This window comes from Silene latifolia, chromosome 9, assembly GCF_048544455.1.
Source record: "Silene latifolia isolate original U9 population chromosome 9, ASM4854445v1, whole genome shotgun sequence".
NCBI lineage: Eukaryota > Viridiplantae > Streptophyta > Magnoliopsida > Caryophyllales > Caryophyllaceae > Silene > Silene latifolia.
The window spans coordinates 38609573-38681661 of record NC_133534.1 but is presented as its reverse complement, the minus strand read 5'-3'; the positions used below and the strand labels follow the sequence as shown (position 1 = coordinate 38681661).

Here is a 72089-nt window from a genome sequence, read left to right as displayed (position 1 = left end):
AGAGCTAGATGAGGCTAAGATGTTTCACCTAAAATGGGAAGGAAGTCATAATGTTTTAAAATTTCCTCTAAAACAGTCCCAAGAGTATGAAAAGCTTGCAAAGAATGCTGAACTTGGTTTCAAATGCAACAGTAGCATGCACTGTTGCATCCGAAACCAAGACCCAAGCAAAACTGATTTTAGAAGACAAAAGTACGCTGGACTTCCTGATTTTGTTATTTGCAACTACTGTGGTAATACTGGTCATGAGCTTAACAATTGTGAAAAGAGAAAACGTGACCTAGAAAAGAACACTAAATTAGCTAAAAAGGTATGGATCAAGAAAGACTTGGTGAAACAAGCTAGTGTCAAGAAGGGACCCAAACTTGTTTGGGTTCCCAAACTAACTGTTTGATCTTGTATAGGCATTAGTGGGAGGCAGCAGCAATTGGTACTTAGATATTCGATGCTCTCGTCATATGACGGGAGAAGAAAACCAATTCCTCTCGCTAGAAGCCTACAAAGGTGGCATGGTGACTTTTGGTGACAAAAAAACGAGGTGAAATCATTGGTATTGGAAAAGTTGGTAAGTCAAAGTCACTATGTGTCGACAAAGTGTTGCTTGTCAAAGGTTTGAAACACAATCTTCTAAGCATTTCACAATTGTGTGATTGAGGTAACATTGTTTAATTTCATGCTAGTATATGTAGAATACTTTATGGTAAAATTAGAGAGTTAATTCTTGAAGGTAAGCGTGTCAAAGATGTGTACATGACTAACCTATGCTCATTGTCGGGTCAAACTTTATCATGTATGAATGTTCACAAAAATAACCCTTTGCTTTGGCATAAAAGGTTGGGTCATGTTAATGCTAAAACCCTTAATACTTTCAAGAAACTTGACCTAGTAGATGGCATGCCTAACATGAAATTTGAGTTTAAATCACTTTGTGATGATTGTGTTAGAGGTAAACAAGTTAAATGCTCCTTTAAATCCAAAAAAATTGTGTTAGCACTTCTCATGTCCTTGAACTTGTTTACATTGATTTATGTGGACCCATGCGTATTGTTAGCAAGGGTGAAAGTCGCTATATTTGTGTGATTGTAGATGACCTTTCAAGATATGTTTGGCTACTTTTCTTAAGTTTCAAAGACCAAGCAATTGATGAATTCTTAATTTGGGTTAAAATGGTTCAAAACAAATTTGGTCTAAAACTTGCATCCTTAAGATCCGACCATGGAACCGAATTTGAGAATTCATCATTTGAGGACTATTGTAATGATCATGGTATTAGCCATAATTTTTCGGCCGCAAGAACCCCTCAACAAAATGGGGTTGTGGAACGAATGAATCGAACTCTTGAAAACATGGCTAGGACTATGATCATTAGCTCTAAAGTACCAAAGAACTTTTGGGCCGAGGCCGTAAACATCTTGTTACATCTACAACCGAGTCATGATTAGGAAAATAAATAACGAAACACCTTATGAATTACTACGAGGAAGAAAGTCTAACATCTCACATTTAAAATGCTTTGGTATTAAATGCTTTGTTCACAACAATGGCAAAAACAACCTAGGTAAATTTGATGCTCGTAGTAATGAAGGAGTATTTGTTGGTTATTCTAGTCATAGTAAAGCTTACAAAGTTTACAACAAAAGGACTATGAAAATGGAATAAAGCGTTCATGTAATATTTGACGAATCTAGTCTTTTTATGTCTAATGAACAGGCTGATGATGAAGAGAAGGATGATGATTTCGACATTGGAATGATTTGTCATGACATGGACATGGTGGAAGAGGTTGAGGAAGTTGTGCAACAGTCAGAGCATCTGTTGCATGAAGAAGTTGGCCAAAACTCAGGGGGAACTAACCCTTCCTCATCTCTAAATAGAGCTAACTCATCCAGGGGGAATGAGGATGGTAGTGAACCATTCACTACTCAAACAGAAACTGATCCACAATCACCCTCATAAAATCACCCTCAAGCAACAGTCACTGCAACTGTTGCATCAGAACCAAATGAATCCTCCAACACCATTGTTCCAACAAAATGGAAACGCCAAAGCTCCTATCCTCCCACAAATCAGACTAGTGACCTTGAATCAGGAGTAAAAATCAGGTCATTCCTCCAAAACTTTTGTGCCTACAATCCATATCTCTCACAAATCGAACCTAGCCACTTCACCATTGCTCTTAATGACTCATGTTGGGTGACGACCATGCAAGAGGAGCTAGATCAATTCAAGAGGAATGAGGTATGGCATCTTGTCTCTAGACCATCTAATCGTACTGTAATTAGTATTAGATGGGTCTTTTGCAATAAGCTTGATGATAGTGGAAAAATCGTAAGGAATAAAGCTAGACTAGTGGTACAAGGGTTTAATCAACAAAAGGGGATTGACTACGATGAAACCTTTGCACCAATAGCTAGGCTTGAAGCCATACGAATGCTCATAGCTTTTGCATCTCATGTTGGCATAAAACTTTTTCAAATGGATGTTAAAACCGCTTTCTTAAATGGCTATCTTGAAGAAGAAGTTTTTGTCGAACAACCTCCGGGCTTTATAAACAATGAGTTCCCTAATCACGTATTTAAACTTGACAAAGCACTTTATGGTTTAAAACAGGCTCCCCGAGCTTGGTATGATAGACTTTCAAAATTCCTGTTAGAAAATGGTTTTCTATGTGGTTCGGTCGATAAAACATTGTTTATCAAGTCACAGTCAGAGGAACTGTTGCTTGTGCAAGTATATGTCCATGACATTATTTTTGGTGCAACTAACAACACTCTTTATAAGTACTTTTCGGATCTCATGACTTCTGAGTTTGAAATGAGCATGATGGGAGAACTTGGATTCTTCCTTGGTCTCCAAATTAAGCAAAGTGAACAAGGCACCATGATCCATCGACAAAAGTATTTGAAGTAAATGCTAAGTAAGTTTGGGTTGACTAATGCCAAACCCGTTGCTACACCAATGGTATTAAACTTGATCAAGACCAAAATGATAAGAGTGTTAGTGAAACGGTGTATCGAGGTATGATTGGTTCATTGCTTTATCTAAACACTAGTCGACCCGACATTCAATTTAGCGTATGTTTATGTGCTTGTTTCCAATCAAATCCTAAGGAATAACACTTTAAAACCGTCAAACGGACTTTCAAGTATTTGATTGGAATACAAGACTTGCATCTTTGGTATCCATCTCATTACGAACTTGATCTTGTAGGATTCTCTGATGCGGATTACGCGGCAGCACGGTGGACATAAAAAGCACATCCGGAATTGCTGCATTCACGGGCCCTTGTTTAACCACTTGGGCATCCAAAAAGCAAAACACGGTATCATTGTCCACGGCTAAAAGTGAATACAACAGTGCAGCTCTCTGTTGCACACAAATCATTTGGGTTCATCAACAATTGCACGACTATGGTATGATCTTCGAAACAACTCCGATATTTTGCGATAATACTAGTGCAATTAACATTTCAAAGAACCCAATACAACATTCATGTACTAAACATATTGAGATTAAGCATCATTTCTTACGTGATCAAGTCGAAAAAGGAACAATTAGTCTTAACTTTTGTAAAAGGAAAATCAAATTGCGGACATTTTTACAAAACCGTTGGAAAGAGAACAATTCGTAAAACTTCGGTTGGAAATTGGTTTGTTGGGTGATATGTGACTCTAATGAAATTATTTTTCCTATATGATTGACTAGAAAAAGGGATGTACATGTCTAAAGTTTAAAATGTCAAAATCTCCAACATGCAAAATGGACCGAGAATTTTAATTAAAATCTTGCACTTGCATGTGAATTATTTCATTGAGCCTCTCAACTTCACCTTATTTCAAATCAAGATAATCCCTCCATCTAGCCTACTTTTTGAGCATCAATTCTTCATTCTTACACTCAACTAGCGCTCATTATCCACACCCTCACTAAACCAACCGACCCTCCTATTAACTCCTTCAACCCAGAATACATTGCCAAATTAAAAATGACCACCCAATCCGCTGCATATATCGAAAAATCCGACAAAACCCAACCGTCCCCTACCAAGCCTGCAACAGTCAAGACCATTGTTTCATGAAAGAAAACCATGACATACAAAGGGCGAGGTCGTGGTGGATTAAAGAGGAGTCCCCCAATTTCAATGATGTTGGACTCTAATGTCGATATTGATTCTGAGAAAGATAAGCTTACACTTAATGAATTGGCAAGTGAAATCAACAAAGAGAAAGTTCTCGTTGAAGATGTTTTTGAAGAAGTAGTTGTTGTCGAAAAAGGAAAAGAAAAGAAGAATGTTGATGATGTTGAGAAAGAAAAAGAAGCTGAAAGTATTGTTGAAAAGGAAGTTGATGTCGAAAAAGAAAAAGGAAAGGAGAAAGATAGAGTGAGTAAAAAAAACAAAAAAAAAAAAAAAAAAAAAAAAAAAAAAAAGGAACCGAAGGTGGGAAAAATGATGATGTTGCTGAAAATATGGATACTCCAGTCGAAAAATCAGAAAAGGAGGTTATGCATGAAGATGAGTTCATCCCAAATGATGAACAAATTGATGAACCAAACAATTATGACAAGGTACTTGATAACGGTCGTGATCCCCTCTTTACCGAAAACCCCCAATTCCAAATCCAAATCCAAATCCAAAATCACAGAACTTTTTGGTGATGCTGATGAACCACTTGTTGAATCTCATCTCAAACCAAACACAAAACCCAAACCCATTACCAAAAGAAAATGAGGATCAAATCCCAAAGCGGCCAAGAAGCTTAAGTCTGGTGCAACAGTTGATCCAACTGTTGCAATGGGTCCGATAAATGCGAAGTTAGATAAGCTTTTGACCATTGTGACTAGGCTTTCTGTCAATATAATGAGACCCTTAAGAAGTAAGTTGTTGCGCTCAAAACCATCAATGAATATCTCATAGAGCGTGTCCAAATCCTTGGAAGAAATGTTCCCAATGATGATGAACGAACCATCTTTTGCCCAAATTGCCTTCCTAACCCTTTTGGCTTCTTGTCTTAATATCTCATGCAATCTGTGAACTGTTTTTCAGATTTTCTCGAACAATTTGCTGGTGGTTTATCTTGTACTACTTGAACATGTTTTCATCCTTCTTTTGATGATGTCAAGAGGGGGAAGTATGTTAATTATGTGTTTATGTTCATTCAATGACTCTTAGGCTAACGTTCACCGTGAAAATGTCTTAGCTATAATGATTAGATGTTCTACTTAGGATAAGCATGTTGACCCTCATTCACCTTGATCATGTCATGTTTATTTGATGTCTTATTGAATATGGTTCAAAGACCGACTCACCATGGGCTTAGGGGGAACTTAACACATATTTAAAACTTGTCATCATCAAAGGGGGAATTTGTTAGAACACATTTGGTTGATGATGTCAAGTTTCATTTGTTATTTAATTGTTTGCCTCTTAGTTAAATTGTTTAGCAAAATTGAAGCTATTGATGATTAATCAAAGAGTCCACAAGCTAATCAAAGTAACAAGATGATCAAGATGAAGGCAAGACAAGAAAGCCCATTGCCTAGAATGAATGTTGTAAACGAGGTAGTTCAACATATTTCTTTTACGCATAAGTTATGGCAAAAACCGTGCAACAGTTCTGAGACTCATTGCACCATGGTTTCTAGTACTAACGAATGGAGAATTTTCGGGAAAATTCACAAGTGTTTGAAATTCTTTAAAAAGCTTTTCTATGTTTAAAACAAACATTATTTCAAATCAAGAACAAAAAGAACAAAAGGAATATGCTTGCACAATAATTTAAAAGATGTCAATCCCATTTGTGCAAGTTGTTTTTCATGCTAAAAATAGGTCTTATGCTTTTTCCATTTGTGGCAAAATTGTGAGTTCCCATACTTTATGGGAAACACTCCTTTGCTTTGGAAAAATGCAGCCACCTTGAGCCTCTCAAACCTGATTGTTCTTTTATATTTTTAAATGAAAATGCATGCTACAAACTTGTGGATATTAGATTAAAGTAGTGTTAAGATCCTTCTCTTACACACTACCTTTCTCTATAAATAGCCACTTCATTTTTCATTTATTGCAAGACTTTTCGAACACTCATTGTAAAACATTTGCAAAATCATTTCAAAGATTTTAAGCTTTGTTCTTCAAGTATTTGCAAAACCGTTTTCTGTTTTCAAAAGTCTTCACTTGTTTTTCAAAGTCAGAAAATCTCCAAGTATCGGTTAAACTTAATCATGTTGCATAAAGAATATGTTCAATGATTCTCGTGTTTAGGTCTTAATTGTAATCTCCATGTTCTTAAGTGAACGACGAGATTCGACTCAGAAACCGTTGAGATAGAACTTTAAGTCTTGAAGCGGAGTAGCTTTGAGCAAGGGAAAGTCTTGAAGCGGAGTAGCTTCAAGCAATTGCAACCGGAGTAGGTTGGCGAGTTATTTTCATTGTAAGGGGTTTAGTTAAGTTTGAGTAAATTTCTAAACAAGCAATAAAATAACGGTTGGACGTAGGCTCCGGAGTAGGAGCTGAACCAATTTTTAAAACATCGTCTTGTTTGTTTATTTACTTTTACATTCATTTATCCTTTGCATTTTTATCTACCTATCTCGTTGCCAGTGCTGTGCAACAGTTCATCATACTGTTGCATAGACCTGCTGTACCATTTGTGAACTTACAATCCATTAAGTTTTTCAAACTCGTACCTAATAGATCTTACTTGTGTTAGTCATTAACCAAGTAAACGAGAAAATTTTTAAAAGGTACACCTAATTCACCCCCTCCCCCTCTTAGGTGTTTATCGTTCTTAACTCTTCAATTGGTATCAGAGCCTCGTGCTCTTGATATTGGTTAAAACCAAAGAGTTGATCCTATAGTTATGGACGATTCAAAACATACTAAGTTTCCCATCTTTAAGGGGGAAAATTATGCTTGGTGGAAACACCGCATGGAGCACTATGTCAAAAGTGCGGACTACGAATGTTGGTTGATCATTCAAAAGGGTCCCCTCAAGATTGAGATGACTAATGCCGATGGCACTAAGTCCCTCAAAAGTGAGGACAAATATGTTGAAGCCGATTATAGGAAAGTCGAGAAAAACTCTAAAGCCATGTCCATCCTTCAATATGGCATCGGTGAACAAGAGATTAACCGGATATCCGGATGTGACTCGGCAAAGGAAATTTGGGACACCCTTAATCTTGCTTATGAGGGAACGTCACAAGTCAAAAAGTACCGTGTTGATCTTCTCATGCAACAATATGAGATGTTCAACATGGGAAGAGATGAGTCAATTAATAGTTTGTCTTCACGCTTCTCTAGTATTGTTAATGACCTCAAGAGTCTAGGTAGAAACTTTGAATCCGAGGATTTAGTCCGTAAAATCCTTCGTAGCCTATCTGAAAAATGGCAACCGAAGGTTACGGCTATTGAGGAAGCTAAAGACCTTTCCTTGTTATCCCTTGATGAACTTATGGGCTCACTCATGGCTCATGAGTTAACTCTCATGAAGCGCTCTAGTGAAAGCTCTAAAGGGAAAGGACTCGCTCTCAATGCTCTCTCAAGTGATGAGGAGGATAAATATGATGAGTTTGCAATGTTCACCAAAAACATTGTTGGCATGATTAATGGTCGAAATTCACAAAGGTCAAATAACTATACTAGCAAAAGACGTTTTCCTAAAAGAAGATCTAGTTCCACTATGGGTTGCTTCAAATGTGGTGACAACGGTCACCAAATAAAAGAATGTCCTAAGTGGAATGACATCAAATCTAAAGAAAAGCGTGATTTTGCTAAAAGAGAATACAAGAATGAAGTAATGACAGCCATTTGGGGCATGTCCGATTCCGATGAGGACGATGTCCTTGAGGAAGAATTAGACGCCAAAATGTGCATCTCTTCTCAATCAATCAATGATGTTCCAAAGTCAACAAAGAAACAAAATGTCAAATGTCTTATGGCTCACTCCGTGAACTCGTATTCAGATTCGACAATGAGGTAAATAAGCTCAAGAAAAAGGTTCGATCTTTCTCTAAAGACAAAGTTTGTCTCCTCTTAGACCAATTCATTGATAAGTGTCGTGTCCAAAACAATAAATTAGAGGCTATGCAAACTGAAATTGAAGACATAGCCAAAGAAAATGTTGGTTTGAAAGAATGTCTAAATGAGGTTGATCAACCTAGTACATCATTGAGTCTTGAAAAGGAGATTAAAAAGCTCCGAAAACAGAATTTGTTTCTTGCTAAAAGGGTTGATGAAACGCATGCAACAGAAAGCACTCGTTGCATCTGTGTCTAACAAAGGAGATGAGTCCCTCGTCAAAACTGTGTCCTCACTAACAAAAGAACGTGACCAACTCTTGATTGATCTTGCAACATGCAAAATTCAAAAAGATGATCTTGTCAAAATTGCTGAAATGTTAAACGACGAGTCAAGTCATGTTAAAAGTGCTTTAGATCGAGTGCAAAAATCAAACGATGACCTTCTTGTTCAAATTGAAACTCTGAAAAAGGCTGAACAAATCCATGCAACAGATGATGCAACTGTTGCATCTGAGTCTAAAAGGGAAATTGAGACTCTCACAAAACATGTGTCCTCGCTAATTGAGGAACGTGACTCTCTGCTAGCTGACCTCACTTTGTGTAAAAGAGATAACAAGCAACTTGAGCAAATTGGTTTATTGCTTAGTGATGAAGTAAGACATGCTAAACACGCTTTCGACAAAGTAGGTCAACTAAATCTTAATCATCTTGCTAAAATTGATACATTGACCAAAGAGCTAGATGAGGCTAAGATGTTTCACCTAAAATGGGAAGGAAGTCATAATGTTTTAAAATTTCCTCTAAAACAGTCCCAAGAGTATGAAAAGCTTGCAAAGAATGCTGAACTTGGTTTCAAATGCAACAGTAGCACGCACTGTTGCATCCGAAACCAAGACCCAAGCAAAACTGATTTTAGAAGACAAAAGTATGCTGGACTTCCTGATTTTGTTATTTGCAACTACTGTGGTAATACTGGTCATGAGCTTAAAAATTGTGAAAAGAGAAAACGTGACCTAGAAAAGAACACTAAATTAGCTAAAAAGGTATGGATCAAGAAAGACTTGGTGCAACAAGCTAGTGTCAAGAAGGGACCCAAACTTGTTTGGGTTCCCAAACTAACTGTTTGATCTTGTATAGGCATTAGTGGGAGGCAGCAGCAATTGGTACTTAGATATTCGATGCTCTCGTCATATGACGGGAGAAGAAAACCAATTCCTCTCGCTAGAAGCCTACAAAGGTGGCATGGTGACTTTTGGTGACAAAAAACGAGGTGAAATCATTGGTATTGGAAAAGTTGGTAAGTCAAAGTCACTATGTGTCGACAAAGTGTTGCTTGTCAAAGGTTTGAAACACAATCTTCTAAGCATTTCACAATTGTGTGATTGAGGTAACATTGTTGAATTTCATGCTAGTATATGTAGAATACTTTATGGTAAAATTAGAGAGTTAATTCTTGAAGGTAAGCGTGTCAAAGATGTGTACATGACTAACCTATGCTCATTGTCGGGTCAAACTTTATCATGTATGAATGTTCACAAAAATAACCCTTTGCTTTGGCATAAAAGGTTGGGTCATGTTAATGCTAAAACCCTTAATACTTTAAAGAAACTTGACCTAGTAGATGGCATGCCTAACATGAAATTTGAGTTTAAATCACTTTGTGATGATTGTGTTAGAGGTAAACAAGTTAAATGCTCCTTTAAATCCAAAAAAATTGTGTTAGCACTTCTCATGTCCTTGAACTTGTTTACATTGATTTATGTGGACCCATGCGTATTGTTAGCAAGGGTGAAAGTCGCTATATTTGTGTGATTGTAGATGACCTTTCAAGATATGTTTGGCTACTTTTCTTAAGTTCCAAAGACCAAGCAATTGATGAATTCTTAATTTGGGTTAAAATGGTTCAAAACAAATTTGGTCTAAAACTTGCATCCTTAAGATCCGACCATGGAACCGAATTTGAGAATTCATCATTTGAGGACTATTGTAATGATCATGGTATTAGCCATAATTTTTCGGCCGCAAGAACCCCTCAACAAAATGGGGTTGTGGAACGAATGAATCGAACTCTTGAAAACATGGCTAGGACTATGATCATTAGCTCTAAAGTACCAAAGAACTTTTGGGCCGAGGCCGTAAACATCTTGTTACATCTACAACCGAGTCATGATTAGGAAAATAATTAACGAAACACCTTATGAATTACTACAAGGAAGAAAGTCTAACATCTCACATTTAAAATGCTTTGGTATTAAATGCTTTGTTCACAACAATGGCAAAAACAACCTAGGTAAATTTGATGCTCGTAGTAATGAAGGAGTATTTGTTGGTTATTCTAGTCATAGTAAAGCTTACAAAGTTTACAACAAAAGGACTATGAAAATGGAATAAAGCGTTCATGTAATATTTGACGAATCTAGTCTTTTTATGTCTAATGAACAGGCTGATGATGAAGAGAAGGATGATGATTTCGACATTGGAATGATTTGTCATAACATGGACATGGTGGAAGAGGTTGCGGAAGTTGTGCAACAGTCAGAGCATCTGTTGCATGAAGAAGGTGGCCAAAACTCAGGGGGAACTAACCCTTCCTCATCTCTAAATAGAGCTAACTCATCCAGGGGGAATGAGGATGGTAGTGAACCATTCACTACTCAAACAGAAACTGATCCACAATCACCCTCATAAAATCACCCTCATGCAACAATCCATCGCAATCTGTTGCATCAGAACCAAATGAAGCCTCCAACACCATTGTTCCAACAAAATGGAAACGCCAAAGCTCCTATCCTCCCACAAATCAGACTAGTGACCTTGAATCCGGAGTAAAAATCAGGTCATTCCTCCAAAACGTTTGTGCCTACAATCCATATCTCTCACAAATCGAACCTAGCCACTTCACCATTGCTCTTAATGACTCATGTTGGGTGACGACCATGCAAGAGGAGCTAGATCAATTCAAGAGGAATGAGGTATGGCATCTTGTCTCTAGACCATCTAATCGTACTGTAATTAGTATTAGATGGGTCTTTTGCAATAAGCTTGATGATAGTGGAAAAATCGTAAGGAATAAAGCTAGACTAGTGGTAGAAGGGTTTAATCAACAAAAGGGGATTGACTACGATGAAACCTTTGCACCAGTAGCTAGGCTTGAAGCCATACGAATGCTCATAGCTTTTGCATCTCATTTTGGCATAAAACTTTTTCAAATGGATGTTAAAACCGCTTTCTTAAATGGCTATCTTGAAGAAGAAGTTTTTGTCGAACAACCTCCGGGCTTTATAAACAATGAGTTCCCTAATCACGTATTTAAACTTGACAAAGCACTTTATGGTTTAAAACAGGCTCCTCGAGCTTGGTATGATAGACTTTCAAAATTCCTGTTAGAAAATGGTTTTCTACGTGGTTCGGTCGATAAAACATTGTTTATCAAGTCACAGTCAGAGGAACTGTTGCTTGTGCAAGTATATGTCCATGACATTATTTTTGGTGCAACTAACAACACTCTTTATAAGTACTTTTCGGATCTCATGACTTCTGAGTTTGAAATGAGCATGATGGAAGAACTTGGATTCTTCCTTGGTCTCCAAATTAAGCAAAGTGAACAAGGCACCATGATCCATTGACAAAAGTATTTGAAGTAAATGCTAAGTAAGTTTGGGTTGACTAATGCCAAACCCGTTGCTACACCAATGGTATTAAACTTGATCAAGACCAAAATGGTAAGAGTGTTAGTGAAACGGTGTATCGAGGTATGATTGGTTCATTGCTTTATCTAAACACTAGTCGACCCGACATTCAATTTAGCGTATGTTTGTGTGCTTGTTTCCAATCAAATCCTAAGGAATAACACTTTAAAACCGTCAAACGGACTTTCAAGTATTTGATTGGAATACAAGACTTGCATCTTTGGTATCCATCTCATTACAAACTTGATCTTGTAGGATTCTCTGATGCGGATTACGCGGCAGCACGGTGGACATAAAAAGCACATCCGGAATTGCTGCATTCACGGGCCCTTGTTTAACCACTTGGGCATCCAAAAAGAAAAACACGGTATCATTGTCCACGGCTGAAAGTGAATACAACAAAGGCAAAGACTCTGTTGCACACAAATCATTTGGGTTCATCAACAATTGCACGACTATGGTATGATCTTCGAAACAACTCCGATATTTTGCGATAATACTAGTGCAATTAACATTTCAAAGAACCCAATACAACATTCATGTACTAAACATATTGAGATTAAGCATCATTTCTTACGTGATCAAGTCGAAAAAGGAACAATTAGTCTTAACTTTTGTAAAACGGAAAATCAAATTGCGGACATTTTTACAAAACCGTTGGAAAGAGAACAATTCGTAAAACTTCGGTTGGAAATTGGTTTGTTGGGTGATATGTGACTCTAATGAAATTATTTTTCCTATATGATTGACTAGAAAAAGGGATGTACATGTCTAAAGTTTAAAATGTCAAAATCTCCAACATGCAAAATGGACCGAGAATTTTAATTAAAATCTTGCACTTGCATGTGAATTATTTCATTGAGCCTCTCAACTTCACCTTATTTCAAATCAAGATAATCCCTCCATCTAGCCTACTTTTTGAGCATCAATTCTTCATTCTTACACTCAACTAGCGCTCATTATCCACACCCTCACTAAACCAACCGACCCTCCTATTAACTCCTTCAACCCAGAATACATTGCCAAATTAAAAATGACCACCCAATCCGCTGCATATATCGAAAAATCCGACAAAACCCAACCGTCCCCTACCAAGCCTGCAACAGTCAAGACCATTGTTTCATGAAAGAAAACCATGACATACAAAGGGCGAGGTCGTGGTGGATTAAAGAGGAGTCCCCCAATTTCAATGATGTTGGACTCTAATGTCGATATTGATTCTGAGAAAGATAAGCTTACACTTAATGAATTGGCAAGTGAAATCAACAAAGAGAAAGTTCTCGTTGAAGATGTTTTTGAAGAAGTAGTTGTTGTCGAAAAAGGAAAAGAAAAGAAGAATGTTGATGATGTTGAGAAAGAAAAAGAAGCTGAAAGTATTGTTGAAAAGGAAGTTGATGTCGAAAAAGAAAAAGGAAAGGAGAAAGATAGAGTGAGTAAAAAAAAAAAAAAAAAAAAAAAAAAAAAAAAAAAAAAAAAAAAAGGAACCGAAGGTGGGAAAAATGATGATGTTGCTGAAAATATGGATACTCCAGTCGAAAAATCAGAAAAGGAGGTTATGCATGAAGATGAGTTCATCCCAAATGATGAACAAATTGATGAACCAAACAATTATGACAAGGTACTTGATAACGGTCGTGATCCCCTCTTTACCGAAAACCCCCAATTCCAAATCCAAATCCAAATCCAAAATCACAGAACTTTTTGGTGATGCTGATGAACCACTTGTTGAATCTCATCTCAAACCAAACACAAAACCCAAACCCATTACCAAAAGAAAATGAGGATCAAATCCCAAAGCGGCCAAGAAGCTTAAGTCTGTGCAACAGATTGATCCAATCTGTTGCAATGGGTCCGATAAATGCGAAGTTAGATAAGCTTTTGACCATTGTGACTAGGCTTTCAATCAATATAATGAGACCCTTAAGAAGTAAGTTGTTGCGCTCAAAACCATCAATGAATATCTCATAGAGCGTGTCCAAATCCTTGGAAGAAATGTTCCCAATGATGATGAACGAACCATCTTTTGCCCAAATTGCCTTCCTAACCCTTTTGGCTTCTTGTCTTAATATCTCATGCAATCTGAACTGTTTTTTCATTTTCTCGAACAATTTGTTGGTGGTTTATCTTGTACTACTTGAACATGTTTTCATCCTTCTTTTGATGATGTCAAGAGGGGGAAGTATGTTAATTATGTGTTTATGTTCATTCAATGACTCTTAGGCTAACGTTCACCGTGAAAATGTCTTAGCTATAATGATTAGATGTTCTACTTAGGATAAGCATGTTGACCCTCATTCACCTTGATCATGTCATGTTTATTTGATGTCTTATTGAATATGGTTCAAAGACCGACTCACCATGGGCTTAGGGGGAACTTAACACATATTTAAAACTTGTCATCATCAAAGGGGGAATTTGTTAGAACACATTTGGTTGATGATGTCAAGTTTCATTTGTTATTTAATTGTTTGCCTCTTAGTTAAATTGTTTAGCAAAATTGAAGCTATTGATGATTAATCAAAGAGTCCACAAGCTAATCAAAGTAACAAGATGATCAAGATGAAGGCAAGACAAGAAAGCCCATTGCCTAGAATGAATGTTGTAAACGAGGTAGTTCAACATATTTCTTTTACGCATAAGTTATGGCAAAACCGTGCAACAGTTCCTGAGACTGTTGCACCATGGTTTCTGGTACTAACGAATGGAGAATTTTCGGGAAAATTCACAAGTGTTTGAAATTCTTTAAAAAGCTTTTCTATGTTTAAAACAAACATTATTTCAAACTGAAGAACAAAAAGAACAAAAGGAATATGCTTGCACAATAATTTAAAAGATGTCAATCCCATTTGTGCAAGTTGTTTTTCATGCTAAAAATAGGTCTTATGCTTTTTCCATTTGTGGCAAAATTGTGAGTTCCCATACTTTATGGGAAACACTCCTTTGCTTTGGAAAAATGCAGCCACCTTGAGCCTCTCAAACCTGATTGTTCTTTTATATTTTTAAATGAAAATGCATGCTACAAACTTGTGGATATTAGATTAAAGTAGTGTTAAGATCCTTCTCTTACACACTACCTTTCTCTATAAATAGCCACTTCATTTTTCATTTATTGCAAGACTTTTCAGAACACTCATTGTAAAACATTTGCAAAATCATTTCAGCATTTTAAGCTTTGTTCTTCAAGTATTTGCAAAACCGTTTTCTGTTTTCAAAAGTCTTCACTTGTTTTTCAAAGCTGTAAAATCTCCAAGTATCAGTTCGCTTAACTGTTGCATAAAGAATATGTTCAATGATTCTCGTGTTTAGGTCTTAATTGTAATCTCCATGTTCTTAAGTGAACGACTGAGATTCTGACTCTGTAAACCGTTGAGATAGAACTTTAAGTCTTGAAGCGGAGTAGCTTTGAGCAAGGGAAAGTCTTGAAGCGGAGTAGCTTCAAGCAATTGCAACCGGAGTAGGTTGGCGAGTTATTTTCATTGTAAGGGGTTTAGTTAAGTTTGAGTAAATTTCTAAACAAGCAATAAAATAACGGTTGGACGTAGGCTCCGGAGTAGGAGCTGAACCAATTTTTAAAACATCGTCTTGTTTGTTTATTTACTTTTACATTCATTTATCCTTTGCATTTTTATCTACCTATCTCGTTGCCAGTGCTGTGCAACAGTTCATCATACTGTTGCATAGACCTGCTGTACCGTTTGTGAACTTACAATCCATTAAGTTTTTCAAACTCGTACCTAATAGATCTTACTTGTGTTAGTCATTAACCAAGTAAACGAGAAAATTTTTAAAAGGTACACCTAATTCACCCCCTCCCCCTCTTAGGTGTTTATCGTTCTTAACTCTTCACAAACCATGCATTTTGTTCGAATAACACCATCTTTAAACCTCTTAGTTGAAGACTTCCTTGCTTCAAACCCACAAGCAATAGCATAAATTTTATAGAACAACATCGCTGACTCTAAGTCCACAAATGTTTTGCCAACCACGGGTGTAAACTTCTCTTCAATCCTACTTATCCATTGCTCAGTGCCACCCGGTGTGTAAGTTACCAAAGTAGTAGGTGTGGAAATAGTTGGCATTGTAGGGGTTGTTAAGACAGCAGTAGAACCCTCACCATCCTGACCAGAACCAACGTTAGAGCAAGGAACCTCACCACAACCGACACGAGGCGTCACACTACACTCTGAGTTGTTGTTGACATTTGAATCAACACCTAAGAAGATAAAAGGTTCACAAAGTCACATCTCACATTCACAAAACAATGCTTAAGATTCACTAAATAAGGTATGTGATTCACAAATGAAGGAAGAGAGCAGAATATGTGATTCAGAAATAAAGTCTCAGAATATTATCTTCGAGTTACACAAATTAAGCCTTAAGATTCACAAAACAAGGTCTGAGGATCACAAATAAAGAAAAGAGCAAAATAGGTCGTTCCTAAAGGGTTCACAAAAAGAGTTCTAGGATTCACAAACACAAGGACTGAGATTCACAAGTTCACTTTTTGGTTCAGATTATTAGTTCAGTTTTTAATCTTACCCAGGTTGTATATATTAATTATTAAGTTTCACAAAATAACTTTCTAGTTTCACAAATTGGGGTCTCTGCTTCACACAAAAAAGAAATAAATAAATTGCATCAGTAACGTTTACAACAGAGATTCACAAAACAAGGCCCAAGATTCACTAAATAAAAGCTGAGATTCACTAAATAAAGGTTGAGATTCACTAAATAAAGTATTAGATTATTAGTTCAAATAATTAAAAAAAAATTGTTTCAGATTATTAGTTCACTTTTAATAATAATTTTTGGTGAAGATTATGAGTTCACTTTTAAGAAAAGGCCAGTTTGTATGTATCAAGATATTTTGATGATTTGTTAATAACACTTCCATTCCCAAGAAAAGGACATTGAACAATCAAGCATTCAATCAAAAAATTTAATATATGGGTAATGCGAACAGGCACTGTTGACAGTTGTGCCAAATACCAGGCCTATAATATCTAATTTCTGAAACATAATAGTATATCCCAATAACCTCTCTTCTCTCTTCTGTAAAACATTTCAAAAATCCCTATTGCACACAATGTCTCATTTATTTTTATTTCCCTATACTTGTGTTTTGGCGAATGTTCCAGGTTATATGGATCAAGGGCAGTATGTTTGTCGCGACCTCTCTAAATTGGCAGATTGTTTAACGAGCCAAGGTTATGAGATAGAGTCTTTGGTGCCTGTTATGTGCAGGCAGACTTCTCATTTTATGGGATTAGTACTAATTCAATTTGGCACAAATGACACTAGCTGCAAACAGACTTTTAAATTGCAGGAGAAGTTCGAGCAATTTGGGCATACTAGATCTGAATGGCTGGCTACCTATTCCCGAGTTCAGGGACCCTTTCTATGGGTAGCATCTAGGCTTGATTCTAAATATTTTAACTACACTCCAGTATGTAAAAGAGTCCCATATTCATCTAAACACGCAGGAAAATCACTCGCTGATGCAGATGAATGGTGCACCTGTAGGGGCTGGTGTCCTCTACAGTTAGTGCAATAACATTTAAATCTCTAAAAGGATCAAAGGGTATACTTTTGTATTATTATCAGTTGGTCCACGTTTATCAATAACGGTTGGCTTGCTAGATAAGTTTGACGTTATTGTCATACAGATGGCGGTGATCAACTGGTCCCTAAAAGTCACACCTATAGGATACGTTTGAGAGATGTGACGGTATGAAAATACAGTCATGTTGATGCCTAATATGACTAAGCAGTTAGTCGAAGTTATTGACTAATAATTAGTCAAACGCGATGTTGAGATAATTATTTAATACGGATTAAATAATAATGGCTAAGACGAATTAAGCGGTTAATTCGTAAATTGAATATAAACGATTATATTTAATTGATGTATATTGAATTAATTATACAATATTGTCTTTGTCGGACAAGTATTAATATGTCGACTAATCCATGTTACTAGTCGATATTTTAATAACCGATAACCGATTACGATTTATAATAAAATCCCGTCATATACATTTTAGCATTTTCGAGTCGGACCACGAGTTAAAATAAAGAGGAAGTGAAAGCCCACTTCCCCATGAAGCTCACGGTTTTGGCCGAAACAAACAAAAGGAGAGCTTTCTCTCCTTTTGACCCAAGCATATTCATTTGCACAAAAAAAATTAGGTTTTTGGAGGCATTCTCTCTGAAACCTAGATCTCACATTGAAAACCTCACAAAAACTCTCTCAATATTGCAAGGCAATTAGAGAGTACTTTCTAGCACAAGGGGCATAGTCTCAGACGGTCTTGGGTGCAACGATTAGGAGGAAATCTATATTGATTTCTGTTCTTAGGCCGTATTTACAAAGGACCCGAGGTTGATTCTTGTTCTTTATCGTTTCTCTATTGTTTTTCGTTTATGACCATAAATCGCATGCTAAACTTACGTTATAGTCCTAAAATTTAAGGGAATTTTACGGATATTTCCCTACAAGTGGTATCAGAGCGAGGCCACGTAATTTTTCCATGTTGATTTTCATTAAACGAATTGAATCGATAAATTTTTGCATTAAAAAAAAAAAAAAAAAAAAAAAAAAAACATGCGGCCAGTTTTTTTTTCACGGCTGTTTTTAATTTTTTTTTTTGCATTGGAAGCCGTGCCACACGGCTTACTGCTGATCAGTCTCAATCGTTTGATTTTTGTTTTTCGATTTGTTCTTTGCATATTGTTATTTTAAACGATAATCATAGCAATATGTTAAAGATTTGTCAATTGTAATTTTTGTTTTAATACGGATTATGTCCAAATTGCAATTGGTTTTTGTCAAATCGATTTTGTTTGGCCTGTTATTGCTCACGGCATGAGCCATTAAAAAAAAAAAAATTTTTTTGGGCAGCTCTCGGTCAGGCCGTGAGAAAAAGAAAAAAAAAATTATGTTTTTGTTTTTTTTGCTCTCGGCAATTGCAGCTAAAATAAAAAAAAAAAAATTGTTTTTTTCGGCCATTACATATGCATAACACGGATTTTATGCATTCGCTTGATAGTGAAACGGTTCACTCACGTACCATTTAGTTATTTTAAAGCAATTTAAAGTAACGGATTATCATGAATTAAAATTAAGTTGATAGAAGCGGTTTTGTCACATAATTTTAATCGTTAAAAGGTGGTTTGGATAAATTTAACATAATTACGGAATTATGTCACGAATAAATTTTATTTTAGTTGATGCATTTCTATTTATCGTTACTTTTGAATACCTTGAATGTTTTATTACGTATTTAATTTTACAAACGGTTGTAACTTAGTGTGGCCTTAGGAGAACGTGTTACCGTAATGATGGAACACAGTCTTGGTTGTATTTTGAGATCTTGTATCTCCGTTTTGGTTTTTCCTTGTAATTACAGTTTTTTATTTAGAATGTAAATAGGTTTATATTTTGTAATTTTTAAATTGTAATTTTGAGAAGACCAAAGATGGAGATCGGATGCTCACTCCCGCTGCATGGACAAAGATGGAACATCAAGACAAGCTTCTCGGGTCCAACGGTGGATTCCAAAGTTGTATTATGTTCTTTTTACTAGGATAGGCCACACTAGGACTTTTATTTACGTTTTGCATTCTTTTATTTATTTTATCGTAACGATAGATTGCATCATATTCCGCCTAAAACCAAACCACCTAATAATTGCATGAAAACTGACTCATATAGAGGTCACGCGTTAGTTTTCTATGATATACAGATATCACACGTTTTTATAAGTCATCACCTAAATTAATTCATTCACGCAATGCTAGTTTTTCGTTCACTTAAAATGAATTAAAACTAAGTTGATGGGATCTTCCTCGTATAACCAAAAATTGAGAAAAGTCTTTATAGGTCAAACTCCAATGAATCCCTTCTTCGTCGGTAGGCATAATATGACCCCTTCTACGTCGGGTAAGTTGGAACTGATTGACCTATTTTATCTCAACACTATGGTCACTCGTACGATCCTGTGATTATGGTGGACTATAGATAGGATTTACGGAAATCTATCGACCAAGAGTTCTAACGATAGAACTAGCTAAACAGTTGGCTTATCAATTTACGGAAATTGAGTCTTGGGATCATTTGTATAATTCTTGAGGTAGATCGATTATACAAATGCAATGAGTCTACACATTAAAATGAATTTTAAATAGACTTAAATCACCTCGATGAGTTGCTTATTTCGTTTTGTTTTTCCTTTCTTTTTCAGTGTAGATCACGATCACTTAAACTGCTAATAACAAAATGGCTGGCCGTGCTGACGACCCAATGCCAAGTGCCACATTGGACCGTGAGTCCTGGCTTCGGATCTTCATGAATCAGATGAATCAGTCTACTCGACTGAAGAATGATGGATCAAACTTCGCGGATCGGGAGGCGGCATTACGGAATGCTTTGCCGCTGGCGACGGAAGCTCAAATATCCGACAGAGCCCATCCCGTCAAACCCGTGCCCCACGGCCGGAGCTAACGAGATCGCCAAGTATAACAATTTCGTCATGGAAGCGGGTGCGATTAAAAACGTACTCATTTTTGCAATGGAATCCAATTTGCAGAAACGCTTCATAGCCCAAGGTGCAAACAAGATTTTCACCACGCTCACTAAGAAATTCTCGAAAGCACCGAGAATCGTGACCTATGAGCATACCACTCGCTTCTTTGATGCGAAACTCCGAAAGGGCCAACCGGTTAGCCCACACATTCTCAAAGATGATTGAGAATGTCGAGAAACTGGAGGCGCTTGATTGTAAAATCAGCGAGAACATCGTGATTGACCGCATGCTTCATTCACTCCACAATGGTTTTGCGCTCTTTAGAGCGAATTACTATATGAATGATTTGAAGAAAAGTCCTCATGAACTACACTCCCTACTCGTACAGACCGAGAAGGATATGAAGTTTAGTGGGAGCTTGAAATAGGATGTTCTCGTTGTGTCAAACAAGGGCAAGGGTAAGGGCAAAGCTCGAGCGGACCTAGCGGAGGCAAACCGAAGTTTAAGAAGTCGGGATCAGGTAAGAGTGGGCCTGGTGAGTCGAGCACCTCATCAGGCACGACAAAGAGCAAGACCGATAACATGGAATGCCATCATTGCCACAAGACTGGGCATTGGAGGCGTACATGTCCTGTTTACCATGAGGACATAAAAGCAGGTCGCGTTAAACCTATTGGTATGTCTTCTTCCTCTTCTACTTTTATTCATATGATTGAGATTAACCACGCAAGTTACGGAACTTGGGTACTAGATAATCTTTGTTGTGGTTCTCATCTGTGTAATCATGTGCGGGGGCTCCGAAACATCGAACCCCTCGTAAAGGGTGAGGTGGACTGCGTGTTGGGAATGGAGCACGAGTGGTCATTGTCGTCTCAAGGGGAACATATGTGATCCAGCTTCCTAGCGGATTTGAGTTATTTTTATATAACTGCTATTATGTACCCAGTCTATCCAAAAACATTATTTCAGTTTCTGCACTTGATAAACTTGGTTTTCATTTGTAATAGAGAATAATAGTTGCATTTTCTCATTACACGATATGATTTATGGCAAGGCAGTCTCCATGAATGGAATTTATGTTTTAGATCAGACCACCGAAATATTGCACGTAATGAATAAAAAGTTAAAGGTTGGTGACAAAGATCAAACTTATCTATGGCATTGCCGTATGGGACACATTAATGAGAAACGCGTTAAACAACTGATAAAGAATGGAGCTATCTCGGCCTTTGATTTTCAATCATTTGGCACGTGTGAATCATGTCTCATTGGCAAGATAACTCGAATTTCCTTCAAAGGTGTTGGAATGCGCGCTGCTGACCTATTAGGACTCATACATACGGATGTGTGTGGACCTATGTCAATCACCGCACGAGAAGGCTATAGGTATTTCATCCCTTTCACGGACGATTTAAGTAGATATGGCTATGTCTACTTGATGAAGCATAAAAGTGAGTCCTTTGAGAAATTCAAAGAATACCGAGAATCGGGTGCACGAAACCAACTCAAAGCGTAAAGATTAAAACACTACGATCGGGGCCAGTGGTGGCGAGTATCTTTCGCACGAGTTTGATCAACACCTTAAGGATCGTGGGGATTGCCTTACAGTTAACTCCACCTGGAACACCTCAGTTGAATGGTGTGTCCGAACGGAGAAATCGAACATTACTTGATATGGTTCGATCCATGATGAGTCACACGGTATTGCCTGATTCATTATGGGTTTATGCTCTTCTGTCGGCTGCTCTAATACTTAACCGAAGTCCGTCTAAAGCTGTTGACAAGACTCCATATGAACTATGGAAGGGAACGGTCCCTAACTTGTCCTTTATACGGGTTTGGGGCTGCGAGGCTTATGTCAAGTGGAGACACGAGGATAAGCTCGGCCCGCGATCGGTCAAGACATACTTTATAGGTTATCCTAAAGGAACACTTGGTCATTAATTTTATTCACCAACCGAACAACGTGTATTTGTTGCGGCTAGTGCGACATTCTTAGAGAAGGAATTTCTCGAGAATGCGAAGAGTAATAGAACCTTCGAGCTGTCGGAGATTCCAGAACCAAATACCGAGCAACCATTGGAGGAACCAGTTCCTTCAATCCCGGCTGCGGTTAATATTCCTGAGGAACCTAGGAGGTCGGGAAGAGTCTATATTCCTCCGGACAGATACATTGGTATGGTCGAGGAACATGACATAGATGACATTCTACTCTTAACGAGTAGTGAACCCGCAACCTATAAAGGTGCCATGACTAGTTCTGACTCAAAGCTATGGCTTGAGGCCATGCAATCCGAGATGGACTCCATGTATGAGAACAACGTATGGGATCTTGTTGACTTACCTGCTAAGGTTCGTCCCCTTCAATGCAAATGGCTTTACAAGATAAAGCATTCTGTGGAAGGTCAACAAGATATCTATAAAGCACGACTAGTTGCTAAAGGTTTCACCCAAGTGCCAGGGTTGCACTACGATGAAATTTTTGCACCCGTAGTCATGCTGCGTTCCATTCGGATTATCTTAGCGATTGCCGCTTTTCATGACTATGAAATTTGGCAGATGGATGTGAAAACCGCCTTTTTAAACGGTTATTTGGAGGAAGAGTTGTACATGGTACAACCCGAAGGTTTCATCGATCCTGAACATCCTAAGAAAGTGTGCAAGCTTAAGCGTTCCATTTATGGACTTAAGCAAGCTTCTCGGAGTTGGAATCATCGTTTCGACCAAGTGATAAAAGAAAATGGATTTACTCGATCAGTCGAGGAACCATGTCTATATATCAAGTCGAGTGGGAGCAAGATTGTCTTCCTAATATTGTATGTTGATGACATACTCCTGATTGGGAATGACATACCTCTCTTAACTTCGGTAAAAGTATGGTTGAAGAACCATTTCCAGATGAAAGATCTGGGTGAGGCACAAAGAATTTTGGGCATCCGTATCTATCGAGATAGATCACGTCGGATGTTATCTCTCAGTCAGGAATCTTACATAGACAAGATCCTAGAGAGATTCAGCATGACTAACTCCAAAAAGGGGTTTCTTCTTATGGCTCCAGGGGTGCATTTGAGCAAGTCTCAGGCACCAGAGACACCGGAAGATAAAGAGCGCATGACACGGATTCCTTATGCCTCGGCTATAGGATCAATCATGTATGCCATGATATGCACACGTCCGGACGTAGCATATGCATTGAGTATGACAAGTCGATTCCAACAGCATCCAGGTGAATCACATTAGATGGCTGTCAAGAACATTCTTAAGTACCTACGGAGGACTAAAGATTGGGCATTGACTTATGGAGGCGAACAAAAGCTATCGCAACCTAAGATTCTGTGAGATGCTAGCTTCCAAACGGATCGAGATGACTCGAAATCTCGATCGATTCGTTTTCACTCTTAATGGCGCTGCAATCACCGGAAGAGTTCCAAACAAAGTGTTACAAAGAGATTCTACAACGAGTCCGAGTACTATGCCGCGTCTGAAGGCTGCGCAAAGGAAGCGATATGGATGCGTCAATTCTTACAATGACTATCTGTAGTGCCTAGTTCGAATGACCCGATCACCATCTATTGCGACAATAGAGGTGCCATCTTCCAAGCTAAGGAGCCTAAGTCTAGCAACAAGTCTAGACATGTACAACGGAAAGCTCATCTAATCCGAGATTACGTGGAGCAAAAGGAGGTAGTGATAGAAAAGATTGCTACTGAGATGATAATATAGCATCCTCTCACTAAAACCACTACGACAAGATAAGCATGAAGAGCATGTTAATTCCATGGGAATTAAACGTGTTCCTGAGTTGTAGTACTCTTTTATGAATTAGATTCATTCTCTTTTGTACTCTATACGACATCATCGTTTTGATATTTATATATTTTGTTTTTCATGTGGATTTGTACGACAATTTTGAACACCACAAAGTGAACTGAACAAACATTATATTTTTGGTCCTTAATTGCCCACATGAGCTGATAACTCGGCAATTATTTTGTGACGTTGGTTGATGGTGGGTTCAACGAGCCATAAGTCAAAAGGTTGACCGACCAATCACAGAGGCGAGTTATACGGATATCTCGTAGGACACAATTGTGACATCGACGTGGAGTCCTAAATGTTTTATAACATTCGGTGCCGGGTCGTGGATAGGACCTCCATGGTGATCCTAAGAGTCGATTCTTTTGACTATCGACTGTCTCTCGAGACTAAGGCGATTTTGGGTGACTTTGGCTTCTTTCTCGGTCATCCGTAACAGGGGGCCAAGTAGATTTTTTCTGGGTCATTTCATGCTTTGTGCTTAGATCGGCGGAGTCGAGTTGAAGGAAATATTCAGCCTTTATCGTACTCGATATTTCTCGGGACCACTCGAGGAGTCAGAATCGAAATGCATGGCCATGCTCGAATACGAATTCGTTTTATCGGTTGAGTTACTCTCTAGTCGGGGAAACCACTCTAGATACGGATCGATTGTAAAATACGACCTTTGCGGATCCGGATCTGCAAATTGTTTTACATTGAGTGGGAGAAATTTTAAATGAATATGAGAATCGGTTATCGCACATACACTTGTACGGACAAGTGGGAGTTTGTTGGAGCCGTGTCCTCCAGTTAGTGCGGATAACGTTATTGCACATACACTTGTACGGACAAGTGGGAGCTTGTTAGGGCTGGTGTCCTCTGATTAGTGCAATAACATTTAAATCTCTAAAAGGATCAAAGGGTATACTTTTGTATTATTATCAGTTGGTCCACGTTTATCAATAACGGTTGGCTTGCTAGATAAGTTTGACGTTATTGTCATACAGATGGCGGTGATCAACTGGTCCCTAAAAGTCACACCTATAGGATACGTTTGAGAGATGTGACGGTATGAAAATACAGTCATGTTGATGCCTAATATGACTAAGCAGTTAGTCGAAGTTATTGACTAATAATTAGTCAAACGCGATGTTGAGATAATTATTTAATACGGATTAAATAATAATGGCTAAGACGAATTAAGCGGTTAATTCGTAAATTGAATATAAACGATTATATTTAATTGATGTATATTGAATTAATTATACAATATTGTCTTTGTCGGACAAGTATTAATATGTCGACTAATCCATGTTACTAGTCGATATTTTAATAACCGATAACCGATGACGATTTATAATAAAATCCCGTCATATACATTTTAGCATTTTCGAGTCGGACCACGAGTTAAAATAAAGAGGAAGTGAAAGCCCACTTCCCCATAAAGCTCACGGTTTTGGCCGAAACAAACAAAAGGAGAGCTTTCTCTCCTTTTGACCCAAGCATATTCATTTGCACAAAAAAAAATTAGGTTTTTGGAGGCATTCTCTCTGAAACCTAGATCTCACATCGAAAACCTCACAAAAACTCTCTCAATATTGCAAGGCAATTAGAGAGTACTTTCTAGCACAAGGGGCATAGTCTCAGACGGTCTTGGGTGCAACGATTAGGAGAAAATCTATATTGATTTCTGTTCTTAGACCGTATTTACAAAGGACCCGAGGTTGATTCTTGTTCTTTATCGTTTCTCTATTGTTTTTCGTTTATGACCATAAATCGCATGCTAAACTTACGTTATAGTCCTAAAATTTAAGGGAATTTTACGGATATTTCCCTACAGCACCTATAGCTATATCAATATTGCTCTATGTGCATTGCCTCGAACAAATAGGAGTTATGGATAAACTAAACAAATATCATATCTTGCTTAATTTTTCAGCTTTTTATTTAATTATCAGCTTTATTTATTTTATTTTTGAATGTTGTTGTTTAGTTAATTCGAGAGCCATGAACCTGCGAAATTTTATGTGATGAAAAATTACAAGATTTTTAAGTTTGCTGAATATTACTTATGTTTTGATTATCACAATATCATCATTTGCTAAGATTCACTGAGTAAGGTCTGAGATTCACAAAATAAGGTCTAAGATTCACCAAATAAGTAAAAGAGCAGAAAAGGTGATTCTAACCACTTATGATGACCAAGTTTCACAAAACAAGCTCTAAGATTCACTAAACTAGGTCTGAGATTCACCAAATAAGGTCAGAGATTCACCAAAAAAAGAAAAGAGCTTAAAAGTAACAGCAAAATCGACTCAATTCATAAACTCTTACTGTAACAATTCAAACAACTCTTACAGTCACATAATTAGGTCCTAAATTCACAAAATCGACTCAATTCATTAACTAAACCTTGCAAAAAACAACTGAAATACAAAATCGATCCATATATTCCATAATAATCGAGCAGAAATTTTGACAAATGCAAATTGAATCAGAAAACATAAGATTTTACAATAATTACACAAAAAACGATATACCTGATTCAATAGCACTATTATCATCAATCATTATGATATCTACAATCTCCATAGCAATTAGAGCTGCAAAATCATCAAAAACAATATAATAAGTAGTACGAAATCGCGAGAAAAAGGAAATCGCTCAAAATATTGGTCAAATTCGAACGTTCTATTTACGAAATCATTTAATTTGATCAAATTCGAACCTGATATCATCAATTTATGAGTGAATTGACATAATTGTATGAATATACTCAATTTTGATCAAAATTATAAAATTACCTGAAAATTAATCAAAATCTTCTTCTGAAATTACTTGAATCAACGTTGTTGTATGTTGTTTTGATGAAATCTACGAACAATCGCTGCAAATTGATGAGTATATGGTCCAGATTTTGCGTTGAACGATCGCACGAGCTTTGTTGCTGAAGAATTTTCAAAAAACGATTTTGTTTGTTATATTTTAGAGAGAGAGAGAGAGTATTTGGGCTTTTGTATGTTTTATTATTTTAGAGAGAGAAAATATTTTGGGCTAAATGAAAAGATTTGGAATGACCCCTCAATTTTCAGCCCAATGAATAATAGGAAGTTAGTCCATAAATTTGCTCATTTTCACGTTATAAAATTTATCTATAAATAATTATCTTTAATTTTTTTAATAAATATAATAACTCTTATAAATATATTTTTCGTGATGGATAAATATCTAAGTTTATATTTTTTTTAAAACGTTTTATTACTTTAATGTAAAATATTGTAAGACATTTACTCAAACCATCTTTATATATCAAATACAGGTTGTTATGTACTATTCAACTAGTTTTTGTACCCGTGCACTGCATGGGTGGTAATATAAAGTATTGATCTAAGTAGAGATTATGTATGTTTTTTTGGAGTGAAAGTGTAATGTTAATTCATTAATAGATTTGAGCTAAAACTTTTGAAAAATTATTTTGTTTATGCATATATTTGTGAAATTATATTTTGTTATTTTATTGATATTACTTTGTGATTTTTTTCTTTTGAACTTTATCAAGTGGTTTATTATATATTGTCCTATCATATGTTATGCCTAGTTATATAAAAGAGGTTTACCAAATGTTATGTCTTAAACAAACCCGTGCACAGGTGGAAATGTGGAATTGTAAAGTGTTATTAGACTTAAACATTACACACATTTTTTATCTAGTAAATTATACCAATACACTTTTGAAAAGATTATAATTCTTGGTTTTCTTCGAAATAATCTGTGCTATTTTTATTTCGACCTCTTAAATTATATGAGGTACCCACCACCCCAACCTGCCTCCCCTATATTTATCACACACCCTCAGGCCTCAACCCAGTACCCATTCCCTTACCACCGCCCCTCCCCTACCAACACCTCTTCATTATCATTCACTTCTAATACATTAATAAGAAAAACCTGTAGCCACCCCTTACCTTTCTCCCTCCACAAATCACCACCAGCCCACTCACCAAGGACCACCCATTCACCCTCCACACCCAAGTAACATCACCTTGTCGCAATTCGTAACTATCACCCTTTCAAACTTCACCAACATCACTATTACTAAATTAAACCCTTAACTTAAAAAGTAAACTCTAATTAAATGTAAAAAAATCAAATTAACTTAATTCAAGAAAAATCAATGTAATTTAATAATAAAATAAAGTAATTAGTTATTTGATTGAAGAATTAATAATAAAATAATTTAGGAGGATTTTGATCAGATTAAAAGATAAAGATTATGATTATTGATTGATGAAGCTGTGTAAACCTTTCTATTATCACATGATTACTTTTAGTTATGCAATGGCCTTACACTAATATACATAATTGTAAGACCTTATTAAGAAGACTTAAATACAATGATGCCTACATATCCATGTTATTTTCCACATTTCAGTTCTTCACATGGGTGTTGCTCTTTCTTTCAATGTTGTCTTTATTTTTATGCTTCCAATACATACCTAGACAACCTAGTCTCCGTAATTATTTGCTCATATTCAACTTATATAATCTTATATAGAAAGATTTTGACAAAACAAATGGGAATATTTGAGTAACTCCGAACTTAGTATTCGTATTAGAAAAACTAAATAACAGCAAGTCAGGAATCAAATATTCAAAACGGACTTTTTATTAAACTTGCTAATTTGCAACGGGGTACCGGCGTACCGCGATCTAGCCAGTCTCTTAATCACAATTCATCATCACTCTATATATAATTTCATTTTTTTTAAATTTATTCAATTATGTTCTTATATAAATAATCTTATAAAATCAGTATATTCACCTCATTTTTTGATATCGTCTTACAAAATCATTAATCATTAAATACGACGAATTGAGTGAACATATTGTATCTTCAAGGATATATAATGACATCTCGTTGTAGCACCATGTTGCCAAAACACCGGATTACAACTTCCTCTACCTCTTTGCTAGCACTAAAGAAACAAATAGAAGAAGCATTTTCTACATTTTACAAATTATAGAGTACGGTCTCATATTGTGAATTGGTTGATATTTTCTAAATTGAATTCTCTTTTTACATAATAGGACCGTTTCACAGTATGTATGACCATCCCTTAGTGTGAAACTGTAACATGCAATATATATTGTCTAAATAAACTTAAATTCAGTTAACGCAATAGTTCATTATAAAACATTAGAGGACCCCCTTATATCGAGAAGTATATGAAAAGAATTGAATTAATTTTTTGTAACAAAAATTAAAATGACAAATTTTAAAATTAAAAACCTTAATAATGCCCTAAAATAAAGTACTTAGGTGATATGTATGTCAAACTTATACCTTTCCACCACTTTGCTCCCAAAATAAATATTGTCCGCTCGTTTGATTTAGCTTACTTCTTCAAGCCGACATTTTACTACCCTTAATAACACGATCACATATCGAAGTCATATTCAAAGCCTCTTTTCGAATGAAATGTCGTCGGGATGCGAGATTTCGAGAGAGAATTTTTTGAAATTTAAATAATGCTTCACAAAATTGTACACAAGAAATATTAGGCGACAACTGTTTATGGAAAGGAAATTGTTTATGAAAAGGATATTAGAAGATTTTAAAGAATAGAAATAACAGTATAATTGTTTCAAAAAAAAGGAATTTAAATTTAAAAATGAATAGTTTGACCGAGAGTTCAGAGTAATCTTAAATAGTTTGATTCTAATTATATACTCCATATATAAGTTGATTTATCATAAGTATTATGTTAAGATTCCAAAATTAATATATAAAGAATTATTCATTCAATGATTTATTGCATACTTTATGCCATTAAATGATTCTAAAACATTCAAAATAGGATAATTCACATAATATTATTGCGGTCAATCTCGGCTAAAAATTAGGGTATTAATATTTACATACTTCCTAAATTTTCCGTTAAGATATTGTTTCCTGATTTGTAGGTCTTGGATTTAACTTTTGGAATATGCCATTTCATAATTAAAATACCAGAATTATTATAGCAAAATCTTCTCTTGATTGTTTTTTAAATGATTACGTCTCAATTGCAGAAAATTACCCGTGGCGTATTAATAGGCGGATGACACGTGGCCTATTATTAGGCTGATGTTTCAGGTTTAATATAATATATTAATATTAATATTAATTAATATTAGTATTAATAGTGGGAGTATTCTTTAAGTGTACCTATATAGTGCACAACTTACTTAAGGAAAGATTATATTGATTGGAATATTTCTTTCCATTGAGAATATAGTTGAATGAACTATTTTGGTATTATTCTTATTATGATTATTTCTTTCCGTTGAGAACATAGTTGAATGAAATATTTTACAAAAATCTCTCCTAAAATTGCACCCAAATCAAATTAAAATTAGCAAGATTGGTTTAATCCGTTGTCATTCTTCCCGAAAATATAATCGAAGAAATGTTAAAATATTGCGCCCAAATTCTCTCCTGAAATTGCGCCCGAATCAACTTAAAATCACAACTTTCTTTTCTTTTTTATTTTTATTTTTATTTTTTTTAGGTTTATGTTTAAGTGATTGCACAATTTTTTTTTAATTAGAGTGTATGACACGTGGCGATTGAATGTGCAGTGACACGTGGCGTGCGATGGGGTGGCCGGTTGTTGCTTTAATATAATATATGATGTCACGTTAGCGTCATTCGACCTTTTAGTTAAAAACATTTTACATTATTAGAACATAATAGACTTTCTTTTTTTTCCACAGTAAAATTTGCGTAAAAATGATCTATATATTTTTAATATACTTCATTATTCAACGCACAAATTAAGAGTAAAACGTTTTCTCATTAAGTCATTGTAGACCATAAAATAAATTTTAAAAAATACAGATTATGAGTAATCTATTTATTTTTAATATTTTTTAAATATGATCTTTATAATTTTAATACACTTCTTTTTTTTTAAATTAATACCGATAATTAAGAAAACAAATAAAGCATGTACTTCATTCGTAGACCATAAAATAAATTTTGAATTAAAGTAATTATCCTAATAAATAGGGGGTATGAGTAGAATCTTTGTTGCCCATGCTAAACCATTTTGTCGTCCAAAACACTTTTATCATCAAAATACAAGCCCTACTCAGTTTCTATGAATTTAAAAGTAAGTAACGTATTTCTAAATTAATTTAAAGAAACAGAATGCAGAATTAGCATTTTAAAAATGTACCAACAGGAAAAAGTGAAGGTACTACAACTTAGTGTCTGTCTGCACAATAGGATGCCTTGTCCGAGGTTTTTTAGGCTGCCTATTAAGCACACTACTCATTCCACTATACCACAAACAAAAGTTTCTAGAAATTAATATCATTACAAGAATGTCTTTACAATGATTGAACCATTACTACATGAAACAACAGTCATTAGGAAAGCAACACTTACGCAGACGTAGAAACTTCTAACGGTAAAGGAGCCATGCGCAGTCGTTTAGGCCTACCCATGCCCGCGGTTTCTGGATAATAAGGAAACGCATCTACATTTTGCAACAGAAATAATAATTTGAAAGTTTTAAGTTGTCACAGTTTCGTTGCTTCCATTTTTATAAGCTAACAAAATACGAATTATCCAATCTATCATAAATTCCTTTACATTGTTAATACGTACCCATTAAAATATCTGGAAGTTGTACTTTGATCTTGTGTATTACTGAGTTGTAGTGTGAACAATGTGTAGCTGTCGAAAGTGAGACGCAGTTAGTGCACAATCTAAACCGAAACTGGAACATGGTGAAATTGAACTGCAATAATTATGACAATTAAAGACACAGGATGTACAGATAACACAACATTTCTACATCAAACTTTTCATTGAATATTATAAACGGGAATTCATTTGCAAGTTTACAAAGAGTGAAAAATAAGTCCCGCTCTTTTAGATGCTTCTACCAACAACATAGATGTACACAAGACGTAGCATGAAACATACTTAAGCAAAAGCCACAAACCATATATACAGAAGTGTAGAACTACCATCAGTGCGTAGGTTTTAGTTGGTAACAATAATGTAGCATATTTAAGTTTTCACTACGCACCTAAGTAGTTTACTGATTTTTTTTTTAAAAAAACACTATATCATCCCAAAAGCTATGATCTAGCAGAACGTCTAAGTAGTTCAGTTACGTCTTCCACATTTGGACACTGTACATAGCTCGTCAGGTACCTGAATTTTTTCCTTTCACCATTTTCCATTTTGTTTGTAACAGACCTTAGCATTGACGACATATTCAATGACCTTTTCTTGGGAGTGAGAGGAGCAGAAATCATATATTATATTAAAGCTGTAACCAGCATCCTATTTGATCGCCACGTGTCAACGCCTACTCCTACGCCACGTGTCATTTGCTGAAATCCTAAAACTATAAAAATAAAATAAAAATATTGATATAGGCAATCACGTACAAATTCCTAACACTATTAAATAGCTTTCCTAATACATGTTAGGAAATCACAGTAACAATAATTTCAAATGTGCATTTAATATTCTAATCAGAGTAGCAAATACAATTCGGGATATTATCATTTTATACTCCTTGATATCCGGGATATATTTGACTACGCAGAATCTTATAATTTTATACAAATATATTATTACTATCCAATTATACAAAATAACTAATCAAGTCCTTAATTAACATCCTTTATTTAAGTTAAGAATATTAAAGGCTATTGATTGATTATGATAACCAATTAATCCGTACGTTTCCAATATGATCAATATTACGTTATGACTTTCCATTTCAAGATTACATCATACTGTAGAAAATTGTTTTACATCAATTCTCAATTTTTTGATTTTTGGGTAATTTAGTTTACTAATTAGTTGAAAGATATTCAAATATTCAAAGAAAATTTTACACATTTTTTTCCTGAACTAAGTATAAAAAAAACGTTTCCATATAAGTTGAATATGAACAAATCTTTATGAGTAGAGAAACAAAGGTAACAGTAACATTTTATATACGTTGAATTAGAGAAAACTGATTTCTTTCAATTCTCATTTATTTAAAGAAACGATGTGAGAATAATGACTTTCTTGTGTACATATTAAGGTGGTGTAAAATTATATCAATATTTAAAATGGTACTTTATCAATATCATATGATGTATCCATTTGTTGAATATGAGTGTGGTATTTTAATAAAATGGGTACATCATATGAAAATAGATGAAGTACATAATAAAAATGGTCTACATACTCCACAATACTACAATAATAAGGTGAATACTTACGTCATTATTTATATAGTTATAAAATATATATACTACGGATTAATAAACAGCAACACGAAAGTCACAATATATCGAATGAAATAGTCTCATAATAAAATCATGATGAGATGAACCCCATATATAGTACCAAATATTTATTTCATAATAGTTCAGTATTTTGATAGATTTTTAAGTTTCAAATTATAAAAATAAATAATAGTCTGACACCGAGTAGTGAGAGAATAATTTCAAGGTCAAAATACCAGTGCACAAAAACTTAGAAGAAACGATCTCTTATTAAGTTATTAATGAGAGACAACTTTTCCCTACCATTTCGTTTGTTTTTTGTGACCTTTTTATTGTTGATGGTAAGCAGAAATGACACTTTTTTACATACCTATCTGGCTATTTTCATAATAAGCGTACCTATTTTACCTTTATTTACGCTTCGTACTTGGTTTTTTAACTCCTATATTACCATTTTTACTACTATTGATGGTTTCGTAATAAACTTAGTATGAGATCGTCTCCTACGAGACTTGGTCAAGTGAGGGTGGGATGATATCTACTCATGTTAATTGTATTTTTCATTGTTGATGAATTGTTTTAGAGTGGCTCTATTCATGTAAATTTTAGGTTGCTATTTTAAGGGTTTTATGGATTAGGTCATTTGAAATCTTTTTAGGACAAGACCATTAAGGCTGTTTATATCTACAAATATACAAGAAGCAAAATTTTGAATAGGGCTTTTAAAATCTTATATGATATTGAATACAAAAGGTATTTCAGAAATGGTGGGAATACTTGTGTATATTTTGTAGTTAAACTTCGTTTGACATGAAAATTAAAGGATAAGTAAATGGTGGAAAAAAAATCAAAAAAAAAAGTAAATGGTGGAAAACATGATAGTGGGAAAGGTTATACATCCTCCGTTTTTATTGAATTATTTACGTTTATTTTTGCATAAATATCACAAATATTAAGAAAGTGGGTGTCTCTACTTTTCATATGCATACCTACAATAGTAATTCTACCTTAAGACGACACTATTCGGGAAAAGTAATAAGTGGTATGAAACTTGACCCATCTTAAGTTTAAGACAAATAATGCCGTCTTAAATGAGAATTGGTGTACTTAGTACTTACAAAACTACCCTCATAGGAGCCTCACACCTTTTGTCATCCACACCAAAAGGTAAAAAAGTAGACAAAGGTATGTGGGTCGTTTAATTGATCAAAGAAATTCATTTAAGGAAACGTAAACAATCAAATAGAACAGGTGCAACTTCAAATAGAAAACGTAAACTATTCAATGGAACGGAGTAAGTAGAATTTTTTGGTTGCAAGACAAAATGATGAACAATGTTGTGAAACAAGTGTCAAAATAATAAACAAAAGAAAAGAAATAAAACTATTGGTATTTGACGACTTGAATAAAGATATGAAGGGGATGTGTCCATGGTGGGATTAGAGGTTGTGATAAAGGAGGGGTTGCAATAAGTGGGTAAAATGGGGTGGGGTTTAATACAGGTATGGTCAGGGTTAGGAGTCACACATAGGTAAGGGTTAGGGGATGGTAGTTATGTCGGAGGGACGGTTTGAGGGGGCGTACGAGATGGTGGAAACAAGAGGGGGTAGGGGATGTTCAATAGAGGAGGTGATGACTAATGAGATATGAATTGGTTGGTTGGTTGGTAGGGGGGATGCTGAGATATAAGTTGAGTGGAAGGTTGTGATATAAGTTGAGTGGAAGGTTGTGGTCCAGTAGAAAGGAGGAGTTGGGTGCGGTGGTGCATCTGGTGGTGGGTCTCGAGCACTACTATAAATATATTGCGAGATTTAACTATACTAATATGAGTATGCATTAACAAAATAACTTTTTAAAAGTTTATCTAAAATCTACTAATGAATTAATCTTACGCCTCCACTCAAAAAGATGTATACATAAGATCTACTTCGATTAACACTCTACATCGCCACCCGTGCAGTGCACGGGTACAAAAACTAGTCATAGTAGGAATCATAAGTCCGTCATCTTTTGATTTGGAAGTTATATCAAGCGGCAGCAGCTTCGAAGCTTTAGGCCCTGTTTGGCAAACAGCAGAAGCAGATTAATGATAGCAGATAGCGTTAGCAGAATACGGTTGGTAGATTTTAGTAGCAGGTTTGACCATCATATGAAATTAGCAGAATTAAGAAAGCGTGTTTGGTAATTAGCAGATTATAGGACAAATCTACCATTTCCATGTATAAACTCAATATGCTATTACAATATGTTGCTATTAGCAAAGATATTCAAAAAAAGAGATTCCTACCAATATGCTATCTGAATATGCTATTAACCAAACATGTAAAATTAGTAGATTAATTGGTCAAACTACTATTTAAGCCGGAATCTACTAATTTCACCTAATATGCTGTTTACCAAACAGGGCCTTAGTTAGGACTTCCATTCCCAAAAAGCGCTCTTCTGAAGCTATGTAACTTTCCATTTCAAGAGCGCACAAGATTGCCACATATGCAGTAAGGCGCGGATTATAATTTGCATCAATGATTTCCAAATTATACAAGGGTATAAGGAACTCAATAACCGCCAGACTATTTTTTGCATCTTTAATATGATGACAACAAATACTATAAAATGTTTTATACCCACAGATGCCTTTAGCATAACCGATTGTAATCCAAGCAGTGTATTTAAACTGATCGTGGCACACAGTTTCAAGATTAGAGATTTCAAGGTCACATTTGTTCAGAACCAACTGTAGTATAGTTGTGTAATCCACAATCACCGGTTCACTACCAATAGGTGCCCCCCTACCTAGCTTCTCAATTAGTGGAGGCACTACAAGTCCCTTGCTAAGACAGCGCAACTCCTGACGCTTTAACTTATATATAAAGACCAACACATCGCTCAAATTCACGCCTTCTAGAAATTGATATATCCTCAACCCAAACACTAAACCTTTCAATTATGAGTAAGTCTTGCTTAAAACGGGTTGGATTTTAAGACGGGTAGTTGTGTGAGAGGAAATGGGTAGAGGGGACAAAGGTGGGACCCTCCATGTGCTTCTCCACTCACCCTAAATGGGTATTTTGTGAGAAAATATGGTATCCGTCTTATTAATAAGACGGATACCCTTGGTCTGAAATAAGAATTGGGGTTCAATTATATCATGAACAACTATTTGTACAGCCTTTTCACAGGATTTTTCTAAACTTTAAGCCGGCCCACCTACAAATGTGTATGCTTCTGGCCCAGAATCAGTGAAAATCGACATGACAGCGCTGTTTCTCTGAATATCTAACAAGTCATATTTCGGGGCGGGGAAGTGAAGGGTCCCCATTTGCATTCTCTCTCTTCAAATGGGCCTCCTCATTGTTGCACAAAGCTTCCCAAATGTTGGGGCTCCTCCACTTTTAGAGAAGGTTTCAAAAGAAAAAGCAAGGCAAATTGGTGTGCCTTTTGGGTAGGTTTCCATATTTTATATGTAAATTTATGTTGTTGGGAAACCTCATTATTGCAAAGATGTAGTTATGAAATGGGGAGGGTAGATGAAAAAGTTAGTGGAAAATAAGGTGGACGAATGAGAAAAGGAAAGATAAAATATGAGGCACCTCACCTTTGCAGATGCTCTTAGTACCTATCATAAGTTTATCGAGGAAAACAAAACGTATCAAAGATCAAAGTAAAGATGACACTAGACATGGTGAAGCTGATCCAAAACTTTCGGAAAAAAAAAAAAGGAATCCATAGTAGACCCCCTCCAAGTTGATCCGATCCTTAATGACGCAGCCACAAAAGAACCCAAAAGCATTCATCTGAAACAAAAACCAAACCCTGATTGACATCCCCCGAAAACGACCTAATTGACAAACCACCGACCCAAAACATCCCAAAACTAAGGTGGAATGAAATAATGACTGAAGTTACATAAATGGCGCATAGCTTTCTTAAGTACGAAAACATAGTCTCTGTTATTCCCAAAGCCCAATAAACATTTGCAATTAGCTATGCTATTTTTCATCACAAATTTTCTTTTATGGACATTCACTACATTTCTGTTCTCGGGTGAATTTTCAATTTAAAAAGACGAAAATACATTTCACTAGAACTCTTCATGGAAAATGTACGGGAACATCCACAAAGACATCAAGTCCAAACTATTAAAGCATACATGGAAAACATATAATGTGACATGTTAGCAAGGGCGGATCTAGGGGGCCCGAGTGGGCAAGTGCCCACCATGAAATCCTAGAAATAAAGTTTTGTAACTTAAGTATGCATTAGGCTTTAGTAGAGTAGTTGGTAGAGGGAGTCTATGTGCATCTATTACGTACCAGGTTCGATTCTTGTTGCTGTATAGTTTAGTTAACTGTTTTTTTTGTTAGCTATATTATTAATCAAGCCAAAAACTATTACTATGAGGATTTGAACTCTAGACCTCTAGATAATATACCAACTACATAACCATTGAACCACATGTGCTTCTTGTTTATTGTTTATTTAGGGAGTAGAATATAATATATCCAGTAATAAGCGATATTATCGTCAATGTAAATTTAATGAAATCTATAGCATTTTAGAGAAAGAAAAACAACATAAAACATAATCGAACCAACTAATTCGCCATTTTTTGTTTAATTTCTACGACATTAGGAGAAAAAAATTTCAAAGTATTAAAATGTTTTTACGATAAAAATAATGTACTAAAAAAAATTTCGGTGCCCCCCTTACACAAAATTCCTGCGCCCGCCCCTGCATGTTAGTCATTCTTATCAGACACTTGATCGCATGTAGGAAAAATATGAAGCAATTAGCAACTTATAACTAGCTCCAAGTCTATAACAGGAAACTGGAACGATTCTAGAAAACGACTGCATTTGATATGAACATTACACTGAAAGCAAGAAACCCATGCTATTGTCACGAATTATAACCAGGGGCGGATCTAGATGAGAGGCTATATGGGTTTCAGCCCAACCTGTTTCAAAGAATAAAAATAAATCACATCACTGAATGTGCAATGTTGTAGTGTAGCTCAGTTGGTAAGAGAAGCACCGTGAAAAAATTGTTTCATTGTCCCTAGAGATGATGGGGGTTCAAACCCCTTGGCTATCATTTTTGATTTTTTCTTTTTTGAGGGATCACTAAAGTAATTAATATTCCAACAAGTTTTTCAACATTTTATCATACATCTTAATAATGTTAATGGTAAATCGTTAACACGGAGTACATAATAACTCGATCCTTGTTAAAATTAATTTAAACAACCTTGAAACATCCACCTCTTTTATAAACAATCATATATTTTGTAATATTTAATCATATATTTTAATAAGATAATATTTATATTGTAGTTATCCCAAGAAAAAATGGTTGTGTCATCACTCGCAAGTCGCAACTATGTCATATTTGTGCAACTCCAATTATACGGGTTGTGCGTTTCACATGTCTAATCATCACGGATATCAACCTAGCCCAACCTACTTCTCAATACCAGATCCGCCCCTGATTATAACCCAAAAGAAACAAATACGGAGTAGCTTATTATAAGCGAAAAGAAAAAAATAAGAAAATATACCTTGCAGCCTGCTCCGAGAAACATCAGCTTGACTGTTTTTGTTGGATAACATGTAAATCCCCACCAGGACAATACTTCATTACCAAGCATGACAGCTTATCGGTGGTAAAATGAGCATAAAGCGTAGGAAGAAAAGGGTAGTCCAACATTTGTAGGGTCTCAATTTCAGTTTGTGCCCGTACCAATTTATCCCTTCTTGCCAAAAGTTCATTATCCGTGACTTTCAAAGCAAACAGGCAGTGTGTGCCCACTAGCTCTGCGAGATAAACAGTTCCGATATCACCAGAGCCAAGCCTCTTTAGCAGCTTAAAATGCCACAAACTCAAAAATCCATGCTGCTTTTGAATGAATTGAGCCGTCTCTCATCTCGTCTTTCGACATGTGTGGCCTGTTACAACAACGGCTAGACCCACTGCTTTCTTCACTTGTGCTTGTGCTATACAGCCTATACTCCCCAATGCTACTCTTTGAGCTTTGAGAAAACTCACCCTTCTCCCTTGATCTTGATATACCACCAGCCTTACAAGTGTTACTGGAAAAATCATTGCTCAGTTCAGCATCTATCATACTCGTCCACATCTAGGTAAGGAAAGGGTAGCAGCAGCACACTCGACCATATCGAGCACACGTATGCACAAACAAACACCGCCAGAAGTCCAGAACCCACTAAAATACAATGACGAAATACTTCACTTGATGGAGTCATGTGTGAAGGATTCGCTTAGAATCAGAGGTGCTATATCTGTTTCATATACACACAAGAAATAAGGAATTATGTCTTAAATCGATAACGAGAGAGATCAGAGATGTCTTTGTTACACAACAATTACTTTCTCGCTAAGATACAGATTACAGGAACCAAAGTCAGTAGTAGAGCTAGTATTTTTGTCCATCCCGACAAAACCTGGCAAACCAATATTAATTACCCATCTGACACAAAAATACATTCACCATTGAGAATGTACAAATTCACACATAAAACTAATTCAAAACCAATATTAATTACCAATCTGACACAAAAAAAGATTGTTATGACTTGCAAGTGTGCAAAACACGGAATCACTGGGATTTTTTTTCAAACAGATAAACTAACATTTGGAAATTTCACCAACCTTGACCTTGGATGCAATGTTGAATATCACTTCACTAGAATAGAATCATAGATATGAAGAACAATCAATAATGAGATGTGACAGCCACCTTTGATGATCCACCAATTCTCCGTGTTCATTAAAAGATTGAAGCTGGTTTTGAGGACCCGCGGTAATGGCCCAATAGCTTGACACCATAATTCAATGAACCTGTTCATTCAGTACAAGTAACAAGGTCACGGCAGAAAAGTCACCTCCCTAATATCCTTGGCTCCCCTGCACAAAAGTCACCGTCACTAATACCAGCGACGCAGCCCTCCTGCATCTGTGCCATCTGTCACTTATTGGAACTTCAATTTCAGTACAAGTAGCTATTTACATGGCATTCCTTCCAACAAAAAAGAACTCGGACACTACATTCTGAGTCAAGTGTTGAAATACGCAAATGACGTTTCTGGTGGGCTAATAGGTATGATGTTATGGTAGTAAAGGATAAAAGACCTGAAAATAAGCAACACAACACAACACCACAGCATTATTAATTCCAGAATAAAGTGGGTAGAGTAAAGGCTACATTTTGAGGTGCAGATAGAAAAACTTCCAGCTACTTTTTTCGTAAGCTGGAAAGTACCACCAAGGAGTTCATTATTCACTGATTACTTCTCCCATATTATAGCCAAGAGTCTTAACATCAACACTGATGCAAGAAAGATTATAATTTTTTTTTTTGTAAACGACAAGACTTGCAACCATAAGAGAAGGATTGATTCTCCTAACTCGTGAGATTTCTACTTTATGTCTTAAATATTGCAAGTTTTTTTCTTTCTTTTATTGGAAAAACAAATGTAGAGAAACTAAAGACAAAAATGTGTCTTTTTGTCAAATACTCAAACCATTGCTCTGTATTAAACAAAAATATTCCTAGCAAAATATTAAGCTTTAGTCGGTCACAACAGAAAACTCCTAGCAACTTTAGAAAATAAGATAGCCAGTAGTCTTTGTTTAGTGGCTGAAGAGTGAGGTTATAGCAGTTCCCTTTTTCAGGTGAAAACCCCCGAAAGGTCGAATCTTCATAACCCCTCCAAGAGTACAAATGTAAGACATTTAAACTCCGCCCACTGCAAGAGAGAAAATAACATAACCTTGTGCAAAAGTTGGGAATGCAGCATTACTCTGACTCTCAAGTCCCAACTGAACTAAATAGCAACATTAAAGAAAAGTTGCACGAGTAGTACACGATATCAATAAAATGATAGAATACGTCTCAAATCATGACAAACAGTTGTTAACAGGACGACGACGAGCAAACCAGTAAAGAAGGAAAAACAATCTCGTCCATCTCCCTTTCAAATACAAAACAAAATTATCTAACAGAGGGCAACATGAGCAACATTTACAAGAAGACCAACAAAGAAAATCAATGGGACGTATTACTAGTTTAAGACAAAAGAAGGAATTCCAACTTGGGACCGCAAAAGGCATGCGTGATGTGGTCAATTCTTCGCATTCAAGGTTGAAATGGTCAGGTTATATGTATGCCAAGTGCCACAGCTCTCTGATAGTCTGATGCACAATACAAATATAGCCAAAACACAATATTTCAGAAATGTACCTAAAGGGCAGTTATAAGACTCTTTTTACAATGGCCTTTGATGGTATATTATATGTTCGACGACTTGGTACCAAACCCCTGGATAAGAGATCAGAAACAAGGTTTTCTGCATGTTGAACATGGCCAGCCTCACGCAAGCCATCTATGAGAATGTTATAGACCACTACGTCAGGGGCAATCCCATGGTCACACATTTCCTGAAATATGTCAAGGGCTTTATCGATGCTTTTATGTTTAATATATCCATTGATCAAAGACGAAAAAGTCACAACATTAGGCTGACATTGGCTTTTTACCATCAAATCCAAGAGATTAATTGCCTTGTCCATTTGGCCAAACAAGCAATATCCATCCAGTAAAGCACTATAAGTAACGACATCAGGAATCAATCCTCGTTTGATCATTATCTGTAAAATGGCTTGTGCTTCATCAAACATCCCTTCCTTACAATGCATGTCAATCAGGATGTTATATGTAGTAACATCGGGTGCATCGTTGCACTCCATCATCTCAACCAACATATCCTTAGCCTCTCCCTTATGACCTAGATTGAACATACCTCGTATCAACGAGTTATATGTTGACACATCCGGTTTGATGTCCTCGGTTTTCATGATTGAGAAGAGGTTGAGGGCCTCAGTTACCAAATTATGTTTGCAAAGACTGTCGATAAGGGTAGAATAGATGACAAGGTTAGGCTTACAACATTGGGGGTGAGAATTCATTTGGCGGAGCAAATGGAGAGCGCCCGCATTGTCTCCGGTCCTGCAAAGACCTTTCACCATGGTACCATACGTAACTATATTTGGTTGAATGCCAAGCTTAACGACAGCTACATCCAACAACTTAACAGCATCGGGAAGCCGGTCATTTTGAACAAAGCCGTTAATTAGAGTGGTGAACAAAACTAAATTAGACTCAAAGGGATACCCAAGCTTAAGGGACTTAGCAAGGAGAGAATACCCAAAATCGACACGGCCTAAGTGACAGTAACAATTAGAGAGGATCCCTATTGAATACAAATCGGGTCGGATACCGGATAAGTCGAGATGCGAATAAAGAGAAATGAGAGTAGAATGAGGTTGTAGTCGTTTGAGTTTGAGCATTGCCGCTAATAACCGATTAAAATCGATAATTGAAGGTCGGCGCAGAAGAGACATCATTTGGTTGAAGAGATTTAGGGGAAATTGGAGATTATGAAACCCTAATTGACATTGTTCTCTAACATACTCCATAAACTTGCAAGAATCATCCATAGCAATAAGCTTAGCATTAGCAGAATTGCAGAAATGACGAGAATTGAAATGCAATTGAAATTGAAATTGAAATTGAATTCGCAATCGAAAAAAAAGTGAAGACATGATAATCAGAAATCGTAGAAAGAAATGGAAAGGAGAATTACCAGAAGTGTACAAGGAGAATTAGGGTTTAGGGTTTAGGGTTTACCTAGCTTTGCAGAAGAAATGGAAAGGAGAATCAGGATTTAATCAGCTTAGCATTTTGATGGGAAGTGGTGATTAACCCATAACTTTGTGCAATTATAAAATTAACTCCTATCATTTTTAATTGGAGTAATTTGACCCCATAACTTACATGAAATTAAATCCCTTTATTAAAATCTAACGATAAATTCAATTTATCATATTAAAAAGGTAAAAATGGCTATGTTTTTATGAAAATACGAAAAAAAAATAGCATAATTTAGATAGAAAAAATTAAAAATACTTTACAAAAATCAAACAATTTATTATTTTTATATAAAGCACAGATTTTTCAAGTTTTTGCAATTTTTGTAAAAAAATTTCAATTGCAAAATACTTTTTCAGTTTTTTTTACATACGTATGTATTTCGATATGATTTTTTGAAAAACAATTAACAATTTTTTGTGAATTTTTTTGAAATGTTGAAAAATAGAGTATTTTGAATATTGGTTTGCCCTTTTTTTATATTGTTTATATTTCTTGTCATGAAAATCTTTTATTCTGACTTTTGATTTTAACACAACTACCTAACAAAATTTTTTGCAATTGAAATTTTTTTATAAAAATTGTAAAAAAAAAGTTAAAAAATATGTACTTTATATAAAAATAATAATTGTTTGATTATCGTAAAGTATTTTTAATTTTTTATCTAATTAATGCTTTTTTCTAATTTATTTTTTGTAAACTTTTATTTTGTATTTTTCATAAAAATATAACCATTTTTACTCTTTTGATATGATAGATTGAATTTATCGTGAGATTTTGATAAAGGGGTTTAATTTCACTTATTAGGTAAGTTATGGGGCCAAATTACTCTAATTGAAAGTTATGGGGGTTAATTTCACAATTGCACAAAGTTATGGGGGTCAATCACCACTTCCCCTATGTAATTTTATTCGTAATTTTCGTGTTAGGTAGTTTAGCTACGGGTAAGTGCCAAATAAGCCTCAAACGTTTGTCACTACGTGTAAATTAGCCCACAACTTTCTACTAGTGCAAATTAACTCCATTAGTTGTATCCGACGTGCAATTAAGCCCAATTGGAGATTTCGGGTAAATTTCTCGCCGGAAAAAATTGACATGAAACCGGAAAGATGCCTAAAATGGATTAAGTTGAATAAAAAAATTACATGAAATTATCACACCTGCTATTCTAATTCTCCATCACTTACCCCTCGTTACTTCCCCTTATCTCTCCCTTTCTCATATTTTGAGGTCCTTCCTTACAAGTCACACCTATCTATTTTCTCCATTTTTGTTTGATGTGTAGTCTACAATAACAATATGTTCATCCCCTCATATAATATCGTTTACCATTTCGTAATTGAAAGTTTACACAAGTACCACCAAAACTGGAAAAAATGAAATTTGGGAAAAATTGAATTTATGCACACTCCAACTAAGGATGGCAATGAGTAGAGTTTGGGTATGGTCCGTCTAGACCTAGACCCGGACCCGGACCCGAGATTTTTCCTATGGACCCGTACCCGACTCAGACCCGCAGGGTCTAAAATTTGAGGACCCATACCCGGCCCCTATGGGTAAGGGTAGGGTCTGGGTCTACCCGCGGGTTCGAGTTTCGGCCACTTTAGTAACAAGATTAACAGCTATGAGGTCTATAATATTAAAAAAAAATTCATACTACTTTAACATTATGAGTTTATTAATCTGCTGTTAATGGTGGTGTAGCAACAAATTTGTGTAAATCTGCAAACAAGTAGAGAAAACACAAAAGAATGCGACAAAATAATAATTTTATTAATTTAAAGATTTGGGGTACAATCTTCTATTTATTCTACTGATTCGATTTCCGCACTTGGATGAATAGGAGGGTCTTGATTTGAAGACTTGATTCTCCTTGGATGAATTTGATTTGCTTCTCTTCAATTGACGGCGATGAACGCTTGATGTCGGATCGAAGAGTAGTTTTCTTTTTCTCTAACTTTCTCTTGGAAGAGGATTTTTGTAGAGAGGGTTTTTTTGTAGAGAGGTTTTGTTTGTAGTGTGATTTTCTTTGTAATTCTCTGATTAGCCTCAAAATGAGAGCTAATGTTTGTATTTATAGAAAAAGGAAGGGTTTGGTTTCCACCCTAAATGGACTTGGTAGTCTTGGCATTTTTATAATGGACTTGGTAGTCATTTTGGCTCATTTGAATGTATTTGACCCATTTAGTGAGTTTGACCCGTTTGTCGAATTTTATCACTTTAGAGAGTCGAACCCAACTAAAATAATTAAAATGGACTACTTTATTTAAATTTCGTCCAAATTAATTGCATTATTTTGTATTTCCTTTGACGGGTCAATATTTTGACCTTTGACTTCCGACGTGGCAACATTTTGACTTTTGACTTCCGACGTGGCACTTGTATAATTTTTACGTGTCTACAAATTGCCCCCTCGAGACCTGGTCATGTACACGACTTGAGTGTTTAAGCATGATCGGGTCTCGACTTAACATATTTCACTACTACAGCTCTGTCTGAGCTTGCTCTTATCTGCTTCTTGATTTTTCTATTGATCGATATTTCACGCCGTAGTTAGGCTCCGTTTGGCACGACACTTCAGGTAGCTTATTTGACCAAAAGGTCAGCTACCTGATTTTTTTGCAAGTGTTTGGCAAGTAGCTTACTTGGTGAAATATGGTACCTGAAATGAAATGCTACCTCAGGTAGCATTTGAGAAATCAGGTACCTGAAATGACTTATTTTCCATTTTTTACCCCTTTATTCTATAATATTAAATCATTTTCATATCCTTTTACGTCATTTTACCAAAATCAACTACCTTTTCAGCTAGTTTACCAAACACATTTTTATATAATTAGTTACCTTATCAGCTCATAATTTTCAGCTACCTTATCAGTTACCTTTTCAGGTTTCAGTTAGCTTTTCAGTTTTCAGCTACCTTTTCAGGTTTCAGCTACATTTTCAGGTAGTTTTGCCAAACAGAGCCTTAGTTTGTCTTACGCCAAATTAAGGATCTTGTCTTTAATCTCTGCCCATTTGACTACGTAATTCCAGCTCTTCTTGTACCAACTCAAAAATTGGAATTTAAGAAAGGAGTAATAAAATTATTTTTCTTATTATCCCTTTTTCCATTGCTTCTCTTTCTTTTTTGGAAACTTTTCCTTTTGCTAAAGGTCGAAAATATGGTATTCTTGCTGAGATCAATTGATTGTTTGTCCTCTCTCGCAAGGAATTTCCAGATTACCGTCTCCGCGAAATCTTGTTTCCGTAACTCTGCTTGTTGCTCGAGTATAAAAGGAAGGGAAAGCCTCTATAATTTTACACCATTGATAACGGAAGAGCTCAAGTTTGCCTCAACTGCCGACAACGAGAAGCCGACTCTTCTGACCGCGATTCTCAAAGTTCAAAATTCACCCCTCTTTTGGCGTGTGAACTGCGAAATCGAGGTGGTCATTGAGCTTGGCGGTGAGATTTACATTGAGCATACCTCGTTGACCGTGCCTGCCATGCTTTTGAATTAGTCTCGCTCGTCTTAAAGTCGAATCCGACGCTACATTAATCGCCGTACGGAAACAAAGTAATCTACAGCTTGCCAACTACCGCACCGCGTTTTGCAAAACTAGTGATTCAATGCTCCTCGTTGTTCTCTTGATTCCAGCCTCCGACGACGACGGCAAACCCGTCACACGCCTGATCAATGGTCACAAAACCAATCCTGGTGCTTCCCCGTCCTGATGACTGTGACAACCGTAATCGACACGCTAGCCATAAGCTTGATACCACAGGAATACGTTTGCCTTCTGCTCCGTGAAGATGATCCCGGCGCCGAGCCTATGACCACGCTTTAACAGGCGAAATTCGATGATGTGTGGTCAGCGATCTACTTGGAACCAATTGTAATCTCTGACATGTGACTCCGACGACACGGAATAAGTTAAATTTGGTGCAAATTTCAAGTTATTGTGGAACTCGAATTCAAAATTACCAGCAGACACATACTCAACTTAAGATCAATGGCTGATTTAATTTGGGTTTTTTTTGTTTGATTTTGTTTTTTAATCAATTTTTTTTTTGAAAGTGGCCTTTGTGGGTTTACAGGATAACGAAGCATTTAGATGATTTACTTTTCTTTCTCTGCTTTGGAAATACGTGGCTTACACACTTACACCACACTTGATTGATTTTTTTCCCTTTTTTTTTTTTTTTGAAAATCTTGGATGTGATTACGGGGGATGGTTTGGTTTCTTTCTTTCTTGTTTGCTTGTTGGTAACATGTGACTACGTGGTCCACACCACATTACCTCACTTTATATTTCTTTTCCCATTTTTTTTTTGAAAAGGAAATATGAGTAGTAATTTGGTTTGTCTTTTTGTTTTAGGAGACGATATAGTGCACTTCAAGACGAGCGAATCTAAAACGTCTGGCAAGAAGTATTTGGTGACGATTGACGGTGCTGATGACGAAGCAAATAATGGAGTTAAACACACCATATTTCCTTCGATGACGGGTCCCTTTGCTGAGTCGTGGTTGCCGTTGACGTATCCGTCAAATCTGAATTGCTGGTGGCAGAAACTTGAAAAACCATTGTTGGTGCTCCTTTCGTCACATCATCGAGAAAGTGCCGACACGCCATCCTTCTCGAAGCTCTTACACTCTCGATGCTCCAGAGGCGAAGCTCAACTAAACGGCAGTTTTCACTTTGGATATGAATTTTCTTATATTCCGCGCTACTGGGAATGGTTAGAAGACATTCTTTGCGAGTGTCGCAACAGTTTGAGATCTGTCTACATTTATGAAGCAGTTTACGCCTCACTTTTCCTTTACCGCCGCAGTAGTCAGCTAGTTGAGTCATTTTGCGATTTTTGGTGTCCACAGACTAACACTTTATTGACAGCGGCGGGAGAAATTTCAATCAGCCTTTGGGATATCCGCTCTATCACCGGACTGCCTCTAACGGGCTCATTTTATGATGAAGTAGCGCCTTCGGTCGAATAACTCCAGGGATTTGATGAGAACGTTCAACCGTATTTGCCCCCAAGTTGCAAGTATTTATTTTCTGCGTTTCACCAGATTTCTCTTTCGGCGAATAAGAATGGTAAAGTGCCCTTTGAAGACTGGTGTCGCTTTTGGTTTAAAGGCACCTCCAAGTATTTTCCTTCGTCTAATGCATCAAAGAAAGCACATTTCCCGATTCTACGACAAGATTTTTCTTCATACGGTGAACCTTCGCAATGGGACGAGACCACTCATGACTTCTTTCTTATTTTAGGCGTTCCGGAGGCAGAGAGACGACAGACATATCTTGCATCCTTCCTTTCTTGTTGGCTCTGCGCATTTGTTCTCCCTGTTCTCGATCTAGGCCACATACGAGCGAGCGTCTTTAAAGTTTCTTCTTTGTTAGCGAGCAACCAGATGGTCTCTTTGGCCATACCAGTATTAGAGAGCATTTATCGAGGTCTGAACGACATTTCTACTTCGGCAACGCCGGGCAAGGATCATGGACACTTTGCTGCACACTATGTTTACGGGTGGCTTGCCAAGTACTTTCTTTAACATAGCTCTGTTGGCCATTCGTTTGTTGAAGGCACTATGATCGAGTTTCAAGGTCTCGATGCTGTCAAAACTTTTCGGTCTACTGAGGCAAAAGAACGGATTCGATCTGGCACCCAGGTTTCGTGGCACTCCACATTTCATGGGACTAAGGAAGATGCAGAATACAAGGATGATGGCCGTAACATGATGCGTCGACCGAAAGACTTTCTTATTGCATCGCGGTCCAGCTTCTTAACTTTAAGGCATGATGACAACTACATCGTTGAACCGTATAGTCCTCATCGCTTTGCGCGACAACTAGGTTTTCATCAGGATGTTCCAGGTGTACTTGATCGTGATATTCGTGGTGGCAACCTCGAACGCCTTTTCCAATTGTTCATGACTTCTATTTGCTTGAGAACAAATTCACGGTTTATCATCCCGCAAGAAGATTCCAAAATTGGAACTTCAGTCACTCCGGCTTATGCGACTTGGTTGAAGCGATTTTCTGAGTTAATAATTCCACACGAGGTTAGAAAGTCATCAAAATCTCTGCTTCAGAGTGAGGTCAGGCGGTCTTCAAAATCTCCACTTTTGAATGAGGCTAGAATGTCTTCCAAATCTCCACTTCTGAATGAGGTTATAAGGTCTTCTAAATCTCCTGACGACAATGATGTCACTCCAATAATGAAGGTTGTGAAAAGAAAGCGAGATATAGTTCAAGGTTTGGCGAGCTCGGATAACTTTGTGAAACGTCCTTTGAAGGTAAAGATTACACAAAGCTCACTCCAGTCATCCGCGAGTCATGCCGTACCAGAGTAAAAAAAGAAAGCGAAACGTGCTCAAAGTCAGGTGGATCAAACTTTGAAGAAGAGGCCATCACCACCAAAGGGTCAGAGCAACTTGAACGACGCAAATTTGAACGATGCAACTTGTACATCTTTGTCGGTTTCCTCGAAGGTGAAATTTACTCCTAGCCTGGCTCGTTCGTCTTTGGACAAAGAGGCTCTTCCTGTGAAGGATAATGTAAAAGAAAATCCTACTAGCACTCGATCGTTTGGATACAAGGCTGAGGAACCTAGTATTCGGCACCTTCTTGACGACGTTCCTGAAGCGGACGGATTTCTTACAACTGACGACTTTCCTGTCATTGAAGAGGTAAATGCTTTTTTTTTTTTAATATCATTAACCCCGTTTTTTTCGTAGGGTTTCATGCCTTTGTTGAGAACCGTAGATGATTTTTCAGACCTTCATGTTGTATTAAATCCCGATAGTCCTACAGAGAAAGCGATGTTTGATGCCATTATGAGTCCAACCAAAGAAGTTTCCTTCGCAGAAAACACGATCCTTGAAACTGAGCGACAAGCGTATTTGTCTATGGCGAGCAAGTTGCGAGCAAAGTTGTTGGTATCTCCCGTCGCCGAGATTCGAGCACTTGAAAAGGACTGTGAGGCCGTCTTTGAGTATTTCAGGTCAAAGAATGTTGATGTCTCCGCTCTTCGTGCCCATGTAGAGAATTATTTTAAGGCTGCTTTACAACTTCAAACTGTGGGAGGAGAATACACGATGAATCAGCCTCATCCTTTGGAGCTTGAGGAACAGATTAAGGATATCGACGATCGTATTTCGAGTGCTGCATCTTTGGAAGATCAAGCAACAAAAGAACTCGAGACTTTTCAAAGGAATTTCGAGGAAGATGCGTCAAAAAAAGAGCGGTTGAAGAAGGAATTGGAGGAAGTACATGCGAGGAAACAACAGTCGGTTGCGTCTATTGCTGCTGCAAAAAAGAAGAAACTCGATCGAGCCTCAATTGTCAAGACTTTGACTCACGATAAGTCCTCTTTGGAAGCACGTATGACGACTGCAAAAGAAGAAGCCGGGAAGATCGAACAAGCTGAGAAAGCTTTCACTGAAGCTTCTGAAACTTTGAAGAACTTGCAGTGGCTTCTATGATGTCATTTGTTGTATCTTTTTTTTTGTCTTTGTTTTAGATACGTTTTTCTTTTGACACTTAAGAGTGTGCGTTTTTTTTTAAGGATGAATAATAATAAGTTGAGTTTTTTTTTATATCTCAATCTCATATATTTATTTTGTTTTGTCGTACATAGTTTATACTCTTATGGGCGAGGAGTAAAAGGTTTTTTTTTTGGTGTGGCTGGACTAAGCAAGATGTTTACTTCAACTGCCTACGTACCCATAAAGCACGAACGGATGTACTTTACGAGATCAAGCCAACGTAGTTCGAACAAAACAGAATTGATTTTTTTTCGAGGGTTTGGCCGCACCTAAGTAAAAGGATTTTACTTAAGCTTCCTACGTAGTACGTATCTACAAAGTAACATACTTCGCAGGATCAAGGCAACGTAGTTCCTTAAAGAGATCTTTTTTTTTTTTTTTTTGTTTGGATCGTTTTTTTTTGTGATTTTTTTTTTTGGATTTTTTTTTTTTGGGAAAAACGTTTTTTTTTTGGTGTGCAGTTTAGGCTCGTGGTTAGGGGCTTATTGCAGAATCGTCGTCTTATGCGTAATAGCGCTTCAAAAACTTGGCGTTGATCGGACCAACACGTACTCCTTCACTATCGACAATCTTGTACGCGTCGTTGGTGTACACTTCTTGCACAACATAAGGTCCGTCCCACTTGGAGGTGAATTTACTTCCGGCTTTACGAGGCATTATGACGGGTCTTCGAATTGCCAAGACCATATCGCCAACTTGAAAAGATCTAGGACGAACTTTTTTATTGAACGCCCTTGATAGTCGAGCCTGGTAGCACTCCAATTTTTGTTGCGCATCAAGCCTTTTTTCGTCAAGAGCTTCGAGTTCGGCCAAACGTAGCTTGTCATTTTCACCTTCCGCCAGACCCATTTGAACAGCCATACAAAGAGAAGGAATCTCCAATTCAAGTGGAAGGTCCTCCTCTACTCCGTAAACCAAGGCATAAGGCGTTGACTGGGTAGGAGTTCTATACGTGGTGCGATATGCCCAGAGTGCTTCTCCAAGCCTCTCATGCTAATCACGCTTTGATTTTGAAACCATTTTCTTCAACAGATTGCATAGAGTCTTGTTGAAGGCTTCGGCGAGACCGTTGGCTGGCGCATTATACATTGACGATTTGTGTTGCGCGAACTTGAACTTTTCAATCAAGGCATCCATGAGCTTATTGAAGAAGGGTTTGCCATTATCGGTAATGATGTACCTTGGGACGCCATATCGATATATAGTTTGTGTTCGCACGAAGTCCACGACATTCTCCTTTTTCACTTCTCGAAAGGGAACAGCTTCCGCCCATTTCGAAAAATAATCAGTTCCGGCCAAGATGTATAGATGTCCAGCGGACGACTTATTTGGCAAAGGTCCAACTACATCGAGTCCCCAAGCTTCAAAAGGCCATGATGCGACAGTGGGATGGAGAACCTCCGGCGGTTGATGGATAAAATTTCAATGAAACTGGCATGTGTCACACTTCTTTGCGTAATCCATGCAGTCTTGCACCATCGTAGGCCAGTAAACGCCCATTCTTTTGATTCGGTCGCACAACTTTGGTCCCGATTGGTGAGCACCACATATACCAGCATGAGCTTCCTCCATGGCGTGCCGACCTTCATCTTCATCAAGACATCGTAGCCAAAGTCTATTGAACGATCGGCGATACAATGTCCCTTTGTAGTAGATGAAATGAGAAGAACAACGTCGCACTTCCATCTTATGCCTCGGATCACTTGGCAACTTATTATGCTCCAAGTAGTCAATGATTAGTTGTCGCCAATCTTCTTTGTCAACGACATAAACAGAAATCGCATTTACATCTTCTGTTGAATCGTCATCTTCTGCTTCTGGTAGCACAACCCATCTTTTACAAATTGGAACTGTAGTAGGAACACTTGCCCCCAGTGCCAAAGTGGCTGCGATATTTGCGAGAGCGTCAGCCATCTTGTTGGCACTCCTTGGCACATGATCTAGGAAGAACGAATCAAAATTTTGCAACAAGCGGAAAGCTAGTTTGTGATATGGCACAAGACTATCCTCTTTCACTTCGTATTCACCAAGCAATTGATTAATTATCAACTTAGAATCACCATAGATGTCAAGATATTTGCATCCCATTTCAAGAGCCATTTGTACGCCTATGATCAAAGCTTGATATTCAGCGGCGTTATTTGTGCACAATTCCGGAAGTATGAATGAATATGGCACGCGGTGTTTTTTTTGGCTAAATGAACACGACTCTGGCTCCTGCCCCATTCTGACGAGCGGCTCCATCGAAGTACATCTGCCAAGAAGGAAGCACATCGATGTAGAAAACTTCTTCTCCAGAGAGTTCATCGGAGAAGTTCCACTCTCCCGGAACTGGATGATCCGCTAAGAAATCCGCCAATGCTTGTCCCTTAACAGCTTTCTGTGGCACATAGACTATGTCGTATTGCTTCAAGAGCACGACCCATTTGGCGAGTCGTTCCGAAAGCACTGGCCTTGACAGAATGTGTTTGATCGGATCGGCTTTAGAAATCACGTGCACGGTGTGAGCTTGAAAGTAGTGACGCAACTTTTGGATAGCGAAGATAAGAGTTAAACACATCTTTTCGATGGGCGAATGTTTTAGTTCGGCCCCAACAAGTGTGCGAATCAGATAGTACAAGGCTCTTTCTTTACCGTCCTCATTCTCTTGGGCACACAATGCCCCCATGGAGTGTTCTTGGGCAGAAATGTACAGAATGATCGACTTCCCCGGAATTGGTGCACCTAAGACTGGAGGAGTTGACAAGTATTTCTTGATGTTTTCGAAAGCTTTGCGACAAGATTCGTCCCATTCGAAAGGTGCGCCTTTTTTCATTAGATGACTGAACGGATGACATCGTCCTGCCAAATTGGAAATGAATCGGCGAATGTAAGCTAAACGCCCTTGAAGGCTTCGAAGATCCTTGAGTGTAGACGGCTCAGGCATGTCTTATATCGCCTTGATTTTGGATTGGTCTATCTCAATTCCTCGATGACGGACGATGAAGCCCAAAAATTTACCCGAGCTAACACTGAAAGCGCACTTTAAAGGATTCATCTTGAGTTTACACTTTCGTAGCCTTTCAAAAATTGTTTGTGAAGATATTTCACATGATCAACTCTTTTCTTGGATTTGACAACGAGATCATCGACATAGCATTCAACAATGTCATGCAGCACATCGTCGAATTTTTTTTGCATAGCTCGGTGATACGTAGCCCCCGCATTCTTTAACCCAAAGGGCATCACTTTATAGCAAAATATGTCCTTAGGTGTTCGAAACGCAGTGGCTTCATCATCTTCTGGCGCCATCTGGATTTTATTATACCCAGCGGTACAATCTATGAAGGACAACGCTTCATGTCCTTGTAATACTCCGTATTTATGGTCTTGGGGGTACTCTATCGAGTAGCCCTTACTCTGTCGAGTAGGGGTGTGTCGCAGAATAAAATAGTTTCTGACCTGTTGGGCACTCGATCGAGTAGCTGGGGCACTCGATCGAGTAGGGGGGTACTCGATCGAGTACCTTGGGTACTCGATCGAGTGTCCGGTTTATCGGGGGTTTTTCTCGGGTTTTGTTAATTACGCGATTAAGGTATATAAACATATTCGTCTTTATTCTAAAACACTTTTGCCAAAACCTAAAACCTGTTTAAGAAAGAAAGCAGTTGGTCCTTCCTCCTAATCGCGTTCTTGACAATTCCCGGAGATCAGACGGTCGGTTTGCATCGTAGTTTGTGTCGTTGGATTCCTTGCGTCAAGGGTAAGCTTCTAGCATAATTTTTATAACGTTTTGTTGAGATTAGTGAAACCCTAATTTAGTAATTGGGGGTTTTTATGAATAAGTGATTGAATAGTAGTATTCATGTGTATATGTTAGGAGGAGAGTTCATAGAAGAGGCGTTTTGAGACAGCTGTAGATACCGTCTGCTTGTGTGCTTTCCAGGTAGGATTTCCTACTCAGTATTAGTCCCATAATGGGATATTGGTGATGTGCTGTAGTTAGTTAATTGATTTGTTGATTGTAATTGTGTTTGTGATTGTGGTTGTGTTGTTGATGGTTCTCGAGATGCGTTCTCGGCTGAGTGGGGTCACTTGCGGGAGTGATCTCACGCCCTAGTTTCGCCCTTCGTGGAACCCGCCACGGAAGGGGATGTGCACATTAATGGACAGGGTTATCGCTCGTACGATGAGCGGGGCTTAGGTGGGAACGGCGGTCCCCCACACGGGCGGTAGGTCCAGTGGACGTCGATGATTGAGACGGTTGGTTGGATGTGTGTGTGTGTGTGGCGGTTCAAATTTGTCTGTTTGTCTTATTGTTGTTATCTGTTTTGATTGTGTGATTAGTACGACCCGGTGTTGTTTTGTAAAACCTGCGGTGATCCATTCGGGGATGGTGAGCAGATATTGAGCAGGTATAGAGATGATACGGGATAGTTGGGATGGCCACGACGTGACGATAGAGTCTTCCGCTGTAGTTTAGCTTTTATTCACATTTCAGTTTGAGTAGACAGTTTGGAATAATGTATCGTACTATCAGTTTGGGTTTCAAGGATTGTATTCATTCATTAAACGATTAATAATAAATGTTGTTTCTTTATCGCTGTTGTTTGATTATCATACCTCGGGCAACCGAGATGGTGATGTCTCCATACCTAAGTGGTCCTGGTAAGGCACTCGGAGTATGGGGGTGTTACAAATGGTATCAGAGCGACGATCCTGAAACCTGTAACCAATGAACTTAATGAACGTAGAGAGTCAATTAAAATGAACCCGGGGTAAAAGTTGTAGGAGCTAGTGCAAAGGCTTGGGAGACGTCCTAAAGTCGCAAGGGGTCGCCCTACAACTTTGAACCGGTCACGTGGGGAAAATGTGTTTGAGTCATGTATGTGCTTAGTAACTTGTGCAATAAAGTGATGAAGTGTGTTGAATGTTTGGTGTTGAAATAGGAAGTTGAGCATGTGAAAGAAAATGATATGTGAACATGTTAATGAAATGATAACATGTTGGATGTTTATAATGTGGCTTTAATAGCATGATGAATTGATTTTGTTGATTAGTAGAATAGATGCGTAGCCTATTTGTTAGAATATAATGAGGTTTGATAAAGTTGGCATGTTAGTATACGAATAACATGCGGGTAGCTTGTACGTATTGGGGGTACTTGATCGAGTGAGACTGACTCGATCGGGTAGGTTTTGGCGATTTTGAGTCCAGAAACGAGTTTTGGGGCACTCGATCGAGTAACTAGGGTACTCGATCGAGTAGAAATCACTCGATCGAGTAGCCTAGATACTCGATCGAGTGGGTTAGAGATCAGAAGGTCTGTTAGTTCTGGAGTTTGGGTACTCGATCGAGTACATAGTGGCACTCGATCGAGTAGCCGGTTACTCGATCGAGTGGGTTTGGATACTCGATCGAGTAGGTCTTTGGGCAACGCGTGTTCGTGTTTTGAGGTTTAGTACGCGTGTTTATGTTTATCCCTTTCTTCTATAGCTTCAAGATGCCGCCCAAGAGAAATGCCTTGTACGCGAGAGCCGAGCTTATGACTACGGATGACATCGTTAAGATGTTGGAACACCAAGACGCTCTTACGGAGACCCTGAAGAGAGTGAATGAAGACAAGGATAAGAGTAAGGAGAAGGAGGTTGACCATGCTAAAGTCGGCCTCTATATCGCGAGGTTTAACCCGAAGGAGTACAAGGGGGTTGAGGAGCCTAACCATCTTGATAGTTGGGTGAGGGAGATGGAGAACGTACTAGATTTAGTTCGTTGTCCCGATGAGATGAGGGTGGATCAAGCTGCATTTTATCGAGGGAGGCGGCAAGTGGTGGGACTCGGTGAAAGTGAGTGCCAAGGAGTTATATACCAACCAGGGGTTACCCTATACCTTGGGAGGAGTTTCGTAGGGGTCATGAGGAAGGAGTTCGTGCGTAACATGTGAGGAGTAAGTTGAGGGAGGAGTTCGACAAGTTTAAGATGACGGTGAGATGTCGTGGCGAGTACTACGGGCGTTCAATGAGAAATCCAGATATGCGGAGGACATGGGTTTGAGTGAGGAGAATCTTGCTTTGAGGTTTGAGAGAGGGCTAACCACGACAATCATGGATAAGTTACCCGTGGGAGTCCTTGCGATGTGAAGGAAGCATATGAGAGGGCCGGGAGAGCTGAGAGGCTAGTGGAGATGGCTAAGGAGAGGTTAGGTGGAGAGAAGAGGAAGTCGGAGAGCGAGGGTGGTGGCCAATCTAATTTCAAGAAAGGCAACCACAATCAATCTAAGGGGTTTTCTTAAGGTCCGGTTTAGTCTTTGGAGCATCCTTTGGGAGAGGTCGTGGAAGTGTGAGCAACAAATGGGAGTGACTGCTTCGGTTGTGGTGGCGTAGGCCACAAGAGACATGAGTGCACAAGTGCACCGGGATCTTTCCGAGAGACTGCGCGAGCTTCGCGAGCAACGAGACCGGCGGGATCATGGCCAAACCGTGGAGGTCGAGCTACCGAGTGGAGGCAACCGCAACGGCGGTAATTCTTATGCGAAGACACCGATGAACAACAACAACAATCAAGGGTCGGGTGCTAAGCCGACCGCATCGCCAAGATCTTGTCCGGGAGGTGGGCGAAGTCAAGTGGCAAGTCGTTCATGATGGACAAGAAAGCGGTGAGGAGGACGAGCACGTTATCACCGGTACATTTCTTGTTAATGGCGTTCCTACGTTTGTTTTGTTTGATTCGGGGCTTCTCAGTCGTTTGTGTCTTCGAGTCATGTAAAGCAGTTGGGTTTGAGGGTATATGAGTCTGTTAGGGAGCAAGTTTTCATACCCTCAGGTGAGTCTGTATCGTGTGGGAGGTTGTTTAGGGATGTGTCCTTGATAGTTGGGCAAGTTGATTTCCCTGTAGACTTGCTAGAGTTTCCTTTTAATGGTTTTGAGATGATAGTTGGGATGGATTGGTTAGGAAAGTATAAAGCTAAGATAGATTGTCATCAAAAGAAAGTGTCCCTACGAGGTCCTAAGGGAGTTAGTGTGTCTTACCGTGGGTTTCTAGTCAAACCCAAAGTTAAGTTGATTGCATTGTCGCTTTGAAGTCGTATCGAGAGGAAGGGATGTCCTCTGCTTTTGTGCCATGTGAGAGATGACCGGATAGAGAGCCCGGAATTGAGGAGATACCGTGGTGGGAGAGTATGCGAGATGTCTTTCCGAGGAAATTCCGGGGTTGCCACCGAAGAGGGAGATAGATTTCACCGTTGAGTTGAAGCGAGGGACGGGGCCAATCTCTAAGGCACCGTACCGTATGGGTCCTAAGGAGATGGAGGAGCTTAGGAAGCGATTGGATGAGTTGATAGAGAAGGGATACATTAGACCAAGTGTATCGCCTTGGGGAGCACCAATTCTTTTCGTGAAGAAGAAGGATGGAACTTTGAGGTTATGCATAGATTACAGGGAGCCGAACCGTGTGACGATAAAGAACAAGTATCCTTTGCCAAGGATAGATGACCTGTTTGATCGGTTGAGTGGTGCAACGGTCTTTTCTAAGATCGATTTGAGGTCCGGGTACCATCAGGTGAAGATTAGAGATGTGGACATACCGAAGACAACCTTCACGTCGAGGTATGGCCATTATGAGTATGTGGTGATGCCGTTTGGGTTGTCCAATGCGCCGCGGTGTTTATGGATTTGATGAATAGGATCTTTAGACAGTTCTTGGACCAGTTCGTGGTGGTGTTTATCGATGATATCTTAGTCTACTCAAAGACTAAGGAGGAGCATGAGGAGCATCCGAGGATCGTGTTGCAGACGTTGAGAGATCATGAGTTGTATGCTAAGTTGTCCAAGTGTGAGTTTTGGTTGGAGAAAGTTGCTTTTAAGGGCATGTAATCTCTAAAGATGGGGTAGCTGTGGATCCGGCGAAGATTGAGGCAGTGACAAAGTGGGAAGCACCAAAGAATGTTGCTGAGGTGAGGAGTTTCTTGGGTTTAGCTGGATACTATAGGCGGTTCGTGAAAGATTTCTCCAAGATAGCTAGACCGATGACGGCGTTGATGAGGAAAGAGAAACGGTTTTCGTTGGGATGAGAGTTGTGAGAAGGCGTTCCAAACATTAAAGGAGCGTTTGACCACGCTCTCTGTCCTAGCATTACTGAAGGAAGCGAGAATTTCGAGGTTTTTACGGATGCCTCGAAGAATGGGTTGGGGTGTGTGTTGATGCAGAATGGTAAAGTGATCGCCTATGCTTCTAGGCAGTTGAAGCCTTATGAGGAGAATTACCCTACTCATGACCTGGAGTTGGGTGCGGTGGTGTTTGCTCTCAAGATTTGGAGGCACTACCTTTATGGAGCAATTTTTAAGGTATTTTCTGATCACAAGAGTCTCAAGTACATCTTCACGCAGAAGGAGTTGAACATGAGACAGAGGAGGTGGATGGAGCTGATTGGTGATTACGACATGGAAATCATCTACCATGAAGGAAAGGCCAACGTTGTAGCTGATGCTTTGAGTAGGAAGAGTGTACATTCTTTGTGTACAGCTCTATCTTTGATGAGGCTGAGGGATGAGGTAGCGAGCTTTGGGATTCACATGTTGCAGAAAGGAGATGCCATGGGTGATATGACAGTACACATGGAGTTTTATGATGATATTCGAGGTAAGCAGGCTTTGGATCCTAAGTTAGTGGAGTGGAAAGCTGGAGTAGAGAAAGGGACGGTGTCCCGGTTTTCCATTCATACAGATGGTAGCTTGAGGTTTGATGGTAGGTGGTGTGTTCCTAATGACGAGGAGTTGAAAAAGACAATCATGACAGAAGCGCATTGCACACCATATTCAGTTCATCCGGGTGGTGACAAGCTTTACAAAGATTTGAAGAAAACGTTTTGGTGGCCTGGGATGAAGAAAGAGACAGCTGAGTTTGTGTCCCGTTGTTTGACATGCCAGAGAGTAAAAGGGGAACAGAGAAGACCACAAGGTAAGGTTCAATCCTTGGAGGTGCCTGAGTGGAAGTGGGAATCCATTTCCATGGATTTCATTGTGGGTTTACCTAAGAGTCAACAAGGTAACAATATGATTTGGGTGATAGTAGATCGTCTAACCAAGTCGGCTCACTTTGTTCCAATGAAAGATACATGGACTAAGGCACAATTGGCTATGGCCTATCGAAAGAACGTGCTTAAGTTACATGGAGTCCCTAAGGACATAGTGTCTGACAGAGATGCGAGGTTTATATCGAGGTTTTGGAAGGAGTTGCAGGAATCGTTGGGAACAGCTTTGAAGATGAGTACAGCATTTCATCCTGCGACAGATGGGCAGACCGAGAGAACAATCAAGACCTTGGAGGATATGTTGAGAGCGTGTGTGATGGATTTCGGTGGTAGGCCGGGAGCGAGAGGTTAGACTTGATAGAGTTTTCTTACAATAACAACTATCACACTAGTATTGGTATGGCACCGTTTGAGGCTTTGTATGGGAGGAGATGTAGAAGTCCAATCTGTTGGGACGACAGTCTTGAGGTGGTTTTAGGACCAGAGATGGTACATGAGATGGTGGAACAGTTAAGATGATCGGGGAACGGATGAGAGCAAACTCGGGATCGACGAAGAGTTATGCGGATCTACATCGTCGGGACATAGAGTTTCAGGTTGGGGACAAGGTTCTTCTAAAAGTGTCTCCTATGCGCGGAGTTATGAGATTTGGGAAGAAAGGCAAGCTAAGTCAGAAGTTTATAGGGCCTTATGAGATCTTAGAGCGAGTTGGGGAAGTGGCTTATCGTTTGGCGTTACCAGCTGCTTTGGAGAGAGTACATAATGTGTTTCATGTATCGCAGCTGCGGAAGTATGTGAGTGACCCGTCACATGTGTTGGAGGCAGAGAGCTTAGAGCTGGATGAGTCTTTATCGTACCTTGAGGTGCCTAAGCAGATCCTAGACCGAAAAGTTAGAAAGACCAGGAGTGGTGAGACAGTGTTGCTTAAGATCCTTTGGTTTAACCATGAGACCGAGGAAGCTACATGGGAGGCGGAGGATATCATGAAAGAGCGTTACCCTTTCCTTTTTGATCAGGTATGTATGGTTACGGGGACGTAACCTTGTTTCTTTTAGGGGGGTAGGAGATGATCGCGAGAGTTTTTAAGGGTTTTTGCACCCCTTGTATATGTTGTGACGGTATGTTGTCGGGATAAGTTGGGTTAGGTAGCATGTTTTACGTTGTGTTTATTTTGACCTTCGAGTCGGGAAGCTTATGGGAGCACCTTTGTTTTGGTAGTGGTTTGAACTTCGGGGACGAAGTTCCTTTTAAGGAGGGAAGACCGTAATACTCCGTATTTATAGGTCTTGGGGTACTCTATCGAGTAGCCCTTACTCTGTCAGTAGGGGTGTGTCGCGAGAATAAAATAGTTTCGACTGTTGGGCACTCGATCGAGTAGTCAGGGGCACTCGATCGAGTAGGGGTACTCGATCGAGTACCTTGGGTACTCGATCGAGTGTCCTAGGTTTATCGGGGTTTTTCTCGGGTTTTGTTAATTACGCGATTAAGGTATATAAACATATTCGTCTTTATTCTAAAACACTTTTGCCAAAACCTAAAACCTGTTTAAGAAAGAAAGCGAGTTGGTCCTTCCTCCTAATCGCGTTCTTGACAATTCCGGAGATCGAGACGGTCGGTTTGCATCGTAGTTTGTGTCGTTGGATTCCTTGCGTCAAGGGTAAGCTTCTAGCATAATTTTTATAACGTTTTGTTGAGATTAGTGAAACCCTAATTTAGTAATTAGGGGTTTTTATGAATAAGTGATTGAATAGTAGTATTCATGTGTATATGTTAGGAGGAGAGTTCATAGAAGAGGCGTTTTGAGACAAATTGTAGATACCGTCTGCTTGTGTGCTTTCCAGGTAGGATTTCCTACTCGGTATTAGTCCCATAATGGGATATTGGTGATGTCTTTGTAGTTAGTTAATTGATTTGTTGATTGTAATTGTGTTTGTGATTGTGGTTGTGTTGTTGATGGTTCTCGAGATGCGTTCTCGGCTGAGTGGGGTCACTTGCGGGAGTGATCTCACGCCCTAGTTTCGCCCTTCGTGGAACCCGCCACGGAAGGGGATGTGCACATTAATGGACAGGGTTATCGCTCGTACGATGAGCGGGGCTTAGGTGGGAACGGCTGCGGTCCCCCATCGCGGGCTGGTCCAAAGGACGGTCGATGATTGAGACGGTTGGTTGGATGTGTGTGTGTGTGTGGCGGTTCAAATTGTCTGTTTGTCTTATTGTTGTTATCTGTTTTGATTGTGTGATTAGTACTGACCCCGGTGTTGTTTTGAAAACCTGCGGTGATCCATTCGGGGATGGTGAGCAGATATTGAGCAGGTATAGAGATGATACGGGATAGTTGGGATGGCCACGACGTGACGATAGAGTCTTCCGCTGTAGTTTAGCTTTTATTCACATTTCAGTTTGAGTAGACAGTTTGGAATAATGTATCGTACTATCAGTTTGGGTTTCAAGGATTGTATTCATTCATTAAACGATTAATAATAAATGTTGTTTCTTTATCGCTGTTGTTTGATTATCATACCTCGGGCAACCGAGATGGTGATGTCTCCATACCTAAGTGGTCCTGGTAAGGCACTCGGAGTATGGGGGTGTTACAGTCCTGTCGTAGCATCGATCATGATCTCTGTGACAGAAAGTGGAAAATCGTCTTTTGGGCAAGCATCATTCAAGTCTCGAAAGTCGACACAAATACGAAGCTGCCCATTCTTCTTTCTCACGAGGACAATGTTAGCAATCCACGTAGGGTACTTGACTTCCCTTATGAAGCCTGCATCGATCAATTTGTTTACTTCTGCTTCAATTTCTGGCAACATTTTTGACCGAAATCGTCTTCGTGGCTGCTTCTTCGGAGAAACGCCTTTCCGTATGACAAGTCGATGAACTGCGATCTTTAGACTTAGGCCAGGTATTTCTTTGTAGCTCCAGGCGAACACATCTTTATATTCAGAGAGAAGATTGACATACTCTATTTTCTCTTGCTCCGTTAGAAGGGCACTTACAAAGACGGATCGTGGCTCTTCACTTGTGCCTAAGTTGATTTCTTCCAAGTCGTCAACCGTTGCTTGGACACCATCTTCGAGAGTTTTAGGAGTTTCACCAACTTCTATCTCATCATCCGAATCGTGACACTCTTGTGCCATCACGTGGTTGGACGCAACAAAATCCTGAGCGATTCTCCTACGACTCGACTCCTTCTGTGGATTTGTGAAAACGATGGTGCGTCCTTTTGTTTTTAGTGACCCATCCATAGTTATTTCTACTTCAAGATGACGTTTCATTCACGAGGGAATGACACTATGGGTATCTTTGTTGAGGTCGACTGCAACATGTGTCTTCAAGGACTTCTTCTGCTTTCGTCGACGTCTCTTTTGTACCTTTGAGCAATCGATGCGACTGAAGACTGATTTCTTTACCTCATTTCCTCCGATGCGAGTGAACACTGACGCATTTGGCCTTTGCTGTTGAGAACCTACCGCTAAATGCACACAGGTGTTTTCTTCCCTTTCTCCCAATCTGTTGAACACAGAAGAGCGAGGCGTAGAAGTTGGTTGTCCCAACCTGTCGAAAACAGACCTTCGTGGCAACATTTCCGTATTATCGCCTTCACTTTCTGCCAGTTCTGCCACAATATATTGTGACGACACTTACTTCTCTTTGCGTCGTACAGAAATTCTAATGGGCTCAGGATGTGAAAATCCAATACCAGCCCTTCCGACTTCAAGCTTGTTCCCTTGTTGATGCAATTTCTTTTGCGTTTGATTCAGACCATACGGGGTAACTTCAATCACTTTCCCTAATGGGGTTGGATTTTCAAAATCATATCCTAACTTCGACATGAGCTTTTAAGCATTTGGATCGAATCGTCCCTTGGTTGACTCTTTGGTAGTGCTTGATCCTCTTTCATTAAGGCTTTCGTGAATCCGGACAATGGTTGTTTACTCGCCACAAGGCAATCTGTTCGTGTAACCGGAACAATGACCTTCTCCTTCAAGGTTTGAAGATTGTCTTCATTGATTGTTCTAGTTGATGTAGATGCCTCTTCTCACGGTGTATACTCTGTGAAATGCGCCTCTCCATTTTTACGTTTTGATTTCGGCACGTACTTAAAGATTGGCGTTGCTTTCGGCATGGTTGAAGTAACTTTCTTCGTAGACGAATTCAAATTTGTTTGATTGGTCTTTATCAAGATGTTTTCACGCTGTTCAACCACCATCAATTCTTTTGCGGCCGGAATTTTGATGTCGTCAACCTTCTTCGGAACTTTGGTCCCTGTTGAAAGGATCATTGAAGGCAATATCTCGCTTGGCGTCACCTCTTCGTAGAATCGAGCATCATCAAAATAAGACTCCACCGTTGAAAAGGGCTTCACATCACCATTTATCTTCCTTTCGCCATCTCTATAATATTTCAGGCATTGATGTAGAGTGGATGCCACGACACTGTTTTCGTGAAGCCAAGGTCGACCAAGCAACAACTTGTACGACATTTTGGCATCGATCACATGAAAAAGCGTGGTGGATGACATATCTCCCATCACGAGTTCGACGCGAATCATGCCAATTGCTCTTTGCCCACCGAGATTGAAGCCTTGAATCATCAAATGACTTTTGGCGAGTTCATTTACCGAAATCCCAAGCTCTTCCATAGTGACTTTCGGCATTATGTTGACGGTTGAGCCTCCGTCCACTAATATGCAGCCCACCTTCTTTTCTCGAATGTATCCTGACACAAACAAAGGGCGATTGTGCAACTTTGATCCCAGTAACAAATCTTCATCGGTAAATCCGAGAGCAACATTACAAGCAACACATTTCTTCGATTGATCTGCCGGCTCTCCTGCAGCTTTAAGCTTATCAGCATACGCCTCGGGTTGAAGAATCGCTAAAGACAATTGTTGACGCATCTCTTCAGGTAAGTGAAACATTTGTTGCCATCCCATGCGTGAAGGTAACGCATCTAGTATTGCATCAATCTTCGCATCCTTGTCCAACTCCGATGGGGATTCTTTATTCACGGCATCTTCATCACGATCTTCCTCGATGACGACAGAAGACACGATGTTCACCGAAACTTTAGTAAGGTAGGACTTAGGGATATAGTCTCCTAATGTATTAACTTGACGTAACTTCGACTTGGCTTTCTTAGGCGATGTTACATCTTGTGGAGACTTCAAAACGGTCCTCCTATCATCTTTGTATGACGATCTTGTTACTTGCTGGCGAGTCGTTCTTCGATGTTGGGATGCTGACTCTTGCCTGTTTTGCTTCTTTTGTCGTCACCTAGTCACAAGGGTCCACCCTTCATCGTCTTCCTTTTGATTTTGATCCTCGGAAGTTGTTGATATGATGGACTTAGACTCGATGGGCGTGACGACGCTTACCGGCTCAAGAGTTCCGAATTGAATCATCCATGCACATTCTTCGCTTGTAGAATGAGGATGTGGCTTATGACTATCGGTAACCACTTGTGCTACAATGCAATTGGACTCAGCGACATCATCTAGATCCAAGAGAATTTTTCCTTCTTCGGCCAAACGCATGATTTTCTCCTTGAGGGTTATGCATTTCTCCAATGGATGACTAACAACCCTATGGTTCGACAATACTTCGGATCGGTCGTGCGTCCAGCTTCACTTGGTCGTTTAGATTCGGGAAGCTCGATCACCTTCTTTTCTAACAGATCATCTAACATTCCTGCTAGATCGGAATCTGGAAGAGGGTATTTCTTTTGCTCAAGCTCTTTCAGAGTCGGTCGTGTCTTCCGCGCATTCTTTGAATAGGTTGTCGCCTTTGTTTCTATTTTAGGTCGCGCCGAGATTTTCACCGGGTTGGAAGTAGAAACTGCCATTACCTCCTTTGAAGTGCTCTTGGACGCCTTGTCGTTTTTCTTATACTCTTTTCTCTCCATCTTGGGTTCTGAACGAGTAAAAAGTCGTCCTCTATGGCTAGCGATAGTAATCTCCATGTTGTGAGCTCGAGTGGCTAAATCTTGGAATGTTATTGGCTTGTTGCCTTGGAGAATGTAGACTAATTCCAGATTCATTCCTTGGATACACATTTCAATAGCAGAAGTCTCTGACAGACGGTCTTTGCACTCGAGGCTTAACGCGCGCCACCTACTGATGTAGTCGATAACGGGTTCGTCCTTCCATTGCTTCGTGTTAGTGAGTTCCGTCATGCTTACGATACGTCTGGTACTGTAGAAGCAATTAATGAACTCTTTTTCCATCTGGTCCCAACTGTCGATTGACTCGGCACTTAAATCCGTATACAAATCAAAAGCAATCCCCTTCAGAGATCGAACGAATTGCTTGACAAGGAGATCACCATTAGTGCCGGCAGTGTTACAAGTTTCAACGAAATGGGCGATGTGTTGCTTGGGATTGCCCTTTCCATCAAATTGCTGAAACTTCGGTGATTGGTAGCCAATAGGCATCCTCAAATAATCAATCCTTTTACTATATTGCTTGAAGTAACGGTGTTTGTCGACGGAGTGAAAGTTTCCATCGAACTGACTTTTGAAAGCCTCCGCAATCATCTTATGGACGTCTTTGGCCGTAAATAACTTAGCCTTGTCACAATCATCATCTTCGTCATAGACATCTTCGCTATCACTGCTTTGAAACGAGAGGGTGGCCAACTTCTCCAACCTTTTCGTCAAGGCGGCGATCTGTTTGGTTTTCTCTTCGTTTTCTTTTCTGAGTTCGTCGAGAATAGCTTTCATTTTGTTGAGTTGTTCCTCCATATTGTCGCCCTCAACAACCATGACGGGTGCAACCATGGAGTATGACCGTTGGCTCGACATCTCATGATTACTCCTTCGCGGCGACGATGGAGACGAACCGGTGCTACTGTGGCCACCATTCTCGGTGAACAGTTCAAACAACGGGCCGTTGTGAATAGTCGTCCTTTCAAAAGCATCGCACACCTTCTCCCGAAACGATGATGAGATAAATTGAGGCGCATCAACTTGGACGTGAGAAAAAGAATCGAGCACGGGACGTCCATATGGCCTAGAGTCGCCGACACCATATGACTCCTTGAACGCATTGGCGGTGACGTTGGACGTGCGAGGCCTCGTAGGCACAGATGCAGAACGGAGTCTCGCTGCAGCGGAACGGATGAGGATGGATCTAGTCCTGCTCCTTGTAGAAACACCAATGGGCGATCTGTCAAGAGAGTCACCGAGACGGGTTGAGATTTCACCGTCAGATCTGGATGTCATCCCCTTTGACATGGCGACGATATTTCTGGAGGCCATTGAAACAATTGTTGTTGAACTTGATTATGCGGAAAAAAGAGATGAGTAGTAGAGATGTCCCACCGAGCGTGCCAAATTTGTAGCAACAAATTTGTGTAAATCTGCAAACAAGTAGAGAAAACACAAAAGAATGCGACAAAATAATAATTTTATTAATTTAAAGATTTCGGGTACAATCTTCTAGTTATTCTACTGATTCGATTTCCGCACTTGGATGAATATGAGGGTCTTGATTTGAAGACTTGATTCTCCTTGGATGAATTTGATTTGTTTCTCTTCAGTTGACGATGATGAACGCTTGATGTCGGATCGAAGAGTAGTTTTTTTTTCTCTAGCTTTTCTCTTGGAAGAGGATTTTTGTAGAGAGGGTTTCTTTGTAGAGAGTTTTTGTTTGGAGTGTGATTTTCTTTGTAATTTTCTGATTAGCCTCAAAATGAGAGCTAATGTTTGTATTTATAGAAAAAGGAAGGGTTTGGTTTCCACCCTAAATGGACTTGGTAGTCTTGGCATTTTTATAATGGACTTGGTAGTCATTTTGGCCCATTTGAATGTATTTGACCCATTTAGTGAGTTTGACTCGTTTGTCGGATTTTATCACTTTAGAGAGTCGAACCCGACTAAAATAATTAAAATGGACTACTTTATTTAAATTTCGTCCAAATTAATTGCATTATTTTGTATTTCCTTTGACGAGTCAATATTTTGACCTTTGACTTCCGACGTGGCAACATTTTGACTTTTGACTTTCGACGTGGCACTTGTATAATTTTTACTTGTCTACAGGTGGTTGTCGGTCGCCGCCTATTAGAGAGGCGGTTGTCAGTCGCGTATCAGTGCTGTGGTGATGGTTTTCTTGTGTCATTGGTGGAGTGGTGGTATTGTCAGAAGAGTTTGGTTGGTTTTATCACTTTATGGGATGAGGGAAGAGAAAGAGATTTTAGTTGGGTTTCTACAATATGAATTCAGAAAAGTTGTGATTTTGATTTTTTTTTTTTTTAATAAAGGGTCCAAGGGTCGGGTATGGGTCTCATAACTTAGACCCGGACCCGAACCCGAAATATTTTCTTAAGACCCATACCCGACCCATACCCATTGGGTCTGAAAAAATGAGACCCATACCCGACCTATTAGGGTCCGACCCTCAGGGTCTGGGTCGGGTCCCCGACCGACTGCCATCCCTAACTCCAACTATATATAATGTCATTTTTACGCGATCTGAGCTCGAAAACTGAAGCTCAACAACAATTGAAATTAAATAAAGATATCAATTGAAAATTCAAGTATGTTCATCCCACATCACTATCTTGTTTTTCATTTTTTATGTTTTTGAATACCACTGTCATATTTTTTCTGGAATTTCAAACTGTGAAATTTTGATTTTGATGATTGACAAATTGTTTGAGGTTGATCTTCTTATGATAAAGTTGTAAGAAATTTGAGAAGTGCCAACCGACTCATCTGTGTTTTTTTGCCTCTCTTTATAGATCAGTAAGAATTTCGCAAAATTAGTCTTAGTTAACGAAGACAGTAGCATGTGTTCATACATAAATGAAAAGGGAAAATAAGAGAGGAAGAGATTAATATTTTTGTGTTTGAAGAATAAACGACTGACGATATTTAATTTCATGTTAATTTTTTATTTATTTATTTAACTTAATCCATTCTAGTCATTTTTCCGGTGTCATGTCAACTTTTTCCGGCGAGAAATTTACTCGAATCTCTCTAATTGGGCTTAATTGCACGTTGGGTATAACTAATGGGGCTAATTTGCACTAGTAGAAAGTTGTGGGGCTAATTTGCACGTAGTGGCAAACGTTTGGGGCTTATTTGCCACTTCCCCGGTTTAACTAGGTTCTAATTTTATATACGAGTAAATATATTTTAAATTTAAATAAGCGAATAATTCAGACGGGGAGTAATAAAAAATCATCATTTCAATTTCATTCACCCAGAAAAAGTTTAATACTCCGTGAGTTATTAGCTAGCGGCAATGTTATATAGGATAGTACTCCGTATTTAACTAGTATAGATCCTTTGCGCGGTATTTTAGATAGAAACATTAAAGATAATAATAATAATAATAATAATAATAATAATAATAATAATAATAATAATAATAATAATAATAATAATAATAATAATAATAATAATAATAATAAACCGATATTTAACTCAATTTGAAATTTAATTGTAAATTTATTATTATTAATATTTTGTATTAACGGTGGAAAATGGAAAGTTCAATATAATCCAGATGTAAATATAATATAATGAAAGCTCAATAACAGATATGATATAATAAAAGCACAATTACAGATATGATATAATAAAAGCCCAATTATAGCCAAATTCATTTAAGCGGGAAAATTTTGGAGAAGTCATATTCTTTTAGTATAAGGGGGATTTGTTGTACTCTTTAAGAGTAGTTCCGAGGGACATTCCGAGACAATTGTTTGGCTTGATGCAGCAGGATATTGGCGGAGTTTCGTGGCCAAGACTAGTACCTTTATAATTGTGTTTAGCATAGTTCCTTTCCTTTTGCGTTCCTAGTTTGTTCTCTTCCTTATTTCTGGGTTTTCCCGCTTCATTTCACCCAAAAAAAAAAAGAGACTAATATGGGAATGAGTGAATGACAAACTTTTGTCACGTCTATGATAGACCTTTCCAGTTGGTCTATCTTAAAACGGCCATATCCGTTTTAAGAGAGACCAACTAGAAAAGGTGTAAATTAGTGGATTCAAGTAGATTGGTCTATTATCAAAACTTCAAAAGTTCATAAACTATGTATTTGACCCATTTAACACATGTTTCGTTTAAAGTTCACATCAACTCTGGTGCATATCTTGTTACTGCATCGTCTCACATTCCTCATATCCTGTTACAATTTGAGTTGCTTTTCGAGATAGGATTCTTTCCGCATTCTCCTTCAATAGGAATAATTAAGGTCTTTTGTGTTAAGGTAAGCTCTGCGGAAAGTGCCAGTCCTTCCCGATATAAGTCAATAGGGGGTCAGATCGAATAGGCGAGCCAACAAGATAGTAAGAACGGCTGATAGATACGTTGTAATATAAGATGATCCCTTTTGATAGTAATACTGCTACAACACTAGAATTGGCTTGTAGAGCTGGATTCAAACTTAACATTCCACAATATATGTTGGAATGTGACTTGATAGTCGCATCTGGAATTATGTTGGAGTAGGATGAATATCGATGAAGGAAGACGGAGTTGGGCCAAGTGACTTGCTTGGACTTTTTCGGGTTGTTTTGTTTTATGGCAGTTTTCTTAATAGTTTCCTATTCCCTTTTGTATTAGGTTAATTTGTGGGTTTACTATATAAACACCCACAATTACCTATCTTAGGTTCAAGGAGAGAAAAGAGAGCTAAAACACAGTGAGTTTTCTAGAGAGGCAGTTCTTGAAAAACTCGGAAGTTCATCGTTGTATCTGTATTTCTCCATACATAGTGAAATTGATCCCTTGCCCCTGTGGACGTAGCTATCACCTTGATAGTGAACCACGTAAATCTTTGTGTTCAATCTTTATTGCTTTTGTTATCGTTTACACGACGCTTCCGCACAACAAGTGGCACCGAGCCGGTTCGTGATCCGGAGGGGAGACGATGACCGAATCAACGATGAGGGTTGAAAAGTTTACTGGGAAGAATTCATTCACGCTATGGCAGATAAAGATGAGTGCTTTGTTGAAACAACAAGGAATTTGGAAACCGCTCTCAAAGAAGAAGAGCGAGGCTGATGCTGCATCGGGCGCACCTTCGGATGCCGAAGTGCTTATGGAGGAAAAGGCTCATTCCACCATCTTGCTGAGCCTCGCAGACGATATAATCGCAGAGGTTGTGGAACAAACAACGGCGCTAGGATTATGGAAGAAATTGGAGGCGTTATACATGACAAAATCGCTTACAAATAAACTTCATTGAAAAAATGTTTGTTTGCCCTAAGAATGCAAGGAGGTACGTCACTTAGAGATCATCTTGAAAAGTTTAACATCAGTATTATTAGAACTGCGTAATATAGATGTTAAAGTAGAAGATGAGGATGCTGCATTGTTACTGCTGGTTTCTTTGCCAGATAGTTTTGAGAATTTTGTTGAAACTTTTGTGGTGGGTAGAGAAACGGTGACCCTAGAGGAAGTGAAGTCAGCACTTCATTCTAGGGAGTTGCGTCAAAAGGCAACGGCAGACGTTGGTGACAGTTCAGGTTCGGGATTGGTGGCTAAGTCGAATAAAAAGTGGTCGAGAAGGGAAAGGCCAAGTCTTCTCAAGTAAGTACTAGCACTGATTCAGGTCCTATAATTTGTTACAAATGTAAAGAACCAGGGCATAAGCGTTTTCAATGTCCTCTGTTAAAGGGCAAGAATAATGCTGCGGCAGTTGTACAAAGTAAGGCGAAAGACTACGATTCTGAAGGGGACTACGCTCTTACAGTGGGTGATACATGCTCTAAGGATCGTTGGATTCTTGATTCGGGTTGCTCTTATCACATGTGTCGTCATAGAAATTGGTTCTATACTTATGAGTCATTTGATGGTGGTCACGTTGTCGTTGGCAACAACGCTACTTGTAAGGTGATTGGTATTGGATCAATTAGGATTCGGACGGGTGAAGGAAAAATTCGTACTTTGCACAAAGTTCGTCATGTTCCAGGATTGGGTAAAAACTTGTTATCACTTGGTGTCTTAGATGATAAGGGATTTCGGTTTTCAGGCTCTAAAGGGGAATTGACGATCTGGAGTGGTTCTGACTTGGTACTTCGAGGTATCAAGATAGACACCTTGTATGTTTTACAGGGTGAGACGCTGATTAGTTCTGCGGATTGTGCATCAGTAAATCACATTGAGATGACCAAGTTATGGCACCAAAGACTTGGTCATATGAGTAATAGAGGGATGCAGCTGTTGTCAAATAGAAATCTTCTGGAGGGTGCTAAGGTGAAGAACCTAGAGTTTTGTGAGCATTGCGTGTTTGGTAAGAAACACAGGTCGAAATTTAGCAAGGGTGCTCATACTACTAGAGAAATTCTGGATTACATCCATTCAGATTGCTGGGGGCCTTCTCGTGTAGAGGGACTTGGAGGAATTAACTACTTCGTTACATTTATTGATGATTTTTCCAGGTACACGTGGTTGGTGTTATTGAAACACAAGGATGAGGCTTTCAAGGCTTTCACGCAATGGAAAGCTTTGGTGGAAAACCAGAAAGATAAGAAGATTAAGAAGCTACGAACTGA

At 38.4% G+C, this 72089-nt stretch overlaps 3 protein-coding genes across 6 annotated transcripts; all 3 read right to left on the bottom strand.

The window, feature by feature from the left end:
• Positions 1 to 15526: 15526 nt before the first annotated feature.
• On the bottom strand, positions 15527 to 26635 carry LOC141600899 (uncharacterized). The gene is made up of 2 exons (XM_074421158.1): positions 26572 to 26635; positions 15527 to 15921 (listed from the first exon to the last, which is right to left on the bottom strand). The coding sequence occupies exons 1-2, from the start codon at positions 26621 to 26623 to the stop codon at positions 15527 to 15529; spliced, it is 447 nt and encodes a 148-aa protein (XP_074277259.1). The 5' UTR covers positions 26624 to 26635.
• Positions 26636 to 35116: 8481 nt separating this feature from the next.
• LOC141599614 (uncharacterized) lies at positions 35117 to 43089 on the bottom strand. 4 transcript variants are annotated; one of them, XM_074419685.1, is made up of 4 exons: positions 41577 to 43089; positions 39986 to 40465; positions 38874 to 39615; positions 38133 to 38273 (listed from the first exon to the last, which is right to left on the bottom strand). In XM_074419685.1, the coding sequence occupies exon 1, from the start codon at positions 42935 to 42937 to the stop codon at positions 41588 to 41590; it is 1350 nt and encodes a 449-aa protein (XP_074275786.1). In that variant the 5' UTR covers positions 42938 to 43089; the 3' UTR covers positions 38133 to 38273; positions 38874 to 39615; positions 39986 to 40465; positions 41577 to 41587. The 4 variants fall into 4 exon arrangements, with proteins under 4 accessions (XP_074275784.1, XP_074275786.1, XP_074275783.1 ...); XM_074419683.1 differs by lacking the exon at positions 38133 to 38273 and adding an exon at positions 35117 to 35374 and having other exon boundaries at positions 39986 to 43089; XM_074419682.1 differs by having other exon boundaries at positions 39986 to 43089.
• A 7986-nt stretch (positions 43090 to 51075) lies between these two features.
• Positions 51076 to 52674, bottom strand: LOC141600898 (uncharacterized). Its single transcript, XM_074421157.1, has 3 exons — positions 52128 to 52674; positions 51592 to 51935; positions 51076 to 51507 (listed from the first exon to the last, which is right to left on the bottom strand). Exons 1-3 carry the CDS (start codon positions 52672 to 52674, stop codon positions 51076 to 51078), a joined length of 1323 nt encoding a protein of 440 aa, XP_074277258.1.
• Positions 52675 to 72089: the final 19415 nt, after the last annotated feature.

Bases quoted from the DNA above. Each gene is read 5' to 3' on its own strand.
- LOC141600898 (XM_074421157.1), bottom strand. From the start codon at position 52,674: ATGGCTCTTGAAATGGGATGCAAATATCTTGACATCTATGGTGATTCT. The intron at 51,936-52,127 runs GTATATGTGGTG...GGCCTTTTGAAG, and splicing joins CATGGAGGAAGCTCATGCTG to CTTGGGGACTCGATGTAGTT. The intron at 51,508-51,591 runs GTTTCAAAATCA...ACTCCTACCCAG, and splicing joins GCAATCTGTTGAAGAAAATG to TCAACGCCTTATGCCTTGGT.
- LOC141599614 (XM_074419683.1), bottom strand. From the start codon at position 42,937: ATGTCTTCACTTTTTTTTCGATTGCGAATTCAATTTCAATTTCAATTT.
- LOC141600899 (XM_074421158.1), bottom strand. From the start codon at position 26,623: ATGGAGATTGTAGATATCATAATGATTGATGATAATAGTGCTATTGAA. The intron at 15,922-26,571 runs GTATATCGTTTT...TTATCTTCTTAG, and splicing joins TAATAGTGCTATTGAATCAG to GTGTTGATTCAAATGTCAAC.